General features: G+C 31.6%; 1 protein-coding gene across 3 annotated transcripts; it reads left to right on the forward strand.

The window, feature by feature from the left end:
- The first annotated feature begins 2,673 nt into the window (after nucleotides 1–2,673).
- Nucleotides 2,674–35,381, forward strand: LOC127733958 (transcription factor COE1-like). 3 transcript variants are annotated; one of them, XM_052243445.1, is made up of 16 exons: nucleotides 2,674–3,213; nucleotides 3,488–3,641; nucleotides 3,840–3,903; nucleotides 5,312–5,367; nucleotides 6,316–6,389; nucleotides 7,241–7,309; nucleotides 24,694–24,775; nucleotides 26,070–26,190; nucleotides 27,053–27,124; nucleotides 27,411–27,541; nucleotides 27,956–28,082; nucleotides 29,628–29,716; nucleotides 30,706–30,892; nucleotides 31,239–31,379; nucleotides 33,208–33,404; nucleotides 33,838–33,922. In XM_052243445.1, exons 1-16 carry the CDS (start codon nucleotides 3,080–3,082, stop codon nucleotides 33,841–33,843), a joined length of 1,704 nt encoding a protein of 567 aa, XP_052099405.1. In that variant the 5' UTR covers nucleotides 2,674–3,079; the 3' UTR covers nucleotides 33,844–33,922. The 3 variants fall into 3 exon arrangements, with proteins under 3 accessions (XP_052099405.1, XP_052099406.1, XP_052099407.1); XM_052243446.1 differs by lacking the exon at nucleotides 27,053–27,124; XM_052243447.1 differs by lacking the exon at nucleotides 33,208–33,404 and having other exon boundaries at nucleotides 2,679–3,213; nucleotides 33,838–35,381.
- Nucleotides 35,382–54,483: the final 19,102 nt, after the last annotated feature.

A 54,483-nucleotide genomic window follows, 5' to 3' on the forward strand; every position in this document is an offset into this window, starting at 1 on the left:
CGTGCTAATTTAAAAGGTAACAGTTCGCAGGAAACATGTCACCCTACCCAGACACACTATTCTGACTCTGTGTCGACCTTTGTCTTTACTATTACTCATAAATGCTGTTTGCTTAGCGTAGAAACAGCAAATACCAATTTAAAAGTCTTTGGTTTGACCCGACAAGGCGTCGAACCCTCGAGGCGAGCACGCTACCACGAGCTTACCGAGATGATTTTGTTAGGTTGAAAATTGGCGTCAAACTATGCAAGTTCAGCATGGGTGTATTCTTATTTATGTGTGTGTTTTTCATCCTTGTTAGCTGGTAGGTTTTGAAATTTAACATTATCTTTGGAAAATTTTTGTAGATCAACAAAATTAGAATTATGAAGCGCAAAATTTCTTTGCAACGCAATTTTCTTTTGGAAGGACTATAGATTTAGGGAAAATTGACTTTGCATTAGTTTCACTCACGAGATTAGAATTCAAAAGTTGATGACAAACTAGTATAATTTAAATATCCAATAGTCTGAATGATATATATAAAGATATTGCGAAATATGTTTATAAAATGTTATTTAGAACTTCGCAATGCTGTTGAAGACAATTTTGATAAACTATTTCATATGACATTTTTTGTTTTACTTTGCTTCGATGGAATCCATAACGAAGCAATCATGTATCTGAAAGACAATACATATTTTAACTTCCCTTTAGAATTTTGATTGGATTGTCCTCCTCATTCGTTTTTTTTTTTATATATGAATTCTCGAAACCGGACGAAACTTTTCAAATTGCAGTTTTGGACCCCAATTATAAAGTAATTTAGAATATAGCTAAAGGTTAAAAAGTAGGATTTACTGTTGTAATAACCTCAGAGTATATTTATGAAGCTGCATGTGCTACTATATTTTGAGTAAAGACTCAAGAAATCGAATTACTTCATTATGTTTTCTATATTTCAGTAATGTGATGATTAAGGTGCCACTGACGACTTGCAGCAAATAGTACGGAATATACATATATATACATATATAATGCACCTCATTGGTTTTACTCAAATAGTACGGAATATACATATATAATACACCTCATTGGTTTTACTCAAATAGTACGGAATATACATATATAATGCACCTCATTGGTTTTACTCAAATAGTACGGAATATACATATATAATGCACCTCATTGGTTTTACTCAAATAGTACGGAATATACATATATAATGCACCTCATTGGTTTTACTCAAATAGTACGGAATATACATATATAATGCACCTCATTGGATTTACTCAAATAGTACGGAATATACATATATAATGCACCTCATTGGTTTTACTCAAATAGTACGGAATATACATATATAATGCACCTCATTGGTTTTACTCAAATAGTACGGAATATACATATATAATGCACCTCATTTGATTTACTCAAATAGTACGTTTAACTCACCAAATCAGCAAAACCAACCATCTTCTACATGTAAATGAGAATATTTATTCAAAAAAAATCTTTAAATTTTATATCGTGTTTAAAATCAAAATTTGTATGATAACTTGAACAAGTGAATAAACGATTTGCGTGAACCAAGTTTCAATTGAGACTTCTGTGGCATATTTATTTGTACTTTTTAGTCATTTCTATAATGGTGTTGATCATTAAGATTTTCTCTGAAACAAAGTATTGTGTATTGACAAAAAAGTTTTAATTATGCATAAGACACTTTAATTCAACTTTCAATACCATTAAGGCCCATTGTTTCTTTATCAATAATACATATTAATGGACGATAAATGTCATTTCAGTTTAAAGCCCCTGGTGATATCATTATGTCAAAAATATGGATTTAGAAATCAAATCTGTATCATTTGTTAAAATGATCATGAACTGTTATGCAATTTCTTACCCTGGATTCAGAAAAGAAATCGCTTTTTGAATTATCTCCGTCTTTTATTCTTAACTCTTTTATTTCTTAACCCTTGATAAAATATACCGTACTCAAAATCATTAGGGGAAAACGATAAATACTAAAATATAATGTATTCTTATATGAACAGATGCTGTTTAAGAATGACAAAATAATTTCTTACATTTTGAACATAAACATTCTTGAGTTTAACCTGAGAAAAGTATACCTATACTTTATGTCCCAGATTTAACAGAAAAGAAAAGAAATTTTATTTTGTATTCAAATAATTTAAATTATATGCCGTATTTAGAAGGAAAAAAAAACTACAAAATACAACACTTGTCTGAATAAAAATGTTATAAAGTGTTTGTTTGTCTTTATTAAAGAGTAATGGTAAACTGAAGCTAGCAGGGGGATTTCTATTGTATGTGTGAAGTGTAGCACAATTATATTGTTATGGAATAGAGATAATATTCTCCAGATGGTTCAAATGTCAAATGACAAGTGGGCGTGACTTTCTTTACTACAACACGTGCTTTTGTTTTCATTTTAAATTTATTGAAAATGCAATAAAATGCATTCTTTGTCAATCTGCGTTGATGAATACAGCAGAATATATAAAAAAGATTTACATTTCTAAAATAAATATATAATCTTTTTCATTACAATTTGCTGAAAACTGGTACCGTGAAATCGATATGGTTGTTTGATTTCCTGATGAGATGAAAATAACATGTGCTAGTGGAATTATCAATGACCCTTAATATCCATTGATTGGTTTTCACATTCCCACAGTTGAAGTCCCGTTGGTAAGGAGGCGGTCATCATTGGAATCACAGAAGCTGATTGGTTGATCAGGTGCCATCTTAATCGTAAAACAGTTTCCCGTGGGATATATTAGCATCCTTAGGGACATAATAGTTACACCATACACTGGAAAGCAACAAAAGCCATACCCGAGAGAGTTTGTTCCAGAACCCGAGTGAGACGTCAGCCCGTGTAAACAATAACAGTTTTGTCAAAACTTTTTATTCAATGAACAGCAAAAATATTTCGACATTTTTAACTCGGAGATAATAGCTATTGGTCTATACTGAAGTTTGAAAATAGTATGTGTTTATTGTGATCAAAAATAATAAATAAATGTAAAATATTATGATAAAATTTAATATTTGACGAAAGGATTTCATGTTTGGAGTGACCGAGCCCGTTCCATCAAGAGAATTAAATACCGGTCCCATGAAGGAAGAACCTCATCCCGTTGGTCAGAGTAATCCCGTGAGAAACTGGATGCAGCCTACAGTCGTAGACCAAACCGCAAGGTAATAAATTATTATTTCTTATATTTAAAAACAGATCGCAAGCTGTATCTTTTTAACTTGTTTTAAATATTTTTACATTTACGCGCTACCGTTTTTTCAGGAAAAATTTAAATCATCAATGAAACCCCCAGAGTGTATTTTGTTATCTGTCGTTTCAATTCCCAGGTAAGATTGTTACAAGAAATTGCCAAAATTCTCACTGGACTCGTCCTGTTACTTTTCTCTCTGTGTTTCCCCATTGGAATTTATTATCAATATATATACTTATTTGCAGTGTTGGGTTTGGCAGAGCTCACTTCGAGAAACAACCGCCCAGCAATTTACGCAAAAGTAACTTCTTTCATTTTGTGTTAGCTTTATATGACAGACAAGGACAACCCATAGAAGTAGAGAGGACAGCATTTATAGACTTTGTTGAAAAAGAACAGGTAATATATTATTTTCATTTTTTCTTACAAGTGACCGATTTTCTAATTTTTGTGATATTAAATATATTTCAATAGAAAATGTCCTTTCGTAAAATAATTTCTATGTGAAATTTTCCCCGTTGAATTTGCATTTTAAAATATGTGCAATATAAAGCTAAGGGCATACAGTATATCTAACAAAAAATCTTATTTTTTCAGGAAGTTGAAGGACAGAAAACAAATAATGGAATTCACTACCGATTACAATTATTGTATTCTAACGGTAAGGTTTTTATTTTATTATCATTCACTATTTGTTTATTTATGCAGCTCTATTAAAAATATTGACAATAAATAACAATTTTATATGCGTGAAATAAAAAAAAATAAGGGGAATTTTATTGAATGAATAATAGCAAAATTGGAATATTTTGTTTTCATAAGTACCATAAAATCCGTATGAAGGTTTATTAACCGTAGCAAAGATCTTTGATGACAAATTATTCAATGCATGATAAAATTGTTGTTAGGACATTTCATAAAAATAAAATTTCCTAATAACCAGAATTGCGTGCAGGTAATTTTCATTAAAGTGATATCGACCACCATGCCTTAAAGTCTCATCTTTGTCGTCTGTCTCGTAACATTTTTTGAGTGATTTCAACGGTCAGATTTAACAGGGATTAAAACAATATTTGTTTACAAATGCTTTAATCGGATGTTTTACCAATTTAAATTCAAAACCACACGTGTTAAGCGTACCGTTAATGCAGAAACAGGGACCTTTAACAAAATATTGTAAATTATGATTATACGATTCGGAATAACATGTGGTATATAGAAAACATGTGGAAGTTTTAAATTATAAATGAATATTGACTTTCCGTGTTAAAAAGGCAATGATGGTGACGATTAACAATATAACGGTTTTATTCTGAGTTTGGTCGATGAAAGTGAAATAAAACAAAAACAAAACCTGAAGAATTATAAAACTGACAGCCCCAATTCCCTTGTGGTTTTCTTGTTAGTTCTAAGTAATTCAAATAATAACATGTTTTAAAAAAATCTTACAGTAAAAATATTTCTCGTATAGTCTTATATAAAATATAAATTTTGGTATCAAGATTTTCAATTACACGAATAAATTTAGCCAAATAAAATCAAATTTTATTTTTTAGTACAAGCGTTTAACAACAACAAAACCTATCTGAATAATCTATTACAAAATACATTTCATCCAATATTCAGATGCTATCTTATTTATTCTCGATGTTTATAATGACTGTATGCCATGAATTTTTGTAAATTTGAATAAGATATTAATTAAATTGTTCATATCTTTGTCCTTTGGTTCTTATGGACAATTGTCTCATGAAAATAACACTTTATAAATTAGCTGCGTCTGGAGCGCTTTTATTCAACATCCTACATTAGGAACGCTCAAACACAAGTTTTGTAATAAATATTTTCTGTTCCTATTCTTTTTTGTCCTGTTGCTTTTTTCTCCTTATTGCTTGTTATTTTCAGTGCTTGTGGTATTGTTTTGCCATTGATTTTTTATTTTAAATGTGTTGCATAGTCGGTACCTATGTGGTTAAATTAAATCCGGTAATGCGTTCTAACTAAGTTAAGCAAGACTTTTTTCAAATTTTTAAACTGAAGGCTTGATTTGTGGTTTTCTCTTTTGACAGGTGTTCGACAAGAGCAGGACCTATTTGTACGACTCATTGACTCCGTTTCCAAACAGGTAAATTTTGTGATATTTATCGTAATGTAGCAATTAAACCCAAAACAAATGAAGCATAAACGATCATCACCCTTTTGTTTTTTCTTCAATGGTAATGGAACCAATACAATATCTATCGAATTTTCAATGACTTTGTAAATATTTGTTTTATTTTAAATAGGATTTCCTCTTTCTGTTTCCTCACCAATCCTCGTTGTTGTTGTCATAAATCATAATTATATTTCAAGGTTGGATGCAGGGTTAATTTGTATAAATGGAAGTAAAGTTGTCCTAATGATAAAAATTGTCACAATCTTTTTCACTGTTTGCCGAAAAAATTAATGATGACGACCCCAGTTAATTGATCACTATGAACAATAATTTAATCACTTCAGTTCGATACAAGAATTTCTGTTTTGTATTCCGTTAATTTCGGAACATATGGCAATAAAGACGACCGACTTTGTTAAAGATGTAAATGAAATTCCAAACAATTGTTTAATTCCGTCTATTACCAGTCATGGGCGCGTGCCGAGTTCACACAATCCATCCATTTGAACATAACTACAGGCTCAATTTGACGGAACTAATTCACTGAAAGAACGTGATAGATATAACCATCTAGATTACCAAATGGCAAGAAATTGGTCCTCAAATCAATTAATAGCTACCCAATCTTTTTACTTTTTATTGAGTGCCGATTATTCCATTCAATCACCTTCATCATTCGGACCAATCTAACATTAATATTTTATTCTGACAGCGTTCCGAAATAAGATGTCGTCTGCAGTACTTGGCAATGAATAAGATATTGATGTTTAGTCAGAGTTTCAAGCAGATTTAAGAAAATGTAAAATCTCTGAGACATTTCAAAACTCGTCATTTCTCTCACCGAAGTTTATTCATTTTTAACTAAGAAACAAATTTTTGTATGGTGTACATATTTTTCGTTTACTTGTTTTTTTCCAGGCCATTATATACGAAGGTCAGGATAAAAATCCAGAAATGTGTCGTGTTTTACTAACTCACGAAGTCATGTGTAGGTTCGTACCATTTATGTTTTAATATATATATATATATACATATCAATTAAAGTTCTACGTAATTTCTCAAATACTATTTTACCATTTATTAAGGTTATGTTTGAAACATTTATTTAAGTTTTTTTTAAATATATCATGCTTAGATGGTGTCAAAAAAAATAAAAGAAATTTTATTTGATCCTGGATAATAATACTGGTATTTCTAAACATAAGGGTTTTCATTGAGATTACTATTTTATGACCAAACAAAACGGAACGATTTTCAATAAAAGAAATTCTTCATTTGATCATTTTGACACCATCATCAAATTACAATGCCATTTTGTCTTTTATGTTTACAATTAATTTATATATTTAAAAATCTGACAAGACTATTTTTATTATCTCTACATGCTACTTCAAGATACAGTTAAAAGATGCTGCGCTCCCAGCTGGGATTGTCACACTAAGAAATTAATGCACGTGTAAAGCTTGCAAAATAATTAACTCCCCCTTCGTTACATAGTTTCGACAATTAGTATTTAATCAGTTGCTCTTTGTATTCGTTATCTTCTTTACCCCCTCCTATCGCGCCCGTCTGGGAGTTGACGTTTCACATGCTTCCGTGAGTAATTTGATAATATATACATCTTAAATTGAATTATCACCATAACATAAAACATCTTTGAATACTGATTGCAATGTTCTTGTTAAAAGAATGATCACTGAAAAGGGAAAGTTTAAACAAAATGAAAATCATACAATAAAATCTTCTTTTTTTTATCTTTCCTAAGAAACGTTAAACTCCTTAATAGACCAAAAGATATGTATTTACTTATCTTTTATTTGCTAACTTATTTTTATTTCTTCAGTCGGTGTTGTGATAAAAAGAGTTGTGGAAACAGAAACGAAACCCCTTCTGATCCAGTAATCATAGATAGGTAAGTTTTTAATTTGCACTTGCAGTTTTGTTTTTTGCTATTGTTGCAATGCATGTTTTTTTTTAAATATACATCTGTTAAACGAAAAACAAAGGTGAATATATATTCTAATGATTAGCAGATAAGTCAGTTTGAATTGTCTACGTTTATAGTATTGTTTTAATACTTACATGTTTGAATTGAGTCCTATTCCTGCCTCGGGATTGTTTGTTTACCGATCCTGATTATAAAGACCGTATTGAGTACCAAAAATGCAGGATTCTGTTTAATAAGTTTGGTTTATTATGAGTCCGGGGACTACCGGACTGACTCCTAACAAAATATCTGCCCCAAGTAAAGAATATCGTCAGTAATTTCGCTGTATTTTAAGAGTTTATTCTTATATTTGTAATGATGTAAGATTTCGTTCGTCTTTGTTGAATTCCTTCACATGTTTAAAACTTGTCGCAATGAGAGCTTGCTATGGGAGCTTCTGTCCAAATATTAGATAGTATTGGTGGTAGTCAGATTTCTATTTTTGGTGAACTTTTGTTGTTGTTTGTTTGGTCATTTGAATGCATTTACCAATATTGTCCTAGTATTCACATTCAGTTGATGAATAGTTTGCTTGTTATTTCGAAGTGTCTATAATGCAATACGATAAACAATGTGTAATTTGAATTGCTTTAATATTTGAAAAGTTTAGAATATTTAACAGAATCGCTATTAATAGATACAAACCATATAGTAGTAAATAATTCAAGAGAACAGTAGAAAAAAAACAATGAAGTTTGTTTGACAAGCTTTAATTTCTAAACAAAAATGAAATATTTACAAAATAATTATTGACGAGGAACTACTATTGATTTGGAGATGATAATTATCATGTTTGTCATCGCCAGTCGATTTACTAATGTTTAAAAAGACAGTGACTTTTCAATGTTTTATAAGTTTAAAAGACTACATGAAGCGCGACAATATGATACGATCTAAATGCTTTTCTCTTGATATTTGTCCCGGCACTATAGTCTATGGTCTATGCTTTCATAAGGCGATAAGAGATTATTAAGAAATAATTTACGATCCATTTTACACAGTGGTGAAACAAACAAATCGATGATGAGCATCTTCCATTTCCAGAGTTAATCCTGGTTAATACATCTAGTCTTCTTTATTATCTTATTAACAAACATATTGTATTACAATTGGTTTGGTTTACTGAAATTAATATTAAAAATCATAGGTCAGACAAGAACATTAATATTCCGGGAAAACATTGCGTTAGGACTTCATTTGCACGTAACATGAACTTTTTATTCGATAGACATCATTATTTCGCATTCCTTTTTACAAATTTCAAAAAATCTTGCAATTGAACAAAGAATATTAAACTTAAATTTATCTTTCCCACTGCAACTATTTAATTCAAGAATAATGGAAATAATTAAAGTAATAGTAATATCGTACATGTATATGCATGTACTCATCACAATCGTTAAGACAACATTCATCACATCAAATACAAGTATATTCTATTTGATGATAGTATTATCATAATGAAAAAAATAATAGCCTATATCCTTTAAAATTCCTGAACAAATTTCCTAGAGACCGTCCTATTGGTGGAATAAATCCACTTCAATCTCTAGTAGATCTGAAACGAATCAATTTTCTTTACTTTTTCCATGCACCTTCCAGCATCTTGCTCTTTGATCACTGACACAGTTATAAGGAGTAGATTGTCACGCCTAATACTGGTGGGGAGTTTTTCTTAGTTTTAATAGATATAAAGATCTCTTGGGAAACATTTACTTGTATCCTCCTTAAAGCTAGATTACCTTATCTATCCCGAGGAAATTCTAATAAATTTCAATATTTACGCACCATTTGTCAGCTAGTTCCATCGTATGTAAGGAAACCAAGGAAATCTACTAAACACCAGAAGACTTGAAATCAGGTTGATGTAAGTCTTAAAAGCATCCGTGAATTTTAAACTTAAGTTAAGAATTTTAGTTTTGATGTTATACGCCAAATTATTAATATTCTACGAAATGTATAAACAATGAAAAATATCCATTTATAAAACAAAAAACTTTTTAAATAGAATATTTTGTTTAACTTGTATTAAGACAAATGCAAAAAAAAAAGAAAATAAGTTGTATTGACAGCAAAAATTAAATAAAGGATTATTAGTTTCTATGATTAGATTTTTGAACGCTGATGAATTAGTTCTACAAAATAAAAAGCAAAAGCTTCACATTGAAGAACCAATTTAATATATTTCATTGTCTATAAATCCTAAACACACATTTTAATCAGAAAATTAAAAAGACTTTTGAATGAATTCATAATACCATAAAAGAATAGCGATCGCTTGTGTACACATAATATTAAGGGAAGTCGGTACATTTACTTTGTGTATCACGAATGAGCATATCAGAGCATTATCAATTGGAATGAATTGAAAATGAATTAGTTATGAATCTTTTATACTTCTCTATTGTGAAAATGGATTCCAGGGCATGATAGAAAATGTTGGCATAGATATAGTTATTCCCCCAGGTACTCTGGTTGTTGTTTCGTCTCTCTGTGTTGTAATTCTGTTAATGAAATATTTGACGGGTCCGCTATACTTAACTGCAAGCTAAAAGTATCGATAAATAGGTGTGAGTGAGCATAAGGCGAAAGTCATTTATAGTCTGGGCTTTATTGTTCAAGCTTGTTTTGACATCTGGCTCACGGTACGTCTTCACACGTAAACAATGCTCCACTTATACCTAACGTTAATCATATTTAAAACACAATTTCATTTCATTTTAACACAGATTAATTGATTTGGTGTAAATGTTCAAGAACCAGTACAAGTTATGTAAAAAGGGACATTCAATTCCCCATTTACATTTTTATACTTTGATGTGATGCATTTTTAATTTCAGTACAATCTGTTATGTTTTTTTCTAATATTAAACAATTTGTATTATATTAACATGATGGTTATCCGTTTTTAACGCATAAACACACGCACACACACACACATATATATATATGTATATATTGTTTATAATGCCTTATATTGTAATACGCTCATTATGGGCCCATTTAATGGAAACAAAACACTTTCTTCTACATATATATACTGTTTGCCAAAATATACGTATGCATTAAAAATTGTTACAAACTCAAATACATTTTTGTGGACACTTGTCTATTGTTCATATCCGTATGTTGAACTCTGCTTGTCATATTTTTTGGTTTAGTTGTTCGGTTGCTGTCTTATTGCCGTATCCCCCACATTTCGTTTTATTCACATATTTAGTTACATCCATGTCATTCATCAATAGACGTATTTTAAGAATTTATATATAATAGATCTTTACTCTTAACATTGATGACTTTTTGGGGCATTTTCTGTCAAATTAAGCTTCAAAATAAATGACGTTGATTAAGTTTTGTTGCCACCAGGCTTTAGTCCCGTTAACCATAACTTCATTAATACCGATAGCCGATATAAAGGAATTATTTGTCTGTGTTTTTGTGACGGCAGAATGCTATCTTTTGCACTTTGTCAAGATCTTTGCTGTCTTTCTGTTTTATCTAGATGTGACTCGGCTTTAATTCAACTCTTACGTGATTAAGGGCATCAAAACAAATGAAAAAGTTTGAGGGAGAATATTCGTCCTGACTAGAAGGCATTTAAAGATTCATTATGGCAACTTTACGGAATGATTTTTGACCCGACTGAAAGTAAGATAAGGTTTTTATGGTCTGATTTTAGATAAACAGATTGTTTTCTTTTTTTTTTCCAAATGAAATTTCCGACAATCCTTTTAAGTAGGAATAGCTGGAGACATGAAGTAAAATGTATAACAATACTGCTCGCTCTTAAATTTGTTTATTAAAAAGTTTCATTGGGGCACATAATTGAGTAATATAATATTTTTCAGCCTTTGATTTGCTGCTAAAATTACATAAAGAACGTTAAATATAGATTAATTCGTTTTGACATGTACTAATATAAGCATAAACAATGGAAATATGACCTTAAACATTTTTTATGATAGTTTTGACATAAATCATAATTTTAGTGCGGACAGTAAATTCTTATTTCGTCGTTTCATCTGACCTCATTGCTTTAACATCCTTAAAACTTGAATGATATTTGTATCTTCAGTAATAGCTGTGTAATTAGATTAGTTAGAACAATATCATATTAATTGACAAAAATGAACATTCACTGTTTATAGAAAATGGAATTATTTTATTGTCCGGTTCATCAAGTTCTCTTTTCTGGTAGTGCGATCGTTTATAGCCTTCCATAGCTTTCATCGAGCCAATTTACAAGTACTTAAATGGAAACCAGGATCTCTGAGTCGTCTGACCATGCTTCAATAAAAATTAAATAACCGACAAATTACATCTGACAATATAACTTCAATGTTTTAAACAAAAAAAAGATAGCTTCAAGTCTTAGCAGAGTCTGTCATGTCCAATGGCATAAAACTGCTGAAGAAAATGTTATTTCATAAATTTTCACAATTTATCCTGAACGCACGACGGTTGAGGGTTTGATTACTTTACGATAATAGCCATAAAGCAAAAAATGAAGTACAATGACTAAATAAATTAACAAATAAAAAACAATAAAGAATTAAATAATAGAAAAAAAATGAAAATGTTCATATAAATAGAGAAAAAAGGGACAAATAGTATTTAATAGACCACATCTTCAATTTTCGGTGAAGATATTATAATATACAGATTTGACCACTCCACCTTGATATAGATCAAATTTTCAAACTTTATGATGCGAGGTTTACCGAGAATTCTATTTTTTTATGTGTATCTATCGAGAGTGAATACATAATGTAGTCAACGGGTTGAAGTGGTGGAATCTGTTTCTGTAATGATTTGATGGAAAACGCAGAGTGCAACAACTTATCAAAGTGGTCATAACCGTTTTAAATGCATACAGAATTAGAGAAATATATATATAAATATATAAACAAGATATTTAAATATGTATGCTATTCAACAATCTTTTATTAAATACCTTTGTGTAATTGAATTATAAAACTTGTAATATTATAATTACTAACGTAATAAGGTTATATCTTATGCTTCCCTTAACTATTAGGCAGTTCTAAGATAAAAGCTGTAAACTTAGTAAAATGTTACAGCAAATGTGAATAAAGAAATTGTTACGTTAAAAAAGAGAGAACTATATATATATTTCTTTTCAACATCTTATTTTCCCTGAGCACGCATTTGTAAAGCTGTACTAAAAATTACAAACAAAGTTGCAGCGGTAAATTCAAATTTGCATAGCTTAAGGAAATCTGGTTGTTTTGAATTTTCTTAACAATAATAAGAAGATGATGACTACTTTATTACAAAACAAATACAGGAGAAATCATGTTTTATTGTTACATCTGAACGGAGAACTGGTTTCAGACATCGGTAACATGTCTGCGTCACGCGAATGTGTCTTCCTTCACAACTGATCGTTCAACAAATCTTATGTTAACCTGAAAAAGATTACCATTTTTATAAGAATTTATCAACACTGAATATTGATTCCAGCGAAACATTAAGTAGAAATAAATATCGAAAGTAATGAAAAATAATCCAGCTTGATTGAAAAAAATCTAAATGTATCTGCTAGTTAATCGCTTTTTGAAAGAAAACAAGTGATATACACAGTGACGTTATAATGAAATTCTAGATTAACAGTTTGCAGATAATATAAGGGTAGAGTGAAATAATAACTCTATACATATGTTCCGAACTATATTAATATTTGGACCATACGCGTATGGTCATGACCATATGAGTATAATACTCGTTTGGTTATTAATGGGCCGGACCATATGAGAGGTATTTTCAAATAAACTCTATTTTCCTTCGCAGGAGCGCACAGCTTATTCTCTGAACCCTAACCAGCACAAGTTACTAACCGAATTCCTTTATCTTTACATATTGTCTGAATCTTGTTGCATCTGCTATCTTGCCTTCGCTGGAATCTTTTCAGAGCGTTTTATCTTTTCCACGTTCTCGTCCGCAAGAGGACATTTTTTTTCATTTTTTTTAGTGTTTAAATTATTATTTCAGAAACAAAATGTCTCCTCTAATCTCAACTTATTTCATTTAATTAGTGTGCTGTTCAAAATTTCCTGTTATTGTAAGATCGTATAAGTATGAACAAGAACACAATAAAAAACTCAAAAACAATTTGAACTATCTAAGAATTTTAATTTAATAAAAACACAAAAACAAATTTTAAAAAATAAAAGAAAAAGGGTTCAATGACCAAAGTTCATGTGAGTTAAGCAGTTGACTTCTTCTTTAACAGTTCATTTAGATATTTCTTGATGTTATTTTCATAAGTCGACATATTGCGTTTCGTACAAATGTAAAGACAAATCCATAATGACCATGTAAAATGATTTAACTATATTTCTTACTTGTAAGTAAAATTCATTTTATTTCAGTAATCATGTAACATCATTAACTGAATAAGTAAAAATTTCATGTTTAGAAGCTCTTAATTTATGGGACACCTTTTCAACTTTCATCGTTTACTTATTCATTTTTTTGTGTGTACATACAAAACCTTATACTAATTATTTTTCTTAAATTCACATACACATATTTAGGCCTATTTGAGTTCTTACAAAATATTTTGGCAACTGAATTCACATACACAAATTGACATATCAAATTTCTCTGCTCTATACTTGGCTGCTGGTGAATGTACCATGACAACGTTGCTGCCGCTCACTGTCGTTTGCTTGACTTTTTCTCCTGATCCGGCTTTTGGTGGTTCCTATTTTTTTTTTTTAAATTATATTTTTTTTTTCTCCATTAAAACTTTTCATTTTTTATTTCCTTTTATTCATTATAGTTATATTTATTTTTATCTTTTATTTCTATTTATCAATTTTTTTTATGTAGTTAAAGGCGCAAGCCAGGGCCGACCGCACAAGACCCTCATGGGTAGTCAAGGTCGTTAAAAACCCCCCTCGTCGTCGCCAACGTTCATCGTGTTAGACCATACGCGTATGGTCGGACCATATGAGTATATCCGCATATGGTCATGACAATACGCGTATGGTCCGAATACTCATATGGTCCGGAACACATACACACTAGTATCTAAGAGTTTTTATTTTTTACAGTATAAAACAACTCTCTCCACTAGAGACCATTTTTTTTTCTCTCTCTCTCTCTCTGTCTCTCTCAAAAAATAATCATTTTCTTTAAGTCGTACACATGACCGAAACTGCATATTAATAATTAACATAACATCATCATTTGCAGTTAATAGCAACATTATTAAAAGGTAGGACTTTCAAAACTAACCCCAAAAAGGCAAACATTTGAAATGGACGTAATTGTATGATTGTATTACCATTTGAACGTTTGTCTGTAAACTATAAAGCTAGAAACAAAGTGCACATACATTCTTTGTGCTCTGTTGGTATATTTGATCTGTGCTGTGCATTGGCAGCGCTGCACTAGAGCAAGTTCAAACAATCTTATATATGTGTTTGCCGTATGCACGTAACAATGTTGCTTTATCTCTGGTGATAATATACCATATTTCTTACCAAATGAAAAGAAAGGAGGCAGAAGTAAAATTGTCCCTTTGTAATTCAGCATAAAATATTTTAAGATCCAGGGGGAATATATACCCTAACTCGATAGAAATTTGAAAATAAATTGTAGCAGTGTTCTATATATCGAACATTTACTACTTTCCGTCAATTAAATGTTGCAGTACCGGGTCAACAACGAAAACATTAGAATCTAAGGCGATTTTAAAAAAAAAATTCAAAAAATTTATTAATCAAAAACAACAACAACACTGTTAACTTGAAATTAAGTCTTACGAGCTTCCATAAAATCCAGCAATGGCGTCAAGTTCATTTTTCCTTGCAATTTAAAATTAAATGAGTGTCTTACACTATAGACAGGACATCCTAATCTTTCCAGATACCCTTTAATTCAGTTTGTATGGAAAGTAGTGTTACAATAGTGGTCCTTATGAATAAATAGAGATGTGGAATACACATCATTGAGATACTAACTGAGATACTAACTTCAAAACAATAAATCTGAAACATATGTACTGATATTTTGTTTGTTTGTTTTATTGTCCTGCGGCTCATTCTAATAATCATAGGTGTTTGTTCAACAACTTCGAAACCTCCACCCCACCCTTCTCCCTCCTCCCAAAATAGCTAAATAATACAAGCAAATTATTTGATTTTACTTTTTTTTAATGACTTAAATGATTAATTTAATGCTTGCTTTTTTAACCCTTAACGTTTCGTTATAATTGAAATTTGATTTCTTTTGATTGATTTACCTGTAATACATATACATATATAAATCACAATAATCATTCAGAAAAGAGATTTATTTCCTATGCATTACATGCCGTCAACTACAATCAAAAACTAACTACAATATGCCGTGACATTACAAATGTCTGTAACGTGCCGTACCCGATCCGATAAATGATCCCCTCTTGGGATGGTCTAGTTAAATAAAATGTTGTTCTTTCCTCCTGTAAGTAAACCGTTTTCGCACTAGATTAGAAAGTTATATATGGCCCCATAGGACTTCACTGTTTGTATTGGAATATGGTATCAGAATGGGATCCCACGCATCAGCAGCTAATTTTATTTTCTGGATTAGTTTAACAAGGAGACCTCTTGGGATCCCTACTTTTGAATATTCATGGTGATCTCAACGAGTTTGCATTATCAAGAGAACTGTTATTCTATTAGGGAGAATATTCGAATATATTTGGACAAGAGTCTCCTGTGGGAAAGTTAAATGCCTAAATCACGTATCAAATAAGGTTTATCACAAGACTATTTACATAACATGTTTATAGATGGATGTTGTGGCGGTTACTACATTGCATTCTGGGACGGTATCCATAAGAGTGTGAAATTATATAAAAGTATGTTCTGCAAAATTATTAAAATACAAAATTCATCATCAGAAATTTCATTTGGGTTTTATTCTTTTTAAATGATTTTACTAATTCAGACGAGTGAATTTATAAGAGTTTTGTAATGGATTATTGATCTGCCGAGTTAAAACAGGTGACAAGTTGATGGAATCAAACTCTTTACAATTAATGTATGATATTATATCATGGCTTCTGTTTTCACCAAGTTATTTTATAATGGGAATACACAATAAAATTCACGGTCATATGGCAGTGAATAAGCTACCGATTCAGAAACTTGGTCCTGAATCTGATACGATTTCATCTTAATAGAATGATCGTATGGCGAAAAAGTTAATTGCATTTGCCAAATGACGGTATTCCTTCTTGAATTATTTAACGATTTGCAGGATCGAGAAAGACAAGGATTAACACTTTTAATGTTGCTTATTTTACACCATTGCTTTTTATAATACATATTCAGTTTTTGGACTGAAATTTATTAAATATTCATGTGAAATGTTGCAATTATTTCAGTAAAAGGGTTCTTCAAATAGAATTAATAATGATCATTGCTGATACGACAATTGAATCGATAATTCTTAGGAAATCATCACTTTGGAACAAAATATTTATTTGTATCTACTTTTTAAAGGGGATAAAACATTGACTTTGAGTTCAGATGATAAAAAGGCATAGATATCAGAGTAGCAACAAAAATAACTTTTGAGTTGAAGATTTAAATTAATTTCGTTGACATTTTGGTACAAAGACATTGATTTTTCCGTTATACCATAAAAAAGTAATATGAATTAGGCAGCAGTTTATGACTGATTTTTTCTGGTAAATAATGTAGCTTTAGCATTAGTGGTTAAGTAAAAGATCACACTTCGGAACATTTTTAGTCCTTCTAGTCTAATGGGCAGAATTTCATCTGGTCACCAACATTAATCATTTTCCTCATTTTGTCTCAGTAATGTGATTAAGTCTTCGATTTCTTAGTTGATCACCAAGCTCAGCAGTCGCCATCAGGAATTTGCGCGCGAATGACAGAATTTATTGTATCGTCTGCCTGGGTGCAGATGGGGTCCCCTCTCCTATCTGATGAAAGCAGTAATTGAAAAGCGTTAACGACAGTCATTTTTCACATAACTGTTTTGTGAATCTCCTTCAAATTACCATTTATTTTATTTGATTGCTCTCCTTTGTTCACACTTCTTGACCTATTGGCGGATTATTGGCATGTAGTTTATATTCAGAAATTCTGTTTCGTCTTTTACAATGGAATATGGGCTCTTTGAGGAAAAATATTAATGAATTTATATTTTTTTGTAAATAAAAATGTATAAAGCACTGAACAAGTCGATTAATATTTTATAAAACCATTTTTAGACATCAAGATATTTGTTATATTCTATTTTGCAGAAAATAATATGTTATTCTTCACTATTTGGTCTGTAAAAAAATCATACTGATCTCTCTGAGTGTGTGTGTCTAATATTAAAGACAATTAGTCTTGATAGTATATATTCAACCTCAATTCAGGAATATACACAGGCAATCTAAACAATAAGAGTGTGGATCAAACACTTTTATACATGCAAGAAAGACCAACTTGCTGCGCTTTATAGAATTCTGATGACTAATTAGGGATAAAACTCCCAGTGGCTTTAGATTGAAATGTGAACAATTAAAGAAAGGATTGTGCATTCAGCTCAGACCTCCGCGTGACAAGGATCATATCCCATGGGAACCACGTGGTCGATGTGTATCGGGAAGTCAAAATTACAATAGTCAATGCTTTAATATTCTCTGTAACTTGTTTAAGATATATTTTTTACTAAATCAATAATTTCGATGTTTGCTCTGTTTCAAATTAGGGTTAAGGAAGATTGTTATGGTAATTTCCACTGGTATCCGTTTCTCGTGTTTTCTGAAAAAAAAGATGTTTCATTATTGCATTCTTACTTGTGATTATTATTTGAACTTTTGCTTTCAGACTTTTCATAGCTGATTCGTTGATAGTGGTTGTTTAACGTCCAGTGTAAAGTATTACATGAAACTGTCACACTTTGTTATACAACCATTAGATATAGGCAAATTCATTGCTGATATTTCATAATTTCAAAATAGTTTATTTCGTCAGTATTACAGAAGTTCAAACTGGGCTGGTGAACGAGTTCAAAATATACTATAAAAGTACTATACACCCATTAAAACTGTCTTATGATTTGACATCACCTTGCCCTTAAAATTATTTATATGTTTTATATCCCGGAGAAAGACTTTAAGTTTGTTATGGTTTTTTTTCATCAAATTATATTTCGCAATATATGGGCAAGTTTAAACTGCCACGAAAAGGTATTATTTTTCATCTTTTCTTAACCAGCTCATCAAAGTTGAAAATTAAGTGGTTTGAACGTTGATGAGGGAGTTTTATAATGTAATATATTTTAAAGCGACAAACTGTTCCCTTGTGTACATTTTATTTAATAGAACAAACGGAAGATAAAAACATTTAGTTACTATTTAACCTCTCTTCCTTTACCAATGTTCTATTCATGACGAATTACTCTCCACGGGTTTTCTCGACTTGTCAGCGAAACCAGCTTAGTAAATTATCTAAATAGGACCCTGAAGAGATCCACTTATATTTATAGACTGAGAGTATAATTAGTGTTATGGTGCTTAATTGACTTTGCTGCAAGTTGTCGATTAAAGGGGCAAGTTGTGTTTGGATTACGGAATTGAAGAATGTAAATATAAGGACTATAGCTTACATGAAGATGTAATATAAGCATTGAATTATGGCAGTGATCACCTGTGACAGTTCGTGTCAGGCAATTGAAAAGCGTAGGTTTGTTGATGGTTGGCGTCTACAGGGGATTAGTCCGCGATAATCATACAGATTTATAATTTATATTGTTTATATTAACGTGACAATAAGCAATATTTTAAGACGAAAATGAGTCAAGAGACAGTTTAAGAGCTTTTGTTATGAAATGTTAAAAACATAATTTAATTTTTTTACGAGTATTCGAAACAATATTTTAGAAAACACAAAATCTAAACTTGAATAGCCCTGTTCTATTATACTTGTGTTTCTTTCACTATAAGGTGCGTTTATTAAATCCAAATATAAACGGTTTCTCTTTTCTAAGAATTTCAGAGGTTATGTCCAGTAGAATAATTTACTGCATGGCTACTATAATATTTAGTGATATAATGTTCGTATAAAGTGTTGTTTATCCCATGTTTATATGTTCGTAGCTTACCATTTATGAAAGACTAGTTTGACTTAGAAAATACATATGACATTATGTGGATAATTTATAGTTGTGTTTCTTTCTAGTTTGGTGTCTTGAAGAAGCTTTGATGGGAACTTAATTCCCTGTTTGTCCTTATCAAATATTGAATGCGGAAAACAAGTGAATAGTCATTTATTAGATATAAGAAGTTTGGTATGAGTGCCAATGAGACAACTCTCCATCCAAGTCAAAATTTATAAAAGTAAACCATTATAGGTCACAGTACGGTCTTCAACACGGAGCCTTGGCTCACACCGAACAGTAAGCTATAAAGGGCCCCCAAAATTACTAGTGTAAAACCATTCAAACGGGAAAACCAACGGTCTAATCTATATAAAAAAACGAGAAACGAGAAACACTTATGAACCACATCAACAAACGACAACTACTGAACATCAGATTCCTGACTTAGGACAGGTGCAAACAAATGCAGCGGGTTTAAACGTTTTAATGGTACCAAACCTTCACCCTTTTTCTGAAACAATAGTATAACATCACAACATAGAAAGACACACTATAAAATATCAACTGAAATAGCTTAACTCAATCAAAGGACATATTAACACTATTGAACATACACCGAACAAATAAATTTGACCTATGATACAATGTAAATACAAAATAAATAAACTAAGGGAAGAATAATAAAAGTAACATGTTATATCGGTATGAAATGTTAAACAATTAAAGAAAAACAATCTGCTCGAACAAAAATATCAGCCGTTTGCAATAACTTTAAACACAGGTAAATGAAAATAATTTTGTAGTTAGGTATACGTATACAGTTCCAATAGAGAAAGGAAATATTTTTACAAAATAAATAATTTTGATGTTAATAGTACGAAGTGAAAATTTATAGTAATACCAAACACTAATAAAAGCTGGTATAGACCAGATATAACCCTGAATAACATTAAATAACAAAAAAGCAATACAATTAGTATCAACAGGTCAAATAAACAAGAAAGTACGATTTGAGAGTACTCGCAGTTACTGACAGCTAGTTAAAAGCCAAAACAATAATAAAAAATCATGCATCAGAGACTAAAATCAATTAAAACACATCCCAGGGATTTAGTATTTTATATCTATTTATCTATTTATTAGTAAAATCTATTTTTTTAAACTTTTGTTTGTATTTTTGGTTTGCAATTTCCATCACTTCTGCTGATTTCTTCGACCATACTCAACACCAAACAAGAAACACAAAAAAAGTTTAACCCCGCCTCAAGTTTATATCAAATTACGAAACCTCGTCGGTGGATGTATTTTGTAATGTTTTTTTTTTGTTACTTTGATAATGTTATGTTAATTGGTAAACTTTGATAGTCTCTGTTAAATCTATTCGGAAGGAAAATATGATGCTATTTAGAGCATACGTAATGACACCTGTCTTTTGTTGAATACTGTATGTATATTGACCTCTAGAAATCTTGTATATGTATATGGTTATATGTATATGGTTGACTTGCTGTCTCCTTGACGTATTTTTCACATCTCCTTTTTATGTATATAATAAGCAACAGTTGTAAAATGTTTTTACAGAAAGTCTAACTGCATGCCGCATATTGTACTTTTTTTAATACAGAAAAATAGTAAAACCAAATTAATTTCTTGCATGTATCTGCCTATATTCCTTAAAGTTTAAAACATTTCCCAAATAAAACTTTTAATGGTCTTTCCTTACTACATTTTCGAGGTGATCTTTAGTGATTGTGAATATTCTTTATAAGTATAAATAAGGGTAACCACCTCCTTAAGTTGCTTACATTTTGGGTAGTGTCTTTCAAATACTGCTTGTTTGATTTAAGATATGCAAAAGTTACCTTTATTCTTATTCATGTATATTGTATGATGTTCTTTCGTACATAAAGTAATTCAAAAATCAGTTAGATTTGCCATATATAAACTTTCACATAAGTATATGGTCTATGTATGTCATCTTAGTACTCATTGATGCATTGGCGTTTAGAAGTGCTATTCCAATGGTATAATCAACTTTCCATGCAAAACTAAAAAGAAAGTACAATTGCTCTTACTAATTTGACACAAGAAACAATTCTGTGTTGACTTGTATGAAATTAAGCATATGTGATAATACACTTAGACGGCGACTAGAATCACCAACAATGTCATCGATTTCTTCACACTTGACCATAACTGACAGTGGTTCAAATTTAATTTTCCATGGGATCGTCAAGGTGTAAAACTTTTTGCCTGTTCGCATTCTAATAGATCATTCCAGCTTTATGGTTAATACGTTGACCCTATCGGCCAAAAGTTCCTGATGCAATTCGGCGTCTCTAGAGGGGCATTATTCATTTAACGAAATTTACATCATTCACCTAATCAACTGGTATCAATATTAAGTTGATCTTTGTGCTTGATTAAATGATCAATACAATTCCGGAAATCGTCATGCTGTAGAATATAAAGGTTCTAAATTGAAGCTATATAACAATAAGTACTTCCGGTGCCACTGGTACATCCCTATACAAATTTTCTGCCTGTGGACCATTTGAAACAATAAGAAAGACTGCTTTTGCAGCAGAAAGAACCCATTGTGTTTTTCTAGATTAATTAATTAAAATTTTCGTACATTAATATTGAATGTTACTGAGTAATAAAGGGCTAGATTAATTTTTCTGCTCCCATAGTCGGAATTTCGACATTAGGTTTTCTCTCTATCATTTCAGTTAATAAAATACTATGATTAAATATTGTTTTCTTTCGCGTTATCGACTAGCGAAGCTCGACGTTTTATGAATGGGATTATGATACTTTTGACGTTTCCAGCATCCGATTTCGTGTTTTATAATCACTTCTATCATTGTTTTTATTCATGCTCGTTTTCAATAGTTGTAGATCGGAAACTCTTATTTTAAAATCGATTATCAAACTAATTCAATCAGTAATCTGTGATATCCGAAACATTTCCGTATTCACTTAAAACCAAATATCATTAGATGATTGTCGATGTAAACCGTTTCCGATTGGCATAAATGGGGCGGCTGCAACATTACTGAGCCGTCAATCAAAACCAGCCATGCTGGAAATAATATTCTTCCACATTAAACAGATCGATATATAGTTCTTTGTCAGGTAAACTGTTCGTAAAGTGGTTTTCAATACATTTCACTCTACTTTTAAATAATGTATATCCTTTTGTTTTTATACTATACTTTGTTCTAGTAAACAAAATGAAGGCTTGTATAGCATAGATAATGGTATTCTACAATCTAGGGTGTTTGTTTGTTAGATTTAAAGCTTATTTTCTACTTATAACATATTCCATTATTTCGATTGTATTCTAGCTGATTCGTGTCAAATGAGAATAAATTGGTATGCTTTTGTTGTGTTGGAAATGTTTTTTTTTTTAACCGCAACTGTAAGATTTCAGATTTCATATTCTTACTTCGTAGAACAGAGTGTGATGAGGGCCTTATTGGACCATTTTTTGTACTGAAACTTGAACCTTTAGTTCATGATTTCATTTTTGTCAATTTTAAAGATAAGGTTATACAAATAATAACAGGTAGTTAACGATCCGTGATGTCAAATGAAGTTGTGAGATCATAAAATCATAGACCCTTCCTTCTATATATGCGTTTTTGTTATAAATTGGCCAATTTTTACCTAGTTTTTGGACTTGCAAACGTAGAGAACACGTAAGTTTTTTTTTTTGAAATTCAAACTCATTCTTTTATTCAACCACAACATCTAAAAAAAATCAAACTCCTTACGGTTTGATGTTTACACATAAATATCAATGAGACCACTTCATGTTGTATCCTTCAATTTTTAGGCAGTAAAGGGCCTTTAGTATACCCACTCCTTTCAATCACCGAATATGACTTAACACCTGACTGTTGCCATTGATAAGAATATATGATTAACTCTTAGAAATCCCGTCATCTACCCAATAATTTCTGAGTGTCGACAAGAACATCCTCTCGGGTTCTACCAGTAAAGCAGATACCCCTCGAAATCTCCTGGTAAATCCAACGTTTTAGCTGGGTTTTAGTTTTAGTTTTTTTAGTTTTTTTTGTGGGTTGTTTTATGGGCAATACTTTGTATTTCTGTTTTGTCTTATTTCCGTTTGACCATAGGGTTATCTGTTTTTATTCAACTTGTTATTTTCAGCTCTTGTTTCTCCTCATTATTCTTGTTTATTCGAACTTTGTTTTAAATCTTGTGCAGATAGTTGACTTGTAATAGCAAGAACCATTGTGGTTATATGAAACAAATATAATATTAGAGACCTGTTTATTGACGATGGATGAGATAAATGCATGGTGATGAGTTATAATGAAATGAAAAACGTTGCTGTTAATATTCAGTTGTTGATTTTTATCATTGAATTATTGATTGTAACATGCAATATTCATAACGAAAATGTAATTATAAAGCATCTTCTTAATTAAAAATAACGTTGTTATTTTATTGAAGGCAATTTAATTCACCTGTCATGATCATTTTGTTTGTTTCGTTTGTCAGATACAAAAGACATATTTATTCATCTACATTTCAACCGAATGAAATTTTAAGCTTGAATTATCCTTTTTTTATTTCCCTAAGAGCTTAACTCTTTATTCATTTTCTTGTTCTAAAACAAATAATAAAATGTCATATCTGAATCTTGCGAAATGTTAACTTACTTTTGATTCATTTTTTCAAGTCAAAAATCGACTTGGAATTTTATAGAATGTCAAACCTCCTTATCAATCAATTACATATTTCTGGTACATTTATTCTTTTTATTTTATAGTGGCACTATAGTCTTCAGTATTGAATGATAAAATATACAATTGAATAAGATCTCTTTAAGTATATGTTCTCCCTACTGTGTAAAAATATTTTACATCGTTCGGTCTAAAATTATTGTCAGTGCTTGCCATTTATCTATAACTTGCCTGTTACATACCGTAGAAACTATTACTGGTTGTCAAATTTTAGTCGAGGAAAAGATTCAAAAGCTATAACAATAGCAGGATAATTTTCTTAGGAGGAACCAGTCTTCAAATGTCATATTTTACAGGATCTTGTTAGCATGGTTAACTAAAAGGTCTTTTTAAACGTTACTTTGACCAGGGGTATTTATATGTTCTTTATCTAATGTACTTTTATATTTGTAGGTTCTTCTTGAAATTCTTCATGAAATGTAATCAAAACTGTCTGAAGAATGCTGGTAATCCACGAGATATGCGCCGCTTTCAGGTAATTTTTCCTTAATGTTTCTAGAGATTACTTATATGTTGAGATCTATTTAAGTTTTAAATGATACATATATTGCTCAGACGTATATGTTGCATTCATGTTTTACTTAATCTCAATTTGTTTATTTGAAAATGTTGAATCTGACAAATCCAGTGAAAGTATACATGTGTATAATGAGAAAACAAAGCGAAGAACAAACGCCATTGTTAATAAAAGTTGACTGTCTTTCAGGAAAATGACATTTTATAGAATTATTTACAAATTACAATTTACGTTAAACTAAGAAGACATTATAAAGCTTGTTTAAGTATTACCCTAAGTAGAGCTGAGAGGATTAGTCTTGTCAAAACCCAGTGATTATTGGGAAGATGACGGGATTTCTCAGAGTTAATCCTAGATTTTTATTAATGGCAAAGGGGCTTTTCTATGAACTGATGCTTCTCCATTACGGTTCTTCGATACACCTTATAATCTCTTGTGTATTGCAACTGCTATTCCGCATATTTTCCACTAGAGAGTTTCCATTTCATAAAATCCTAAGCAGAAACGTATTGAGGCTAATAAGCTTAAGCACAGTCCGTTTACCAAACGAAAAAGCCTTAAACTTCAATGGGAAATGGCTTAGGAGAAAATAATGGAGGGTTGTTAGCGAGTATCGCAGAGGGATTTTTATGTCGTTTTTCAAATCTCTTTTGGAATTATGTAGCGGTGACATTTTGTAAAGAATGATGTCTTCTCAATCCTAGAACAAACAAATAAAATCTTATTGCAATAATAACAGCAGTGTTAGTGACGTTAATTAGCTGTCTATGTACTAAGAGTAAACAAACTTTGTTTACTGATGTGCCACACGGGAGGTGTTTTGGTTAATTAAGCCAATATCAGCATCATTAATTCACAACGTTAACCAAATATTAAGGTTCATTACATGAATATTCAATCCACTTTAACGATACATCTATCTTATACCCGAAAATAAGTAAAACAATACATATTTACATAATTCCATCTGATGGAAATGATTTGAAATTCTTAACACAATAATGTAGATTTATTTAATGTTCTTATCAATCATATATTTTTTCAGTATAAAGCATTTGTATATTTAACAATTTTCATGATTATTTACTGTTTACAAATTCTAAATTAAAAATCCTGTACGTTAAACGTTTTTACAATCTTATTTGTTAAGAATTTATTTATTATATCATTGCTTTTATTTGGGAAAGGAAGAATAAATTAGATGAGTTGACCTCCACTTTTTCTGTTCTACATCCTTTTCTTTCTATCTTAGGTGGCTGTATGTACGACAGTGAGTATTGAGGGTCCAATCCTGGCGGTCTCCGACAACATGTTTGTCCATAACAACTCTAAACATGGACGACGTGCACGAAGATTAGACCCAACAGAAGGAGGTACGCAGAATGAATTTCTTTTTTCCCTTCTTTATTTCTTTTGTCTTTAATCACATAGTTCTTGTTACAGAAAACCCTTTCTATAATAAATGCACGCTCCCTCTTTATTTAGATCAGCTCCAGAATTCCTCCTGTGTGTTTTATTTAGTTGTGTTTTGCTGCTTGTTTCTCTTTTGTTCTTCTACTGCTTATTATTTTTGTTTTATATTTTTGTCAGTTCTTTTAAAAATTAACATAGTTCAGCAACATAAACAAATATTTTTAATGTAGTCCAGCAATATCAACATATATTTTTAAGAATGCGTTGTTTTACTGCTTTAACAAACGAATGACAAGTTTTAATTGGAAGTTATTTAACATAAATAACTATTTGTTACAAAAATTATCAGAATGATTTAATTTTCATTTTCAATTATAGCTTGTCAAACGTTACCATCACTAAGGCTTGTATTATCGTAAGACAATTATTCTGTGATCAAAGACTATAATTTTAATTAGAACAACAAAGCGGAACGTTTGAGTTTGACTTTACGAAACCAGCTGTGTGGAATTGAACTCCGAAAATCCCATCTGGCTAACACTTCGGAACATCTGTGGTCATAATCAAAGATGATAAAACGTTTTATCACAAATAAAGACAATAGCCACTTTCTTCAAAACTGTATTTATAATCAACTTTCGAAAATAATTTTCATCTTTAAGATTTTATCCTCAAGATGGAAAAAATAAATGTCTCAGAAAATCATTTGTTCTAAATAAAAAGCAAAACGAAAAATGAAGTTGTTTGAGTAATGTGTTGGTTTATCATTATCAGAATTATAGAACTATTTATATATTCTTACAAATTACCCATCTTATTTAGATACCTGGTTACTGGCCGACCCTTACTCCACCAGGGCATTTTCACGTTACCCACGGGACTCGGGTATGCTTAGTAAGTAAAAGTTTATTAGTACCAAAACATATTAGCTGTTTACAATATTTTGATGATCATTATTATGTTATAAATTGATTAGATAACCTGTATAATTACTTTTTATTTGCACTTTCTTCCATTTTGTACTTGTGCACTTTTTATTTTGTTCATACTTGTCTTTCTCTCACTGCTTATACTTCGTCATTTTTTCTGTAAATGTGAAAGTTTGCTTTTTAATGTTATTCGTTTTAGTTGTACTACAATACTGTGAAAAAAAAACTATTCATTTGATTTCTTTTTCCAGCTACACCTTGTATAAAGGCTATCTGCCCGAGTGAGGGGTGGACGTCAGGTGGTACAACGGTCATAATCATAGGGGACAACTTTTTTGACGGTTTACAGGTGGTTTTTGGTACAATGCTTGTTTGGAGCGAGGTAGGAACTTTTAAAATATTGATTTACTTTCCCTATTGTTCCCAATCCTTTAAACTCGATTTGGATTTAACTGTGTATACTTTACAGTTCTTTGTATACTTTCCTCATGTCATTGCTTTTCACAAGATATTGTAGTAGTAGATTTGACCATAACTTAGGTTTGGCTTACATCAATGGACCAACACTGTTATGTCCTTTAAATACTAGTAAATATATCATAATTAAAACAAAAAAGTTCTTTTATTTTTCTGCTTTGTTGTAGTTTGTTTTTGTAGTTGATATTTATTCCAGTAAGTGGTGAATATGATTTATTCAAATTATATATAATTCAGCAAAGGTTATTCTTAAAAAATTAGAATGATTATAAGTGCTGTATATATTTGAGATTTATTTATTTTTGTTTTTGTTTTTCAGTTGATAACATCACATGCGATACGGGTACAAACACCTCCCCGTCATATTCCGGGGGTCGTGGAAGTTACGTTGTCGTATAAATCAAAACAGTTCTGTAAAGGAGCCCCTGGTAGATTTGTTTATACAGGTAATAATAACTACAACCTGAATTTGTTTATACAGTTCATAAATAATACCCATTACCTAAATCATAATACAAAATGGTGCAAAAGAATCTTAACTGCACTGTACTTACATAAGTATTCAAATATACTGGTGTAACAAACTCTCAAACATATTTGAATACCTCACATCTCCTTTTATTCATATATAGTTTAATAAATTAAAACATTAGAACGAAAAATGATACAAGGCTTTACAAATTGGTAATACATGCACATTTCAATAAACTGTAATCTCAAATATACAGTTTTTTGAAGCACAATGTAAAAAAATTATTTTCATTTTTCAATAAATACAACAGCTTTGTCGCGAAGAATCTTTATCCTAATTGATTGTGAAAATGTGCAATTGTTGTAAAGCATTCGTATCTGATCGCCATTATATAGGATATATGGATTTTCATCAACTTTTAAAAGCATTTGTACATTAGTTCTAGCCAAAGGAAAAGATTACACGTGTGTTTCTCCTTTAAGCATGAGTCTAATACTCTGATTAAAAGTGAAGATTTGAAATATTGTTTTCAAGAAACTCTTTAATAAGGAGATTTTACACATTTATCGTTTTTCCGACGTAAAAGTTAACTGTCATTAGGTGTGAACAGCTCATCAGCACATTTGGAGCGACATCTTCCAATGATTGGTATATCAAGAATATTAGACTTCGATCGTCCGATCACCATATGGTTTATTAATTTATTGTCATGTGGAATAAAATATTCCATTTCTAAATGACATGTGAATTTTTACTGGTGTAAAAGTCATCCATCAAATTGACATACCCCCAATTCCTAAAGTCATTCGTAAACGCAACCTAAGTTTCGTATTAACGGTAAAAATGGGGTAAACCGACTCCTTGAAAAATGGAAACGATAATGGGTTTACTAGAAGGTTTTAACGCCTTTGTGATTTAGCTTAAAGAACATGTTCTCCAATAACATGGACATGTATTACCGGTCTAGCCAAATAATCCCTCTGTATTTTAATCATGCAATCTAGTGTGTCATCGTGATTTCGTGTAATACTGTGAGTAGATTCCTATCAATGTCCCATTTATCTGCCCGTGTTTGGAGGTGCTAAAAGCCATAATTATCTTTCAAGCGAAAATGGAACATATTTTCAATCGAATATGAATTTGATTGTGCGATTGAAAGAGCATTTGTTTTCTTCGTGTTTGATGGATGGCATTACAATAGTATTGGATCAAATTCATAACGATCAAAACAAATAAAAATACCAAAATACGATACTGTAACAGTCTACGTACTTTATTATCAATTGATTCTTCATAGGAGTCGCAATAAGGAAATACTTATATAATGTAAATAATTCTTATCCTTTTATTTTGCAAATTATGGGATTTCTGAATTGGCTTGCATCCTCAGCAATGTTTAAGACAGTTGAATATGCAAAGGTTGTTTGCAACATTCTTTTTATATTTTTGGGGAACATTTAATGAGAAATCGTTTTAAGTCAAACATGAGTGTATTGTTCATTTTTGTTATTTCTTGCAGCTTTGACGGAACCTACAATTGACTATGGCTTCCAGCGATTGATGAAACTTGTACCGAGACATCCGGGCGACCCAGAAAGATTGCCTAAAGTGAGTTTTTCTACAGCAGCTTGCAATCATCTTTGTGTTGCTGTGATATTTTATATCTTAAAAGGCCGATACAATTGCTTCTGTAGTAACCTAATTACATTATGCAGAATCGCTAAGTTGGCAGTAGACATATATGGTGTATTCCATAAGCTAATAATCAATTATTAATTAATTTAATTGGTTATTCTATTTAAACTCAATTTTGCACGTGTCATTAAAGTGTCGTTTATCAGCGTCCCATCTTTATAATGGGACCCTATTAACTATTTATAGACATGGTATTGTGAGCATTCTGGATTCTGGCGATTTATTATGTTACATGATTATTGATAAAACTACACGCAGATATTTGTCATGATGATGACATTTTACATTTGATATATTAGTTTTTTATTATACTTTATGTGTCCACCATACACACATTCATCCATTGCTCTTACAATGATTCCTTTGAAGTTTGTCCGTAGTTGATGTCCCTGAAAACAGATTCGATGATATTCGAATCTTCTGAAAGTATCAATAAAACTTTACGAAAATTATGCAATAGAATGTTTCACGCATACAGATAGTCGTATATATTTTTTTCTGTATTTTTCTAATTTTTATATATAACCCATACATTTCACTCTATTTATTGGTATCCCCTTTATATGATATTGGTATGATGACTTTGTGTTCATTTTACATATCAAAGAGACAATATGCATGTTGTTGGATGGAACATCATTTTTCCGGCCCGACGTTTATGAAAGCAAGACCATTACATTTCGGAAGAAAGGAACTTGAGATGTCAAATACAAGTACAAGTTTGCCTAACTGAAATATTTTATAAAAAAAAAATACAAGGAAAGCATGTCTTTAATAAGTAAGTACTGAAACAATATAAAAATAATTTATTTTACAAATTATATATAAAACCTGTTTATATGTTACCATGGTTATTTTGATCAAGCAGTATATTGAAAAGCTTATGATTTTATTTATTTCAGGAAATAGTGCTAAAACGTGCGGCTGACTTGGCTGAAGCTTTATATAGCATGCCTAGAAATCCTAACCAGATACTACCACCTCCAAGATCTCCAGCGATCAACAATAGTTCACCAATGTCTAGTTTTAACACTTATACTGGCCAGTTAGCAGTCAGTGTTCAAGATCCCGGAAGTCAATGGGAAGAAGGTGAGCCCTTTTTTTCAAAATTTGCTACTTATAACATGTTCCTTATATTGCACATATTCTTCTCTCTGAAATCGACTAAAGGTAGTATGGAAGAAGCGAATACAAGTGGAACTTAAGTAAACATGCACATCCATTACTATCTTTGATCTTATCGGGACGACGCTAAGCAATCATCAATCAAATTAGTCAGTATTTTCTTTTTGTTTTGTTTTGGATTTTCAAATATTTTGGCCTCGAGCATCACTGAAGAGACTTTATCGAAATGCGCATCTGGTGCAGAAACATGTGTACCGTTAATGTAATTATCTGGCGACCAAACATTTGACCCTATATTATTTTCTTGCAGGTTATTCACGAGGACAGTCTTCTAGTGTTTCACCCAGAGGTTATACATCAAACGGCTCAACACCACATAGTAATGGTAGTAGTTATGGATCTACTGCCATGAATGGTTACCATGGTCCTACTGGGGGATTAGGTAATATGGGTAGGTACCTTTTCTTCCTAAGAACAAAACATATTTTCAGTGTGCAGGGTTTTGAAAAACTCTGATAAAATTGTACATTTCGGTACAAATTGTAACGGAATTGGAATGAATCATTTTAAATATTTGTCCCAAAAAAGGCAAAATATATTTTTTTTCTCACAATTATGTAAATAGTATACAAGGCAAATACATGTAGCCAATAGAATGTAACAGAGTAAAATTGCTACAGAGACGTTGCAAGCAGGGAATTATTTACATAGATGACTGAAATTATTTTTTTCCCTTATTGATAAAATTAAACCACTTAAAATTAAAATGGTATGCTGCATTAGTATAATTTGGAAAAAAACCATTTTGTATTAAACTAAAGAGATATGAATGGTGTCTTATATCATGGCTTATATCATGACTGCGAGAATTAAAATCTACATATTTTGGCATTATTTTTCTGAAATATATATACACTTATTGTTAGGTCAAAAGAAAAAATATTATAGCAGAAACTAAAAAAAACGACCTCCTGTGTCCAGCTGAAAGATAAAATAAATATATAGATTCAAGTGGCTACCCATTCGTCTTTTTGATCCTCATTCTCGTTGCGCAGAATTGTGTTAATGTATACCTGTTCCATGGATGACAAATAATTTTAATAGTTAAATCATGTTTATCGACTGCCTACACCAGGGCAAAACCTGCAGGACATTTTACTCATAATTTAATGAAAATGTATGGAAAATAAAAAATGTCAAATATAAATGACTCCGTTTTTACAAGATGACATTTGCCATTACAGATTATAAAATTATTGAAAATTCTAAACAATGGAATACCGCTTCAATCGTTCAAAATACATAAGCAACATTATCAGCTGTAGTATTTATTGCTAATATTGTTCTTGGACGAAGACTTTCTATAGAAGAAACCTGTAAAACAGACTTGACTGAATTATAACAATAAATGTAAATTGCCATTTCAATAAATTAAGAATCTTGGGTCAATATTATCAGTGTTGTTCAAACAAAATTATTTAGAATTTATTTGGTTTGAATACCGACACTATCTGTAGCATACAAATGTATTAACTATTGTATTAGAGAATGGAGAGGATCCCTTGTGTTTTGTGTTTTATTAGCTAGCAAACAAGTTTGTTAGTTAGAGAGAAATCATTAGGGAATCGTGATGACATTGGTCATTAACTAATACGGAAACTGTATTTATGACTTTAGGTTAAATATTGTGTTAGGGGTCGATACATTGTCACTAACTTCACACTATGGAAAGTATAAAAAATCTCATCAAATCCTAATATTTTGTCAAATGGTAGGCTCTAATAAATTGTCAATCAAGTGTTGGTCGGGACAAAGAAGGAAGGAAGGAACGAGCTGCTATAGACTGTTAATTGACTTGATGTTGTTCTTTAAAGAAAGCAACTTTAGCGTTGTTTTTATATCTTATTTTTAAAAAGTATGGAGGTACCAAGGGGGCAATAAGAAGCTGTATAGGTCAAAGAATAGAAGTACTATACTGCTGATACATCTCTGATTGTAGAAAACTATAAAAATGGTTTCAAAATCAAGCTATATAGTTATATCGAAAGGTTATAAACCTTTAACGCATATGCAGATTTTTCTTAATCAAGTTCATCGTAACTTCATGGCTAAAAGTTTTAAATTAAAGCATAATGTTAAAAGGTTCTGAGCGGAAAACCATTTTTCTAGGTACCAGAGGTTGTGTTTAACTGTTGTGTCATCTGTAAGTTTATGTTTATCTGTAGTGTTTTAGTTTTTGTCCTATCCTCTTTTAACTGTTTTCTTTTTGTTTTCCACAGTTGTACCCTCACAATCACCCTCCCTGCCCCACTCTAACTCTCATGGCGGAAGTGGAATATTCTCATTCTCACCAGCCAATATGGTCCACGCGGTGAAACAGAAAAGTGCATTTGCCCCAGTGATGAGACCAGGTTCTGGTTATAGCCCACCTATGGCAAGTACTCTGCCCAGTGGGTGGGCCCAGACAATGATAAATGTTAGTATATTTAGTTATAAATCTTTTTTTTCTTCAGTACATCTGCACTCATTAATGAACAAAGTATACCATATTTATTTATTCATTAGGTAACAAATCAGATGACACGTTATCTTAAATATTTTTATGTTTACAGTTTCCATCACTATGTGTTCTGAACATATTGGCTGCGTGTTTCCCGTTTCTCTTTTGCATGAAGCTAGACAAATATAATGAAAACTGTTCCTTGTTTCTTTTTTGCATGAAGCAAGAAAAATATAATGAAAACTGTTCCTCTTTATATCTTCTTTTTCAACCTCTCATAAACATTAGCTATTGTATGACCTTAACACACATTTGTTTTTGTTGATTTTTATCAAGACTAAACATTTATTTGTTATTACAGTTAAACTATAGTACATTTTTATTTTCAAAGTTTTTTATTTGATTACAGGAATGAGCGGCATAGTAGGATCTCCGTTTTCTGCAGTAAATCCTTTTGCTCTACCTACTTGTAATGGACAAACTTATGGTAGTTCGATAATTTCAGCTGCAAAGTAAGCAGACATTTAGACTTCAGTGGTTGGTCAGCATAAGAGGGACAAGTTTTTGTTAAGTCGGAGTGAGTTTCGCTTAATACTGATTCTACAAATGGCAAACGTGGAGTTACCGTCAACGGTTTGGAAGGTGAAAAGGTGTCTACGAAGCAAATTGCCTTAAAATGATATAACAAAATTTGCTCAGAAACAGTGCAACTGTAATCAAATGTCTCATTATATAGTCCATTTTTATGAACATATGCATGTAAATACACATATTTAAAGCATTCTATGCTGATGTATGAATTTTTAAACCATATTTATAATTATATCTGAATGAATATTGAAGATCAGTGCTAACTGTGTCGGACTTCTTGAGACATTTTCACTCAAATTTATTATTGTGATATTGTTTGAACAAATACTCCTAATGTATTTTTATGTTTATATTTATATTATGTATATTTTGTTGAAATTTTGTCCTCTAGTCTTGCTAAAAAGTGTGTCTAGTCATTTTTACGTGTATTATTAATGTTATTTTTATTATGATCGTAATGTATGGCCAATTTTCATACACAGTGCAATGAATATGTATATTTGCTTTTTACATCTACAGTTAAATGAACGCCAATCTAGTCCGTTTTGATTTACAGTAGATTTGTTGAATACCTATTTGAATTTAAATAGAAGTTACATAAACAATGTCTCAATTGTCAAACAAAAAGACAGTGTTGACATTGTTATATTTTGATTTGAAAAGTGGTTGTGATTGACCTTAACTTCAATATGTTAAGCAAAGATAGTCCCAGTAATCTTCAAATATAAAGCTTTTTCATTATGTGTTTTCTTTATTACTTTGATTTTATTATATAATTCTTTCACACCAAGACAACTTAATTGAAGAAAAATAAGAACAAATTAACAGGATCAAGTTAATTCAATTTTCTTCCGTCCATAGTTCTTCCTATTTTTAATGAATATGATTTGGAAGTATTGCCAGACTAATACGATATTTATGTACTTATTACAGTTTTTTGGGGTAAATTTGGTAATAGTCTTATATAAAGCATTGATTTACTTGTCCTGAAAAAATAATAGATAGATAAATAAATGAATTGATTTAAAGTATATTTATATCCAAATGAACAAACACTCCCTTTATATAAACTTTAATATTGAAAATGTATATGAAGAAGTAAGGAATCTCTAAGATAAAATATATTGCATTATCTCAACTCGAAATCGACTTTGAGATAAATCGTACAATTTAGGTGTGTGAAATTATTTTAGAATACGTAAAGATTTCCGTTTTTTGCAATGTGAGCATATAGTCTGTTTTAATTTATTATAAGAAACACATTGAAGACAGTACTCAGGATTCATAGTTTTATGTCACTGTCAGTTGTCATTGTATACTTTAACAATTTTTATGGAGACAAATTAAAGCAAAAAAATCTTATAGTGAGTCATATTTCTCTGTCAATGTCAGTAACATGATTTGAATTAAAATATGTACAACAAAAATACAACAATGAAAACAAAGAATATATATTAGAGATATCACTATTCAGACATATAGACCTCGAAGCTTTGGTCCAGAACATTCACATACATCGTTTTATACTCTATACATATATATGAATAAATAATAACAACGATATGCTAAAACTAGATTAAAAAAAATAATACACGAATAGAATATATCTTGATAACATAAGATAACATTAGAAAACATTACAGCAATTTAAGCATTGAGATTGGACGTAGTTTATCATATGTCTGGTCGAAATTGATTTTGCAGGAAGAAAATACAAAGAGAGCAATAAAAATCCATAAGTCAGAAAAAAAAGAAACAACACCATGTCCAAAAGAAAAAGGAAAAAACCAATAGAAGTCCACAAAACTCTATAAAGAAAACTATTGAGCACACAAACCCAATCAAAAAGCGGGGTTCCAGGTGCTCCGGAAGGATTAGAAGTTCATGTTCAACCATTAACACTCGCCATGTTACTCCTGTTAACATACGTTGATGAGTCATTTCGAGTCATTAGACACTAAACAATAGCTTATTTGTAAATATATCACCAAATTAATAAACCGTTGGTCCGAAAATGAAAAAACAGATTTCTATGACGAATGATAGACAAGTCTGTTACTAGTCATTTTTATGAATTGACTGTTTACAAAAAAAAAGTTCGAATAATTCGAAACCCGAAGAATTTTCTCCAACCATCTTTATTAGCGCGCCACTGACGAGTCTTTTGTAGACATACCAAATTATAAGCTGTTATGTTGTATGAGTTTTTACCGGTAGAAACAAAACAAAACATTGCAATATAAAATAACAAACACACGTATATTCTGACAAAATAAATAAACACACGTATATTCTGACAAAATAACAAACACACGTATATTCTGACAAAAAGTCATGATACTCAAGCTGTATGAGTGAATATTGGTAGTAGCAGTCTTGATTTTTCAATAGAATTTTCCAAATGGGTGGGGGGTTCTCATGACATTTTACGTTTTACATGTATGCAATGGGTGGTAGTGACTGTCAAAAATTTTAACGGAAATGAGAACATCATTGTTTTTAAAGGTAGGCCTGTTAAAACCTTTGAACGTATAGCACTGCCCTATTTCTTACATCGTCTGTATGTTTATAAAATACTTGACAACAGGCTTTCCACTTTTCTCACTTTAAATTAACACATGTAAACATACTGTCCGTCTTAGGCAGAAATAAAAAATAGGAATACCAACATATTTGCTAGTATACCAGATTTCTAAGTATTAAGGAGATGTGGTTGTCAATGAGACAATAACCAAACCAAGTGCAAAGGACGAGGGTGTAAACAACAAGATGTCACCGTACAACCTTCAACAATGAGCAAAACCCATACCGTATAGTAAGCTATAAAAGGTCCAATCATGACAAAATGTGAAACAAAACAAGAGAAAAAAGCCTAATTTATGCGAAAACAAGAAACGAAAAACAAATATGAAACGGCAAACAGCGACAACCATTAAACTACAGGTTCCTAATTTAGGACAGGCACATACAGAATGTGGCGGGGTTAACATAAGAAATAACTGCAAAAATCAGTTGGATAGGGCTAAACTTATCAGATCGACACAAAGCACAACGAAAAAACTTAACACAACGATTAAATACAAAAACCACCGATCTAAGAGAACTAGCAGATATATATATACTGAAAGATAACACTTTATAAATAAATCATGTTTTCCAAGACCAATATAACTATCAGTTCACATATAATGGTTTCAATATATGAGACGTCATAAGCATTCCGAGAAAAATCTTTGTTTGTAGCTATAAAGACAATTTTCAAAGGTCTTACTATAATGTTAATTTGATAACCTTTAAAATGATCGTATCTAAAACGGGCTATAACAAACATCTGTGATATCCCGTTTGTGATAAGGTTTCTTCAGCCAAACTTTTAGTATCTATGAATGAATTTAGTACATGTTATTAGTAATTTGAGGTAACGAAATCCATGACATAATAATTTACCAGCTCAACATAGATTGCGTTCATTTTATACACATGTACATGCCCTACCTGATATCTTTCTTCGGTACAAATTTTCTGCCCCAGATGTGCATTTCCACAATAAGTGTCTCTTCATAGGGCAAAATATTTGAAAATCCAAAACTTATTAAAAGATTGAGAGCTTATAAAACCAACATGGACGAAAAAAGCCTGGCAGGGAATCAGAGCTTTGCATAAGGGAGATAAATTCCTTAATTTAAAATAATTTCCAAAATTTTGTGACAGCAAATTTCAGTATCAATCCATATTTTCATGCTAGTAGTTGTTTTCTTTCTTGCCATACATGTACATTAACCAAGTATAAGACATATTTCGAGCTCCTTGTGTTGTATATAGCACTTGAAACATCTATCTTCTTGATAGGCCTTGCTCTGTTGAATATGGCAGATCTGCATTAAGATCTTGTTTCGGAACCTTAATGACCAGGTTCAGAATCCTGACTGGGATGGTGTTTCCCTCAGACAAGTGAACGTAACGGTTCTAAAGATTTCTGAACAACACTTTCTGTTTTTTCTGCATACATGTTTCTTCATTTTACATGACTGTGTCAGAAAACTATCGAACATATAATTTAAATCAAAAACCGAGTGTTTCTGATGATCCGGAATAAAAGGAGGTAAAGCAATTTTGCAAAACTTCAGGTTGTGTAAATTAAGTATCTTAAAGTAACGGCACGTGCAATTTCTTTTCAAACAACTAATGTGAATGTGCATTGAATTCGTTATTATTTTTTCAAAAGTAAGGTCCATTTATAGAAACAACACGTTTTATGAAACCTAGATGAGCATTTATCAGCCAAAACATATTATTGGTAAATCCATTAGTTGTTGTCCATTTGCATGATCTGTTTTACATCTACCATTTACAAGAGTTGAATGTTGCTTTTTTGAAAATATTATTTGAAAACCTTTCCCGAGAAATCAAAAATAAAAAATTGGATAAATAATACAAGTTATCATTTGCTCTTATAATGTTTGCATTTTCCTTTTAAGAACTGTTTTTTTTTTATTCACTTTGACTAGTGAATGACTATCGATGAATAATCAATGATAAACAAACAAAATTTAGATTATCAAATTTGATTTCAAACAGAATGCATTGATTTTAACCCTTAAAAATTCAAGATCTTTTGGATTATTATCTTTCAATATCTTGTTGTGTATATTTTGACTTGTTCATTCAAATATCTAATGGTACGAGTACGAGTTGTACTAAGTCAGCATTCATTTAACTCAATACCATTGTTCCTGTATGTCTAGTATCCCTAAGGAAAAACCACAAATTGAATTAATCAAGCAAATTTTATTTTTTTTTAAATTTAATTTCATTTGACCAAATGACGAAACAACATAATAAAAACCTTCAGATTAACTTTTTTGCCTCAAACCACAACAATTTATGACTCGAAAAATAAATATCTCCACATTAACAGCATAGATTTGTTATATGTTTTGTAATAGTATTACACCTGGTCCAATTCAATAATCTTACCAAACAGATAGGCTATCCTCAGAGAATGAACAGTTGCTGGATGGTATTTTATTTTGAATACTTTTAATGGTTGATTTTCCGATGTTCGTCACGTCCAAGTAATTTACAATGGCATGACCTTCCTTTTAGTATGTATAAAAAACTACATACATAAAATATATTCAAGAAAATGTTAGAAAATACATAGCTTCTTCTGACCATCTGAAAGTAACAAAAAGACATTTGAACTATCATGACTATGGGTCGGTGGTAGTCTTTTGTCATTAGCCAAATTTGGTGTTGATAGCAGATCTCATATCTGCTCAGTTTTTTAAAAATCTTTAATAAAGAGTTTGACATATTGAATAGACACTTGTTAATTGTTGAACAGGAACAATGAGATTCTACTCATGCAGAATAGAGTCAACAGAAACAATGTGATTCTACTCATGCAGAATAGAGTCGACAGAAACAATGTGATTCTACTCATGCAGAATAGAGTCGACAGAAACAATGTGATTCTACTCATGCAGAATAGAGTCGACAGAAACAAGGATATTATATCCAGAATACAACCTGCTTTACCATACGTTCGGTTTTGATCCTTAATTTTGATATACATTGTAAAGTTTTAATAGGTTAATAAGAAGACTTGTATCAAATAAAGAGACCCAAATAAGATGCCTATATAGTTTATATGCAGACTTTTTCCATGATATTCGTCAGACACACACACAAATGTCATGGGTATAATGCCTACCCATGTTAAAATGAGCTTAGAGCATTGCATGAAAGAATTATTTCTTAATTAACGCTGTGAGGACGTCATAATTATTTGGACAAACAGAATACTTTATCCATGGAAAATGGAAACAAACTCGACTATACTGACAAATAAGACATATGTGAAATGTACCGAAAATACAGAATTCAAACCACAAACGATAAGACATAACACAATATCCAACCGTACTTACAAAAGAAACATCATAACTAAATACATGAATGTTGGATGTATAAATACCGAGACACGTCGTATAGCAATGCGAATTCACACTCGGCAAACCAGTCATATTCGAGAATAGGTCACGTTCGGTACTTAGCAGACATACGACGTGGATGGTAAACCACAATCTACGACGTGATAAAAATGTCGTTGGTTAGTTTAGACACAGACACATCGTATAGATCAACCAATTTGTGATGGTGTCCATAAAATTTACGGAGTGTCATTTTTAATCTTTCCCCCTCATAACTCTGTTGGAATAGTTTCTGCGTAAGGAGCACATTTCTGTATATGAAAGCATATATCCCAGTGAACTTGAAATTGGGGATACTACCGACAAGAGGATGTATGCTTCATATCTTGATTTTTTCCCTCTGTTTTGACACAGATGGACGACTTCAGTCTAGAATCTATGACAAACGTAATGAAGTCAACTTTACAATTGTCAACTTTCAATTTCTTAGCATTCATATATCTCTGCCCCAATATTTGTTGTTTACATGTCTCAATTGATACGTTATGTTTAAACTATACAGACTTCATTTGCACGGGGTGTGTACCTAACACAAAGTCTACTCCAACAGAGTTATAAGGAAGAACGACTGAATTCGACGCTACATAATGTTTAAAGTCATCATCACAAATTTGTTTCAGGACCGATTTTGTATCTCAACTCCTATATAGATCTTTAGATATCAGGAAAGTTGTTTCATCTGTAAATTTTCCGATTTTGACTGGGAGTGAATTTGCACGGCGGGCGACGCACGCATAGGAAGAGACGCTTCCCCTAGCTGCCAACGCACTCGGTCTCCCTAGCTCCCGTTGGAGTTCATGCGATTCCCTCAGTTTCTGTTTGTCTTGATTTATCTTATTAATTGATGTATGAGATTTGAACATCGGTAAACTATTGTTGCCTAAATCAACACTACAGCATTCAAAATTACTTGTGCAAGGGGTTTATAAGAATGCAGACTAATACAAGTTACTATACGGTATGGGTTTTGCTCAATATTGAAGGCCGTTAAGGTGATCTATATATTGCTCACATCCACGTTATTTGTTCTCTGGTGGATGATTATCTGATCGAAAATCGTGCCACATCTTCTCTGTATATGTACACTATGACACTGTATGTTCTCTTTAGGGTAGCTTCACAACTGGTATACCAAACCTTGAAATATTATGAAGAAGAAAGTTTGAAGTCATCTCTTTATAAGTGCGTTTGCCGACATCAATACCTTTGACTGTTTCAGTGACTTGATGACTAACCTTATTAGAGATGCTTAGATGTGCCAATTTTCGTCCATTTGACTTTACGTTCAAACTCTTTTTTATGTCAGTTTAGAAGGTGCATGCTACATTTTATCTTTTTTTTTTGGTGGTGTATATTCAAAATGGAGTTGATCTCTAGTGGATAATTTGCTCATTAGCAATCATACCCCTTCTTATAACTATATTACTAGTTTTGAACATTGGTAAACTGATTTTGCCTCCACATAAAAGAAACACCACTTTATGGTACATAAAAGAATCACTATTGTACAGGACACGACCAAACAAACAACATTCACCAACAGACGTACAAACACAAACAACATTCACCAACAGACGTACAAACACAAACAACATCATGCTCCTTGGTTTGAGTTCAGGTTTTGACATGCGCTGCTGAACATAGGATGGGGTGTTGCAAGCGTGCTTAAACGATCGATGTGTCTGGTCTAACTGAAGATGTGAAGTGCAGCTGTCAGTGCTGTCGACTAATTATACAAAGGGCATTAACTCTAATTTCTTTTTGTTTTTATTATTTGTTGCTATTTTTTCGGCACGATAGGCTAATACTTTATAAGTGTTTTAATATTACAAATTTATTTACCAAATTTGTAAAATCGAATTGGCTTTTTTTTCATGGGCAGTCATCATTTAGGAGGAATAGATTTTTTAACAAACTTGGTGTTATGTGTTTTAAGAATTCAAGATAATTAAGAACTAGACTCAACAATTAACTTTCGTCGTCATTATTTATAAGAATGATTATGCCTTTAAAACCAGATTTGATTAAATCCTAGACTTACAGATTGAACAGGCACTTTGATTGATTAAATCGTTTTACTTTTTCTATTTTGAAAAAATATAATTGCTCAAAATACAATTAAAGTTGAGAACGTTCTAAAGAAACAGACAGATATTCTCTTCTCAATTATGTTTATTCTCTTGTTTCCAACCCTAATTGTAGCACACTGGCTTACAACTGAACTAAACCCAATATAAGGTACCCGGTATATTGTTGTACATAAATTTTTCTCTCGCAATCTTTTTTCTCTATTTTGTTACTTTTTCAGCCAACGACATACAGAAACCCGAAAATAATATGGAATACTATAACCCATTAACCACCAAACGTGATATTAAAAGGAAGAAAACATTTCAAATTTTAGAAAAATCTGTGACACTGACGTTTACATCAAATTAACTTGGTACAGGCACTGTAAGGAAAATGATGGCTTATTTTAGTTCCTCGCTCATTATGATGATGATGGTAATAAACTTAGAACGTATCGCAAAGTTAAAAATGATTACGAATTAGAAAAATATCTTCTCCTGAACATAAACAAAAGTGTTATTTCTAAATTGGTAAAAAAATTAGAATTAGTAATAGCAAATTACTAATAGACTTTGGTAGATATACTTGAACGCTTTTAGAACAGAGAATTTGTCCACTTTGCAAGGATGGAATTGAAGATGAATTCCATTTCCTCATTAAATGTAAAGTGTTAGAATTTAATAGAAATAAACTCTTTTGTAATGTGAGTGATATAGTCCCATCTTTTGTTAATATGTCTGAACAAGATAAATTTAGTTTCATTTTGAAAAGTAATGATACTGACATTTGTACTATATGTGAAGCTGGAATAAGAGATATGTATGATAAGAAAATTCATTTAAAGCAAACTTTATGTTGTTAAAGAACTGTTGTAGTATCAAAACTTATTGTAATAGCTTGATAATATAGTATGAATCGTCCTGAACATGCATGAAATATTTGCCACTGGACGTTAAGCAAACAACAATCAATCAATCATTTGAATACCATCCAAGGTAGATATAAGATATGTGTCTCTTATCAATGAGAAAATATGTCTCTGTATATTTGTCTTTGTTTATTTTTGTATTTGTATCTCGTAAATATCAGCTAGTATCATTCCTGTATTGGAATTTACACCAATAAAATTATTTGATTTGATTTGATGACAATTCACTCCAAATTCTTACGGTAACACTGGAAGAGTATTATATACTAACATATATTATGTCCCAGGGGGAACCAGGCGCATAAAACCAAAGGTTAGAACATAAAATCTTCTTTGGAGAAACAGAACCTTTCAAACATAAATTTCAAAAAAGCCACATGTTGGTAGACACAATGCCCTCGAACAACAGGTTTGTGAGATTCCTACAATTGAGGTCAAATATATTTGATTCTAAAAATTAAAAAAAAATTATTAACATAGCCATGAAAAGAGAGAATATCACAATTAAAATAATGGACAGGTAATTGCTTTCGAAACTTAATCTTTTTTTCCAAAAATACTTTGTTTTCAAAATACTTATTTGTCAAATAAATAACGTCTCACCAAATTCATATAAATCGCTATATTGTCCAATAAAAAAGGTCAAGGTACAGTAAATGGACTATGTTACAGATTTGGTAAAATTAGTTGGTTCACATACTCATAATATTGGCCTTTAAAGTCTGTTTTTTTTTTCCTTATTGTGATAATGTTGTAAAAATTTGTTGAAAACATATGTTAAAATGTCCAATTGTCTACTTACGATCAACTTTAGTCATAAGATTTTTTTTTGAAACTGATCAATGATTTTTTTTACAGAATCATACTAAATTTGTAACCGTTTTCTGAAAAACTAACAGTGGCGTGTCCCTTCGCCCATAAATATATTCACTGAAATATTTTTCATATACTTTTCAACCAAATTTTCAATGGACGTGGGCTGGCGCCACATATTGAATAATGAAAAAAAGGTATAAAAAGTTGACAAAGAGAAGAGAGAAAGTCAAGAGAAATAGACGTAAATGAAATCTCTTCCTATTTCATACCTATATATTTGTAAATACGAAGCAGATTTACAAATTTTATTATAATACTTTCAAATATAATCCATTTAGCAATACTTGTAAACACTCAAGTTTTACGTTTAAAAAATACACCTTTAAAGGGGCATTTATTAGGGTTCCTGGCTCTTCTACTTTGGCTTACAACTTTGGCTCGTTGAGCTACATGTATTACTAAAAATCGAAATATATAATGCATTTATATCTTTTATTTACTGAAATATTACTGAATAAAATCATTTAAAATAGGTAAGTATTTGTTATATTAAAGCACATAAAATTGGCGAAAAATGTCATTAAATTTATCTTGAAATAATCAAATCTTCAATTACCAATCCATGGATTTTCTTAAAAATTCATATGCTGTTGATGATGTAAAATAATAATAGGGTCACCAATTTCATTGTTACGGTATACATCATTCAAAGTTGTGTTCTGGGTGAAAAATATCACAAAAAGTCAAAAAAGCGTAACGTGATCGCGTTGTTAGCCGGTTAAGGGCATACGATACAGTTTTGATCCCATAATGAAATTTTAATGAAAATTTGCATATAGGCTATTTTTTTCCTGATTTAATCAAATATGTAATAAAAAATATACCTTCATGTGCTACTTTTTGAGTAAATTGAGGTCGAAATTTCAGATATTTGCTCAAAATTCGGATTTGTGGACGTATTTTTCCTTTCGACAGAAATTCATAACTTTTTTGTTTTAAAAGATAAACACAAGCTGTTTTTTGTTAAATTATTTGTAAATTCTGTTTTATATAAATGTACTATTAATTTGGGCATTTTATTTTTACAAATAACTCATATTTATCAAATGTTCATGAATGTAGAAAAAAACCGTCATTTTTTGCTGTATATTTATCAAATTTAAAGAAATTGCATTATTGACTTTTTCATGAAAATTGGTACACATAATCTTCATACAATATCAAACCAAATGTCATTTTAAAAAAGAGGGGTCCATGAACTCGTATTCAAGATAAATCAGTTTGAATGATAACAAACAGTCGAAAACTGCATCTTTTACCGATAAGTCTCAGTTTGACGTCGTGAAAATAACAATTTACGTTAGCAACGTCACTACCTCTCCTGTAACTGTATCGTATGCCCTTAACGTCGATTTTTGACGTAAGTTTCACTAAATTGTTTTTGTACCCTCCCCTTTCTTGAAAGTAATACTGTCGAATAGATCATGTCACATTAATCAATATTGCCGGACTTCTATACAGTTATCAGGCCAAGTTGACCTTATATGAATTCGGCTATTATCTAAGGTCCTTTTTGGTCATATAGCTCTTCAACTGTTTTGGTTCTTATACATCCTTGGCTTTCAAATATTCGGCTTTGATCGTTCCTGATGAAGGTAAATCCAGAAAAACTCTTCGGACGCATGGAATTTATAATTTATTTACTTCGTTTTTTATCGTAGACTTCATAGTTCAGTAATATTTTAAGCTTGTTTCCTCCTCAAGTGTTCAGAAAGTCTTCTAGTCGTCTTTCTTTGTGAAATCTCTGCAAAATAAATATAAGTTGAATAATATATATTCCCAAGCATAAAAGTCTTTATTTGCCTGACCGTCTTCCAGTATTAAAAATAACAATATGAACGATATACCTAACACGTGTATTACAATATCCTTGTCAGCTACTCGGAGCAGTGTCCGAAACTTTTCAGAACCATCTTTTCAGTAAACAACATCCGCTTGATGTACACTATGTTCGTACTAACCTATTCTTACTATCGGTAAACTTTCCAAAATTATCTCAGAGATCATGAACTTGAATACCGCAGAAAAACGTTGTCTTTCCTGTATAGGTTTATAATTTTGACTTATGCTGCCAGATTTTTCCTTTTTTAAATTATTCAAAACAGAATTTCAGCATGATGAAAATAAAAAAAATCATGCATTTTCAATTTTCCGACGAAGAAACTGATAAGATCAACACAATTAAGCAACATTTAAAACCACAATCAAGTAATATCTCAAGTCCTACTTTATCTATGAAACAAATTTGTTCCAACCGATCTTATATGTATACACTGGATCTTAAGCACCTATAAGATTTTAAAGTACAAAAGAGCTTTAAAAAATGTGGCTATAGACTTAAGGGTTATAAACCAACTGAATTTTGTGAATATCATCCCACAATGTGTTTGTATAAGTCGGGATTCCGGAATATGGAAACTAGTCGCCAATGGTAATCGTTTGGAAAGTATTTTTCCAGTTGAATAGTCGGTATGTAAACAAACATCTATTGAGACTTTGAATTGTGGGAAGATACCCTGCATGAAGTTTACTGCACTTGATAGCTACTTGTAAACAAACATCTATAGAGACTTTGAATTGTGGGAAGATACCCTACATGAAGTTTACTGCACTTGATAGCTACTTGTAAACAAACATCTATAGAGACTTTGATTCCTGCGGAAAGATACCTTGCATGAAGTCTACTGCACTTGAAAGCTACTTGTAAACAAACATCTATAGAGACTTTGATTCCTGCGGAAAGATACCTTGCATGAAGTTTACTGCACTTGAAAGCTACTTGCCTTTCTTGTTCGTTTGGTCATGATCAAGTCGGTTTCCATATTGTACGTCACTCGGACTTTCAGGGTTTGTTGATGTCTTCTGTTGGTTTTCACTTATAATTGATTAGACTTTGTGATCACACGTTCAGGCAACGTATCTATAATTCACGTTTGATATTTATCATTTTTATTATTATCATTATTATTTGTTTATTCCCTTTTAAAAGTGCACATTCCCAAGATGACAAAAGTCTAATCGAATCTTTGATTGAAGTATATGAACGGAACAACATTGAAGTACATTGTGAGACATTTATTGACTGCATGCGTAATAATTTATACCGCACAGATAAATAGACGTGGCAGTGCATCTATTCATACCGCACATGCAGTTAAAAAGACCTAGCAGTGTACATATTAACAATAACATCCCACACAGCTAAATGTAGACGTTACAGTGTATGTATCCGGGTTATGTTCTTCTCATATATTTTATGACGGTATAATACTAAACCCCTAACAGGAGGGATTGTGCCTGCTATTCATATGATGGAGACATAATCTTCCAATCAGTTAAATTGAGGCCTGGAGCTGGCATGTCAGTAACTGCTAGTAGTCTGTTGTTATTTATGTATTATTGTCATTTTGTTTATTTTCTTTTGTTTCCTTTTCTGACATCGGACTCGGACTTCTTTTAAACTGAGTTTTACTCTGCATACTGTTGTACGTTTGTTTTTTCTACATTGGCTAGAGGTATAGGGGGAGGGTTGAGATCTCAAAAATCATGTTTAATCCCGCCCCATTTTTGTGCCTGTCCCAAGTCAGGAGCCTCTGGCCTTTGTTAGTCTTGTATCATTTTTAATTTTAGTTTCTTGTGTATAATTTGGAGTTTAGTATGACGTCCATTATCACTGAACTAGTATACATATTTGTTTAGGGGCCAGCTGAAGGACGCCTCCGGGTGCGGGAGTTTCTCGCTGCATTGAAGACCCATTGGTGGCCTTCGGCTGTTGTCTGCTCTATGGTCGGGTTGTTGTCTCTTTGACACATTCCCCATTTCCATTCTCAATTTTATCCATCCCGCATAGCCAAAAGGACGTGGCAGTGTATTTACACATCCCGCAAAATCAAAAGGACGGGGCAGTGTATTTATACATTCGGCAAAATTAATGGACGGTATTTTATTTACATATCTCGCAAAACAAAATAGACGAGGAAGTGTTTTTATACATCCCGGAAAAACAACAGAAAGAGTGGTTGCAAGGGTTCTTCTGACAAAGTCACACACATTACCATGTATTTGATTAAGCATTTCCAATAAGATTGTGCGTGACTTCTTATTCTATATCCCGCTCAGTTATATGGGTTCCTTTTGGTGATAAGTTAGGAGATTATATATTAAACATTACAATCATACAGAATGCGGAATGCAGAATTAGATAATTGGTGTTGAAATGGACCACAAATAGATGACAAACAACTGTATAAAACAATATCAACTAAAATAATATAACAAGACAGATAAAAAAAACAAGTTGTCGTTTCAAATACAACGCATAAAACACTTTTAAAGATATTCCGTAAGTCATATTTGTGTAATGACACAGAAATCACACAGTGTGTCAACCAAATTACTGTATACACGAGAAACAGAAACCACTCTTACACCTCCCCGAACACACGTTTTTAATGGATACAATATGTTGTGTTGTAATTTTGAATAAAGTGTACTACAAGCTTTGATTTTTTAAAATAACTTTTTTGTTAAGATATTGTAAATTACTGTTTAGCATTCTGACGAAAATGGGACAGACGGACGGACGGAGGGTCAAGGCCACGGTAATACGTTATGCTCCCGTCACCTACGGTTGGGTCATAAAAATACCATGGTCTCTTCACAAAAGTAGCGCTTACAACAACTCGCCTAGGAGATCTATTTGGATCTATTACATGTATAAATACGTTATTAGTTCCAGTGTGATATTGAATGGTAACGCCATTGCTTGGAGAATAATACGATATGAACTTGGATTGACTGTCGTACAAGATGGAAGATTTTCGCGTTGTAAAACTTGCTTCAGCCCACCTACTTAAATGTGTTTGTACTGTATAGCAAGTCAAGAATTCGGCCACTTGTCGCCGATGGTAATGGTTTGAAGATAATTATTCCAGGTAATAGTCAGTATGTATAGAAACATATTTAGAGACTATGATTCTTTTTGGAAAATACCAAAAAGTTTACTGCGTTTGATAACTATATGTATTTTGCAGTTCGTTTAGTCATTATCAAATCGGTTTCTTTATCTTACGTCAAACCAACCGGACGTGACTGAGTATTTATGTATCCGGCTGCACAGCAATATGGGTTCACATTGGCAAGAAATTTCAAGATTGTACAACAACATACAGGATACAGAATTGCTCAAATTGATGTTATCATGAACCAGATTTATGTAACATTTCAAGAACAAATAACAAATAAAGATACAAAAAGAGTTGTCGTTTATAATACAACTTGCAAACATAAGACAGTTTTTTTTAATTTTGAAAGTCATACTTTTGTCATGACAGAGAAATAACATACTATCAGTGTATTCACCATAAGTTTTACACATGAGAAGCCAAAACCACTCTACCTTTCCCTCGAATACATATTTTAAATTGATACAATATATTGTGTTTATTGCCATTTTAAGAAAGTTTGTATCGTGTGCATAATGGCATTAACGGTCCTAATTTACTACACCAGATGTGTATATAGACGGTAATTTTTTCTTCATTGATGGTCGAAGCCAAACTCTTTTAAAATCCAAAACTTATTCAAAAATTGAAGGGCTGATAAAAACATAAATTACAAAAAGCATAGTCAAAGCCGGACAAGGACTCAGAGCTTTGCATGAGGAGATATATTCCTTAATTTGAATAATTTTCAACATTTTGTAACAGCAAATTTGAATAACACAATATCCGTTAACGGTACAGATTTTCTGCACCAGATGCGCATTTCGACAATAAATTTCCCTTCGAAGATGCTCGAAACCAAAATATTTGAAAATATAAAACTTACTCAAGAATCGAAGAGCTGATAAAACCAAAATGGACAATAAGTATAGCCAACGCCAGACAAAGAATCAGAACTCTGCATGAGGGAGATATATTCCTTAATTTAAATAACTTTGTGATATATCTTTGAAAATTACATTTTAGATATTGTAAATTACTGTTCAGCATTCTGTATTATTCTGTGTTACCTTACTACTACTATCTTCCCAGTTAATAACAAGTATGTATAGGAACAAAAAGTAGGAATTTGTTTGCATTGTACAACTTGCTTCAACCCACTATTTTTCATTTGCAATATGTTTGTAGATAGTCTGGAATAGGCAACCAGCCGCAAATTGTAATCGTTCGGATAGAATTTTTCCAGTTAACAGTCAGTATGCATAGAAACATATATACAGACTCTGTTTCTCTTTTTTGAAATATACTTCTTGTCTGTGTTGTTTGTTTGGTAATGATCTTATCGGTTTCCATATATTTTTTACACCTCTCAGACTTCATGATTTGTCGGCGTCTGCTTTTGGTTTCACTTTTATTTGATTTGACTGTCATGGTCGGTTGGGGTCTTGTTTAAATCTCGTCTTGTGATCATACGTTCAAGGTTAATATCTATACTTCAGGTTTGTTATTTATTATTATTAATATATTTCTTATTATCATTGTTAATATTATTAACTTTTTATTTCTTTTTAAAAGAATCTATTCCCAGGACGACAAAAGTCCAATCGAATCTTTGCTTAGTGTATATGAACGGAACAACATGACGGTACCGTATGAGACATTTATTGACTCACCAGATAGCCCTTCCGTGAGGAAGAAAGAATTCCAAACATCTTTATTTAACAATTATCACCTTTTTGTGTCAAATTAAACGTGTAATTCTCACTGCATGATATCGACCAGTATTATTTAATCAGAACTTGTCAATCTTTGAAAGATTAGGTTTATATTGTATGCGACATTACCGAATACTGATAAATTATTTCATTAATCATTGAAGAAAAGAAGGTCTCGGTGTCAGAGAACTGCACGAGTTTGACTGGCATCTCACTGCCGTTTCATTCTCTGATTTCCTCCATTGTATCCAATCATTGATTTTTGTTGCTGAAATATGCTAATAAGTGTAAAAGACGTTTATATTCAGTTTATCCTCTGTGCTGCAGTCGTTTCCATTAAAACCAGTCAGTATCTGATGTATCCACTCAGCTGCAGTATTTCAGAGAAACCAATTTGCTAATGAGAAGTTGTTGCTTTAATAATGCAATAAACGTATTAACGGATTAAGAACCGTTTAAATGAAGTCCTGGTTCATTTAAAAAGCAAAATTTCAAATTTTGGCGATTTAAAAGAACGTTCTGTTCTGTATATAGTTGCCGATTTTATATAAGAATTGCTTATTTACTTTACAGTTATATCCTCTACCCCGTCGTATGGTGTTTATATATCTCCGTTAATACGTGGCGCCGTCATTATGCGGACTTTTTTCACAGGAGTGTGCTCCTTACACAACAACTGCTTCAACAAAGTTATGAGAAAGAACGACTGAAATCGACACAACATAAGTTTTACGATCACCAATACGAATTGGTTAAGCGATACGCTCACGGTGTCGGTGTCTCAAATCACTGGCAACATGTTTTTTGCGGTCGTATATCTTAAGTTACCAGTATAGTCGTATGGTGTGTAGTTTTATCGAATGTGTCATTTTCCCGATAGTGACATTTTGACTAAATGTGGATTCGCATGCTGGGTTATACATGCATAAAGCAGTTGACACCTATCCTGTTGCCGCATCCTTTGTGGAGTTCATGAGATTAACTCAGTTTTTGTTTGTTACCTTGATTTGTCTCTTTTTAATGATTTACGAGATCTGAACATGGGGTATTTTCTGACGTTGTTCTGCTACCAATAATAAATTCAGTTGTTTTTCACTTGCTCCGTTGATTGATAGCGTTTGATTTTGTCAGTTTTAATGGACTTCCCCTTTTTGAATTTGCCTTGGAGTTCAGTATTTTTGTTATACTTTTTTTCTTTCGATAATTGTTAGAGGAAACGGCATAATTTGTATGTCCACAACAATAAATGTTTCGACAAAAGATAGCGAACGAACGATACTACAGTCTCAAAGGAGTCTTAATTGGTCGCCTGACTGGATGACAAATGCATCTATATGTCAGGCAGTTTTGAAATATCATTTAAAATATCAAATTAAATTACATAATATCCCCTGTCTGTTTGATGAACAATGGCCATAGAGGTGTCCATTCTCCATTTTACATGCCAATGGATAGGCAATCATTATTATCGTCATTCATAGAACGTAAAACGATCGCCAGAGTCTGTGTTTCTACGATGTAAACCTGCTTACACATTTTGCATACGACAACATATACCGGTACTATACAAAGAAGAAGATGTGATATTGCCAATGAGACAACTATCCATCATAGACCAAATGACGTAGATGTTACCATCTAGAGGTCACCGTACGGCCTTTAACAATGAGCACACCCATATCGTATAGCAAGCTATAAAAGGCCCTGATATGGCAAAACGAAACAAATTCAACCTAGAAACCCATGTACAAAACAATAACTTAAAATAAATATGATATGCAGTAACAAAGTTAACGACAACCACTAAATTACAAACCCTTGACTTGGGACAGGTAATACAGAATGTGGAAGTTTTAAACATTTTTGCGGGCGTCCAACCCTCTCCGATTAATAGGACAGTGTTGTAACAGCACAGCATAGGAAAAACTGTTAAAGTCAGTTGAATGTGCATGACTCATCAGATCGATACAAAGCATAAAAAAACAAAAAACAACTAACAAAGAGACTAAAGACACAAAGTATACCGATTTGAGAGTACTTGTATCAACTGAAAGCCAGTTCAAAACCAATAACAACAGATAAAAAAATCATGTATCATAGACAAAATATCAATCAGTACACACCCAATGGATTTAGTGTAAAGACGTCATGAATATTATTATCACACCGCAGGTAAATAAGCGACGATGTGATTGGTTTGATTAATTAATGCCTTCACATGGAAACCCCCTATTCGTCCGTAGGGGGTCAGTAAAAATAATATAAAATATTAAAATGGATTTCAAACTGATATATAGTTAGTTCATTAATTTGTTTCAAACAAAACTATATTTAAATATTTCTTTATATTTTCGCCATTGAAATTCTGTAAAAAACTTATTCTGCATTATCATTGTACAATATCGTGACTTCCTGTACTGTTTATGACGTTGTGGTATTTCCATTTAGCAAACTTTATCTTTGTCAGACATTCGTTGAAGCGATTGGTATTTATTGTTTTGCTTGTACTTTCTCTATTTTTGTTTATACTTGTAATTATCTATTTTAGGGTTTTTATAGATTTAAAAAATATATATGGAATACGAAATTTTTTTTAAAAAAACGTGTCAAGAGATATATATTTTGATTTATTGAATGATTGATTTATGTTTGCTTAACGCCAAGTGGTAAATATTTCATGTATATTCAGGACAATTTTGGAAAATTATAATGAAAAGTAGTATGTCACAGTGCTAACAGTGCTTGTTTTCAAACTAGTGTACAGACTGTGCAAAATTACCATAGTGTGTTACTATTATACACAGAAATGCACTTTTGTGTCACCAGATAGAAAACTAAAAGATAGAATTCTGAAATAAAATGTAAGAAGATAGCTCAAGATTTTACAACTATGTTAAATTGATAACCTTTTAATATATAGGTTTATTCAAAGGATCAATAAGTTTACAAGGATCGTAACTAAATTTATGAGCTCTATAAACAACACCACCTTAAAGATTAGGGGGTGATATCTCGTTTGTAATGAGGTTTTCTACAGGTATAGCCAAATGTCCAACCAAATCGTTGAATCTATCAAAAGAAACGACTTTTCGTTCCCTATTGTTAACTTTCCTTTTTTATGCATGGGTATGTTCCTTTGGTCCCTTCTTATGGTGTTTATATATTACAACATGTTCGCTATGCCCGTGTCTGTAGTTACTTTATAGATTTCAATGAACGTAATCTATGTATCAATGCATGGTAAAGTATTAAGTCAGGGATCTTGTTACCACAAATTTCTTAAACCCTTTACCAAATTCTTTCATGGATACAATGGTTTGTAAATTTGGCAGTACTCGTAGAAACTTATTACAAACGGGATATCACATTCTCGTTTTTACGGTGATATTGGGTAAAGAGCCCGTAAATACAAAACGACCCACGTAGACTAATCGATCCTCCGAATAAACTGATTCTAAAAGGTTATCAATTTAACACTGTAATACTATCTTTGAATAGAGATCTTATCGGTAATAACATTGATTTTGTTATGAATAAATTAGAACATAACTACATATGTATTCCTATGCAGTTCTGAAAACGTTCGGTCCTACATCCTGTCTTTACTTATATTTTAGCATTGCACGCAATGTCATGTTTTTCTCGTGCTGTTTATGACGTCTTTACACTTAATCTATTGGATGTGTACTGAATCTACTGATTCATATTTTAGTCTGGCAAACACGATTTATTTAATAGTTGTGACTGGCTTTGAACTAGCTGTCAGTTACTGCTAGTACTCTTAGATCGATATTTTCGTGTCTAAATCTTTTTGTTATTAGTTATTTGTGATATGTGTCTGAGTCGAGCATTTTTCAACTGATTTTTACAGTTTGTTCTTATGTTATGCTGTAACACCACTATCCCAGGTTTGGGAGGGTTGTACAAAACATGTTT

The sequence above is a fragment of the Mytilus californianus genome, unplaced genomic scaffold (genome assembly GCF_021869535.1).
Source record: "Mytilus californianus isolate M0D057914Y unplaced genomic scaffold, xbMytCali1.0.p SCAF_3, whole genome shotgun sequence".
Taxonomy (NCBI): Eukaryota; Metazoa; Mollusca; class Bivalvia; order Mytilida; family Mytilidae; genus Mytilus; species Mytilus californianus.

What these genes read in the sequence shown, in the direction of transcription:
- LOC127733958 (XM_052243445.1), top strand. Translation starts at nt 3,080, where the DNA reads ATGTTTGGAGTGACCGAGCCCGTTCCATCAAGAGAATTAAATACCGGT. An exon ending in ATTAGACCCAACAGAAGGAG is followed by an intron (nt 26,191 to 27,052) that starts GTACGCAGAATG and finishes CATCTTATTTAG; the next exon opens with ATACCTGGTTACTGGCCGAC. An exon ending in CGGAAGTCAATGGGAAGAAG is followed by an intron (nt 30,893 to 31,238) that starts GTGAGCCCTTTT and finishes ATTTTCTTGCAG; the next exon opens with GTTATTCACGAGGACAGTCT.